The sequence below is a fragment of the Ranitomeya imitator genome, chromosome 2 (assembly GCF_032444005.1).
Source record: "Ranitomeya imitator isolate aRanImi1 chromosome 2, aRanImi1.pri, whole genome shotgun sequence".
NCBI classification, from domain to species: domain Eukaryota; kingdom Metazoa; phylum Chordata; class Amphibia; order Anura; family Dendrobatidae; genus Ranitomeya; species Ranitomeya imitator.
Genome location: NC_091283.1, coordinates 224959786 through 225031874, shown reverse-complemented (window position 1 = coordinate 225031874; position 72089 = coordinate 224959786).

The following is a 72089-nucleotide window of genomic DNA, read 5'->3' as shown; positions in this document are numbered from 1 at the left end:
TGCTTGATTTGGGTTCCAAAATCTACCAGAAAAAATCACAACATCAATCAGTGGGAGAAAAATATTGGCCTCAGGGCTTGTGTGCCACTCCTTACTCCTGTGTGTGCCATCTCTCACTCAGTGGGCCATAGAAAGCCTATTAATTTTTTTGCTTGATTTGGGTTCTAAATTCTACCTGAAAAAATCAATAAATCAATCAGTGGGAGATTAATATTGGCCTCTGGGCTTGTGTGCCAGTCCTGAGCGTGCCATCTCTCTCACAAATAGTGGGCCATAGAAAGCCTATTTATTTTTTTGGTTGATTTGGGTTCATAATTCTACCTGAAAAAATCAATCAATCAATCAGTGGGAGATTAATATTGGCCTTTGGGCTTGTGTGCCAGTCCTAAGCGTGCCATCTCTCTCTCTCAGATAGTGGGCCATAGAAAGCCTATTTATTATTATTTTTTTTATTGGGTTTATAAATTTTCCCTGGAAAAAAAAAAAATGGGAGATTAATATTGGCCTCTGGGCTTGTGTGCCAGTCCTGAGCGTGCCATCTCTCTCACAAATAGTGGGCCATAGAAAGCCTGTTAATTTTTTTGCTTGATTTAGGTTCCAAAATCTACCAAAAAAAATCACTAAATCAATCAGTGGGAGATTAATATTGGCCTCTGGGCTTGTGTGCCACTCCTGACTCCTGTGAGCGTCATCTGTCACTCAGTGGGCCCTAGAAAGCCTATTTTTTGTTTTATTTGTTTTCTAAATTCTCCCTGAAAAAATCATTTTATTTTCTTTGGTTTCTAAATTATTCCTGAAAAAAATCATTTTTTTTGTATTTTTTTTTCTCTAAAGTCTCCCTGAAAAAAAAAAAAAAAAAAAAATCTGTGGGAGATTCATATTGCCCCTTCTGCTTGTGTGCCAGTCTTGACTCCTGGGTGTGCCATATCTCTCTCTCTCCCCAATTGTGGGCCATAGAAAGCCTATTAATTTTTTTGCTTGATTTGGGTTCCAAAATCTACCAAAAAAAATAACTAAATCAATCGGTGGGAGATTAATATTGGCCTCTGGGCTTGTGTGCCACTCCTGACTCCTGTGTGCGTCCTCTCTCACTCAGTGGGCCCTACAAAGCCTTTTTTTTTTTTTTTTTTTCCTAAATTCTCCCTGAAACAGTCATTTCATTTTATTTGTTTTATAAATTCTTCTGTAAAAAATAATTTTTTTTAAAATTTTTTTTTTTCTGAAGTCTCCCTTTTAAAAAAAACAAACACAAATCAGTGGGAGATAAATATTTACATTTGCGCTTCAGTGACAGTCCTGCATGTGTGCCATCTCATTTGTTGCCAACAACAACAGAGTGTGTAACATTGTGGCTGATTTTCGTTGTGGTCTCACCCACCTGTAAAGGGGTAGCTAAATCATACTGAAGTTATAGCTCACCGTGTAAGTTGTGTGACAGCAACAAATACCGTTCGTTTGGTAACGTTTTTAAAACAGAGGAAGTCTGGTGGAAGAGGTCGTGGCCGGGGGCGTTCATTGTCAGCTGGTAATGAGGGTAGTGGTAATGGTGGAGCATCAGGTGGTCGTGGGAAAAAAAATATTGCACCTAAGTCTGGAGCTGTGGAGCCAGGTTCGTCGTCTGGCTACACAAGGCCTCGAACCCTCCCTTTTCTGGGAGTAGGAAAACCGCTTTTAAAGCCGGAGCATCAAGAGCAAGTTTTGGCTTATCTTGCTGACTCAGCCTCTAGCTCTTTTGCCTCCTCTCGTGAAACTGGTAAAAGTAAAAGCAGCGCGTCGTTAGTGGATGTTCACGGTCAGGGACAAGTCGCTTCCTTGTCCTCTTCAGCAAAAACAACAACAGAGAAGAATGCAGCAGGCGACACAACGGGTTACTCCATGGAGCTCTTTACACATACCGTCCCTGGCTTAGAAAGTGAAGCAGTTAACAGTCCATGCCCATTACAAGTTGAATCTGACATGGAGTGCACTGATGCACAGCCACAGCCAGACTACTATGCTGGTCCTTTGACTCAGACCACAACATTGCCCTCGCAGGGTGCTGATCAAGAATCAGACCCTGATGAGACTATGTTGCCCCATCACGAACGCTATACCACCGACCGACACGGTGACACAGACGAAGTTGCACACGAGCTACAAGAAGAGGTAATAGATGACCCAGTTCTTGACCCCGATTCGCAGCCATTGGGGGAACAGGGTGCAGGCGGCAGCAGTTCTGAAGCGGAGGAGGAGGGGCCGCAGCAGGCATCAACATCGCAACAGGTTCCATCTGCCGGGCCCGTATCTTGGCCAAAACGCGTGGCAAAGTCAAAACCTGTTGGAGGACAGCGTGGCCATCCGGTTAAAGCTCAGTCTGCAATGCCTGAAAAGGTATCCGATGCTAGAAAGAGTGCAGTCTGGCATTTTTTTAAACAACATCCAATTGATCAGCACAAAGTAATCTGTCAAAAATGTTCAACTACCTTAAGCAGAGGGCAGAATCTGAAAAGTCTCAATACAAGTTGCATGCATAGACATTTAACCACCATGCATTTGCAAGCTTGGACTAACTACCAAACGTCCCTTAAGGTTGTAGCACCCTCGGCCAATGAAGCTACTCATCAACGCAACATCCCTTCCGGCAGTGTAGGGCCACCATTTTCTGCACCACCTGCAGTATCTGTGCAGGTTTCTTTGCCAGGCCAAAGCAGTCAGGGTCAGGGAATCACCAGTTTCGTAGTAGGAAACACTGCATCTAGGGCACCGGCGGCAACAATACCATCTCCCACCGTCTCTCAGTCTGCCATGTCCACCGGCACCCCCGCTAGTTCCACGATCTCCAGCTCTCCAGTCCAGCTCACCCTACATGAGACTATGGTTAGAAAAAGGAAGTACTTAGCCTCGCATCCGCGTACACAGGGTTTGAACGCCCACATAGCTAGACTAATCTCGTTAGAGATGATGCCCTACCGGTTAGTTGAAAGCGAAGCTTTCAAAGACCTGATGGACTACGCTGTACCACGCTACGAGCTACCCAGTCGACACTTTTTTTCCAGAAAAGCCATCCCAGCCCTCCACCAGCATGTTAAAGAGCGCATCGTCCATGCACTCAGGCAATCTGTGAGCACAAAGGTGCACCTGACAACAGATGTATGGACCAGTAGGCATGGCCAGGGACGTTACGTGTCCATCACGGCACACTGGGTAAATGTGGTGGATTCAGGGTCCACAGGGGACAGCAAGTTTGGGACAGTTCTGCCTAGCCCACGGTCTAGGAAACAGTTGGCTGTAGCCGTTCGCACCCCCTCCTCCTCCTCCTCCTCCTCGTCCTCCTGCAGAAGCGAGAGCTCGTCCACAGACCGCAGTCGCACAACCACTCCATCCGCAGCTGCCACTGTTGCATACCAGGTCTCCCATTATGGGGCAGCTACTGGCAAACGTCAGCAGGCTGTATTGGCTATGAAGTGTTTGGGCGACAACAGACACACCGCGGAAGTTCTGTCCGAGTTCTTGCAGCAAGAAACGCAGTCGTGGCTGGGCACTGTAGATCTTGAGGCAGGCAAGGTAGTGAGTGATAACGGAAGGAATTTCATGGCTGCCATCTCCCTTTCCCAACTGAAACACATTCCTTGCCTGGCTCACACCTTAAACCTGGTGGTGCAGTGCTTCCTGAAAAGTTATCCGGGGTTATCCGACCTGCTCCTCAAAGTGCGTGGACTTTGCGCACATATCCGCCGTTCGCCTGTACACTCCAGCCGTATGCAGACCTATCAGCGTTCTTTGAACCTTGCCCAGCATCGCCTAATCATAGACGTTGTTACAAGGTGGAACTCAACACTGCACATGCTTCAGAGACTGTGCGAACAGAGGCGGGCTGTTATGTTTTTGTGGGAGGATACACATACACGGGCAGGCAGTAGGATGGCAGACATGGAGTTGTCAGGTGTGCAGTGGTCGAAGATTAAAGACATGTGTCAAGTCCTTCAGTGTTTTGAGGAATGCACACGGCTGGTTAGTGCAGACAACGCCATAATAAGCATGAGCATCCCCCTAATGTGTCTGCTGATGCAAAGTTTGACGCACATAAAGGATCAGGCGTCTGCACCAGAGGAAGAGGAAAGCCTTGATGACAGTCAGCCATTGTCTGGTCAGGGCAGTGTACAGGACGAGGTAGCGGGCGAAGAGGAGGTGGAGGATGAGGAGGATGATGGGGATGAGTATATTTTTAATGAGGAAGCTTTCCCGGGGTCATTGGAAATTGGTGGCGTGGCAAGGGCGGGTTCTGGTTTTTTGAGGGACACAAGTGACGTAGATTTGCCTGCAACTGCCCCTCAACCAAGCACAACCGCAGATTTGACAACTGGAACTTTGGCCCACATGGCGGATTATGCCTTGCGTATCCTCAAAAGGGACACACGCATTACAAAAATGATGAACGATGACGATTACTGGTTGGCCTGCCTCCTTGATCCTCGCTATAAAGGCAAATTGCAAAATATTATGCCACATGAGAACTTGGAACTAATATTAGCAACAAAACAATCAACTCTTGTTGACCGTTTGCTTCTGGCATTCCCTGCACACAGCGCCCGTGATCGTTCTCACACGAGCTCCAGGGACCAGCAGACCAGAGGTGTTAGAGGGGCAGAAATCAGAAGTGGCGTTGGCCAGAGGGGTTTTCTGACCAGGTTGTGGAGTGATTTTGCTATGACCGCAGACAGGACAGGTACTGCAGCATCAATTCAAAGTGACAGGAGACAACATTTGTCCAGTATGGTTACAAACTATTTTTCATCCCTTATTGACGTTCTCCCTCAACCGTCATTCCCATTTGATTACTGGGCATCCAAATTAGACACCTGGCCAGAATTGGCAGAATATGCATTGCAGGAGCTTGCTTGCCCGGTAGCTAGTGTCCTATCAGAAAGAGTATTCAGTGCTGCAGGTTCAATACTAACTGAAAAAAGGACTCGTCTGGCTACCCAAAATGTAGATGATCTAACCTTCATTAAAATGAACCACAACTGGATTTCGAAATCTTTTGCCCCACCTTGCCCGGCTGACACCTAACTTTCCTATGAAAAGGTCTTGCCTGTGGACTCTTCTGAATGACTTTTCCAATCTCGTAATTTTCTGCACCTGATTGTCCAGCATACGACATGTTTACTCCTAACAAAATGGCCAAACTCCCCACACGGGGCCGTGGTATCGCCACTTTGCGCCAGCACCCGTGAGTGTGCTGTTTGTCTGAAGAGGTGGGTGTGCCCGCTTTTGGTCGACGGCACTGCCACTGGGTCCCTCATAGTACAATAAAGTGTCTCTGGCGGTGGTGGTGCGCACCCAACGTCAGACACACCATTGTAATATGAGGGGCCCTGGGCCTGTACCGCCGGCCACAAGACAGTTCCCTCCCCCAGCTCAAACAGTGCTCTACCACTAGCAAAATTATCTCTCACAGCTTCACCAATGTTTAGTCTATGCGCTGACATCCTTCAATGCCTGGCACTGACAATACCATTGTTTTGACATTTTTGTTATGTTAGGCCTTCGAAGCCTGTCTGCGGTCCGTTCTTTCTACAACTACTACACTGACCAGGCCACTGCTGGCCGTGTTCCCCTGGAACCAATTTAAACTTGCCTACAGCCAGCCCAATTTTGTTATGTTAGGCCTTCTTAGCCTGTCTGCCGTCACTCCTTCCACTAGACTTCCACTGACCAGACCACTGTTGCCCGTGTACCCCTGGAACCAATTTTAAATTGCCAACAGCCAAATGTTATTATGTTAGGCCTTTGATGCCTGTCTGCCGTCACTCCTTCCACTAGACTTCCACTGACCAGACCACTGTTGCCCGTGTACCCCTGGAACCAATTTTAAATTGCCAACAGCCCAATGTTATGATGTTAGGCCTTTGATGCCTGTCTGCCGTCACTCCTTCCACTAGGCCTCCACTGACCTGTCTACTGCTGCCCGTGTTCCCATGGAACCAATTGTAAATTGCCTACAGCCAGCCCATTTTATTACGTTAGGCCTTCGAAGCCTGTCTGCGGTCCCTCCTCCTTCCACTAGGCCTCCACTTACCTGTCTACTGCTGCCCGTGTTCCCCTGGAACCAATTTTAAATTGCCTACAGCCAGCCCATTTTATTATGTTAGGCCTTCGAAGCCTGTCTGCGGTCCCTCCTTCCACTAGGCCTCCACTGACCTGTCTACTGCTGCCCGTGTTCCCCTGGAACCAATTTTAAATTGCCTACAGCCAGCCCATTTTATTATGTTAGGCCTTCGAAGCCTGTCTGCGGTCCCTCCTTCCACTAGGCCTCCACTTACCTGTCTACTGCTGCCCGTGTTCCCCTGGAACCAATTTTAAATTGCCTACAGGCAGCCCAATCTATTATGTTAGGGCTTCGAAGCCTGTCTGCGGTCCCTCCTTCCACTAGGCCTCCACTGACCTGTCTACTGCTGCCCGTGTTCCCCTGGAACCAATTTTAAACTGCCTACAGGCAGCCCAATTTATTATGTTAGGGCTTCGAAGCCTGTCTGCGGTCCCTCCTTCCACTAGGCCTCCACTGACCTGTCTACTGCTGCCCGTGTACCCCTTGAACCAACATCATAAAATAAAAAAAAAGTATTTTGCTTATAAAAAAGAAAATACTGGTGAGATATCAAATGCAGACATTTTAACATTAAAAACAAACACACAACTAAAATCTGGTACAGTACTAAAAATGGCCACCAGCTACAATTACTTTCTCCTGCAAGTAGTTAACTGAAAGGTTTTTTAAATTGAAAACACAGATATGGCATCCACCGAGTGTTGTCCTGTCGCGTCTTCTTTATATTGCCGAGAAGATGCAAAACAATGAAAATAATAAAATCATTAATTACCAAAATTATAGAGAAAGTCAACACCACATTGCAAATAAACATTCATTCCAAATAAAGAAGCAGGGCGCGTCCGAGGGTGAGTATATACCTAATAAGAATATAATCACCCTCGGACGCGCAATGCTTATTTCCAACAGCCTTCCTTCCTAAGAATCAGCCCTTCCGTGGTGTAGAGAGACGTTGTGTTACACTCCAAGGTGTTCCCCAGGTTGTCTTTCCTGAGCTTCGATCTTCCGGCTCTCGTTTAGTAGTTCTTGGAAACTACACTGCATTAGGCCTTCAAATTGGGTATGGGGTGTAGAGAGAGGGTGTGTTACACTCCAAGGTGTTCCCCAGGTTGCCTTTCCTGAGCTTCGATCTTCCGGCTCTCGTTTAGTAGTTGTTGGAAACTACACTGCATTAGGCCTTCAAATTGGGTATGGGGTGTAGAGAGAGGGTGTGTTACACTCCAAGGTGTTCCCCAGGTTGCCTTTCCTGAGCTTCGATCTTCCGGCTCTCGTTTAGTAGTTCTTGGAAACTACACTGCATTAGGCCTTCAAATTGGGTATGGGGTGTAGAGAGAGGGTGTGTTACACTCCAAGGTGTTCCCCAGGTTGCCTTTCCTGAGCTTCGATCTTCATGCTCTCGTTTAGTAGTTGTCGGAAACTACGCTGCATTAGGCCTACAAATTGGGTATGGGGTGTAGAGAGAGGGTTTGTTACACTCCAAGGTGTTCCCCAGGTTGCCATTCCTGAGCTTCGATCTTCCGGCTCTCGTTTAGTAGTTGTTGGAAACTACGCTGCATTAGGCCTTCAAATTGGGTATGGGGTGTAGAGAGAGGGTGTGTTACACTCCAAGGTGTTCCCCAGGTTGCCTTTCCTGAGCTTCGATCTTCCGGCTCTCGTTTAGTAGTTCTTGGAAACTACACTGCATTAGGCCTTCAAATTGGGTATGGGGTGTAGAGAGAGGGTGTGTTACACTCCAAGGTGTTCCCCAGGTTGCCTTTCCTTAGCTTCGATCTTCCGGCTCTCGTTTAGTAGTTCTTGGAAACTACACTGCATTAGGCCTACAAATTGGGTATGGAGTGGAGAGAGATGGTGTGTTACACTCCAAGGTGTTCCCCAGGTTTCCTTGCCATTGCTTCGGTCTTCCGACTCTCGTTTAGTAGTTGTAGAAAAGTACACTGCATTAGGCCTACAAAATGGGTATGGGGTGGAGAGAGATGGTGTGTTACACTCCAAGGTGTTCCCCAGGTTGCCTTTCCTGAGCTTCTATCTTCAGGCTCTCATTAAATTGTGGTTAAATGGAACAACTGCATTTGGCGTACTAGTTGGTTTGGGGCCTACTATCGGTGTCTGCCACTCCTTGCTGTTCTCCTGGTTTCCTGTCCTGAAATTCCATTTTCAGGCTCTCGTTAAGTAGTTGTTAATGTTAGACTGCATTTGGCCTACTAGTTGGGTTGGGGCCTACTATCGGTGTCTGCCACTCCTTGCTGTTCTCCTCCACTGAACAAAGCTGTGCCGCCTGTTTACTACGGTTGCCAATTTTGAACTGCATTTCGACTACTTACTGATTTGGCCCTACTCTCTGTGTCAGCCTCTCATTCCAGTTGTCCTCCACTGCAATGCCCCCTGGTTATTCCTGTGTTACCAATTTTGAACTGCATTTAGCCCACTTTATTCTTTGGGCCTATATCTGTGTTTCCACTTCATCGTGCCCATTGCCCAGCCAGTGATAGATGAGTCTGCTGGTACATTGACCCATAACGCAACATTCCCCGTGCATGCTACACAACAACATTGTGACCCTGCTGAAAGTCAGGTTGCTCTTCCCGCATACCATACCACCTTACACGGGGACAAAGAGGAAGGTGCAGATGAAAGTGCAGGTTCCTTCATCAGGTGGGGGGAGGAATACTAGTTGGCGACGTCACTGGCACAGGGCCTCTCATAGTACGCAAAAGTGTTGCTGCCGGTGGGAGGCGCCCCCGCCGTGCAAACACACCGCTGTACTTTGAGGGGCCCTGTGCCAGTGCCAATGCCAACAAGTGGGCCCCCCCTGCTTGCTCAGGTTCACAGCACTTGCAAAGTTGAAATACTTACCTCTCCCTGCTCCACTGCCGTGACGTGGTCCAGATTTCCTGGGCCCACTAATTACTTGAACCAGCCCTACCCCACACAACTTTAGCCAAATGACCCCCAATTTCAAATGCCTTCCAATTATTATAAGGTAAATTACGCTTGACAAGCTTCATTAAGAAGAATGGATGGTTTTGACATTAAAATGGGCACTCTAGGTGTTTTCCTGGCCCCCACTCACTGCCGACTATGCTGCCCCATTGACTTGCATTGGGTTTCGTGTTTCGGTCGATCCCGACTTTTCGCCATAATCGGCCGATTTCACTCGACCCGACTTTTGAGATAGTCGGGTTTCGCGAAACCCGGCTCGACTCTAAAAAGGTCAAGGTCGCTCAACTCTAGTGCTTAATTATTAGGCAACTTCCTTTCCTTTGGCAAAATGGGTCAGAAGAGAGATTTGACGGGCTCTGAAAGTGCAAAATTGTGAGATGTCTTGCAGAGGGATGCAGCAGTCTTGACATTGCCAAACTTTTGAAGCGTGATCACCGAACAATCAAGTGTTTCATGGCAAATAGCCAACATGGTCGCAAGAAGCGTGTTGGGCAAAAAAGGCGCAAAATAACTGCCCATGAATTGAGGAAAATCAAGCGTGAAGCTGCCAAGATGCCATTTGCCACCAGTTTTGCCATATTTCAGAGCTGCAACTTTACTGGAGTATCAGAAAGCACAAGGAGTGCGATACTCAGGGACATGGCCAAGGTAAGGAAGGCTGAAAAACGACCACCTGTGAACAAGAAACATAAGATAAAACGTCAAGACTGGGCCAAGAAATATCTTAAGACTGACTTTTCAAAGGTTTCATGGACTGATGAAATGAGAGTGACTCTTGATGGGCCGGATAGATGGACCAGAGGCTGGATCAGTAAAGGGCAGAGAGCTCCACTCCGACTCAGACACCAGCAAGGTGGAGGTGGGGTACTGGTATGGGCTGGGATCATCAAAAATGAACTTGTGGGACCTTTTTGGGTTGAGGATGGAGTGAAGCTCAACTCCCAGACCTATTGCCAGTTTCTGGAAGACAACTTCAAGCAGTGGTACAGGAAGAAGTAGGTATCGTTCAAGAAAAACATGATTTTCATGCAGGACAATGCTCCATCACATGCCTCCAACTACTCCACAGCGTTGCTGGCCAGTAAAGGTCTCAAAGAAGAAAAAATAATGACATTGCCCCCTTGTTCACCAGAGCTGAATCCCATAGAACCTGTGATCCCTCATAAAATGTGAGATCTACAGGGAGGGAAAACAGTCCACCTCTCGGAACAGTGTCTGGAGGCTGTGGTGGCTGCTGCACCAATGTTGGTCATAAACAGATCAAGCAACTGACAGAATCTATGGATGAAGGCTGCTGAGTGTCATCATAAAGAAAGGTGGCTATATTGGTCACTAATATTTGGAGGTTTTGCTTTTGCATGTCAGAAATGTTTATTTCTAAATTTTGTGCAGTTATATTGGTTTACCTGGTGAAAATAAACAAGTGAGATGGGAATATATTTGGTTTTTATTAAGTTGCCTAATAATTCTACACAGTAATAGTTACCCGAACAAACAGATATCCTCCTAAGATAGCCAAATCTAAAAAACCCCACTCCAACTTCCAAAAATATTAAGCTTTGATATTTATGAATCTTTTGGGTTCATTGAGAACATAGTTGGTGATCAATAATAAAAAATAATCCTCTAAAATACAGCTTGCCTAATAATTGTGCACACGGTGTATATTAGATTTTTAAATTTTGTGGAAATTCAAAAACTGAAAAGTGGGGCGTGCAATATTATTCGGCCCCTGTAACTTAAAACTTTGTTGCGCCACTTTTTGCTGTGATTACAAGTCGCTTGGGGTATGTCTCTATCAGTTTTGTACATCAAGAGACTGAAATTCTTGCCCATTCTTCCTTGGCAAACAGCTCGAGCTCAGTGAGGTTTGATGGAGATCGTTTGTGAACAGCAGTTTTCAGCTCTTTCTACAGATTCTAGATTGGATTGATGTCTGGACTGTGACTTGGCCATTCTGACACCTGGATATGTTTATTTGTGAATCATTCCATTGGAGATTTTGCTTTATGTTTGGGATCATTGTCTTGTTGGAAGACAAATCTCTGTCCCAGTCTCAGGTCTTTTGCAGACTCCAACAGGTTTTCTTGAAGAATGATCCTGATCTTTCCATCAATTTTAACAATCTTCCCTGTCCCTGCTGAAGAAAAGCAGGCCCAAACCATGATGCTGCCACCACCATGTTTGACAGTGGGGATGGTGTGTTCAGGGTGATGAGCTGTGTTGCCTTTACACCAAATATATCGTTTGGCATTGTTGCCAAAAAGTTCGACTTTGGTTTCATCTGACCTGAGCACCTTCTTCTACATGTTTGGTGTGTCTCCTAGGTGGCTTATTGCAAACTTTAAACAACACTTTTTTTGGATATCTTTGAGAAATGGCTTTCTTGTTGCCACTCTTCCATAAAGGTCAGATTTGTGCAGTGTACGACTGATTGTTGTCTTATGGACACTGTCCCACCTCAGCTTTAGATCTCTGCTCTTGGCTGCATCTCTGATCAGTCTTCTCCTTGTTTGAGATGAAAGTTTAGAGGGACGGCCGGGTCTTGGTAGATTTGCAGTGGTATGATACTCCTTCCATTTCAATATGATCGCTTGCACAGTGCTCCTTGGAATGTTTAAAGTTTTGGAAATCATTTTGTATCCAAATCCAGCTTTAAACTTCTCCACAACAGTATCACGGACCTGCCTGTTGTGTTCCTTGGTCTTCATGATGCTCTCTGTGCTTCAAACAGAACCCTAAGACTACCACAGAGCAGGTGCATTTATGCGGAGACCTGATTACACACAGGTGGATTATATTTATCATCATTAGGCATTTAGGACAACATTGGATCATTCAGAGATCCACAATGAACTTCAGGAGTGAGTTTGCTGCACTGAAAGTACCGTAAAGGGGCCAAATAATATTGCACGCCCCACTTTTCAGTTTTTGAATTTCCACAACAATGTAAAATAACCAATAATTTTTGTTCAACTTCACAATTGTGTTCCACTTGTTTTTGATTCTTCACCAAAAATTTACATTTGGTATCTTTATGTTTGAAGCATGATATGTGGGAAAAGGTTGAAAAGTTCCAGGGAGCCGAATACATTCGCAAGGCAATGTATATACACTGTATATGTAACACTCCTTCAAACCCCTCTTTGGGCAGGGTGTCCACTGTCCAGTAATTCTCACCTCAATATGATGCAGTGCCTCAACCCAAATCTTGCTGGGAGCTTCTAGATAGATGCAGGAGGGTCTTCCTCTTCTGCCAGGGGTCCAGTGGGGAAACACCTGTCCACACTCCGTACACACTCACAAGAGATGAGGTTGAAACAATTAACAGGTACAGTGGAATAAATGGAGTTAAATTCAGAGAACATAACAAGGAACAGCAAAACATATAATATCACACAATCTATGATACAGGTTCAAAATGTGCTTATCAGTAGATATGAATGTTAATGATGACATGCTTAAAGTGACAGCAGACACAATCCTAACTAATAACACATAATCCAATAATGGCTGCAGAAATGCCAGTAACACAGTCCAATGATGGGGCCCAATTGCCTCTGTTGTTGGCGCGCTTGCCGAAGCCGTTGGTGCACATAATACTATAGGAACAAAATCCTCTCAGCAACAGTTCTCTTATTAACTCATCAACAGTGGAACCACAAGTCCCAGCAGTAGCTACTCGCTCCTTGATGTAGCAGATTTGGGATCACACAGGAATCCAGCTTAGGGCTGGAGGGTTCTGATGCTGGAGACACTAGGGATGGATTTTAGACTCGCTCCCTTAGCCCAGGTGGCAATGGACATCCCCTGGTAACCTGACTGGTCAGCAGATGTAGTTCAGCTGCCGGATTATCTTCTCCCCCACACTGAACAGCTGGACAATTAGCAGTCACTCTGTGCCTCTGTCCCCTGCTCTCCAGGATCAGACTCTCACATGTCTGACATGGAGGATGGCATACATCTCTCTCTCCTGCTGGCTGCACCCTTCTTCTCCAACCTGCTCATCCAATAAGTCCCTTACTCTGCTGCTTCTCCTCCCCTATGATGCAGAGAGGAGCAAGTGCACAGTGCAGCAAGAGAATCATTAATGTCTGCTGCTGTGAATGTCTGTGTAAGGCTACGTTCCCATTTGCGTTCTGCTGGGCTGCGTCGGGCGCAGCCGCGGCGACGCATGCGCCATGCGCCCCTATATTTAACATGGGGGCGCATGGACAGGAGTTTGCATGCGTTTTGTGATGCATTCGGTTTTTTTGCCGCAAGCATTAGGGCGCAGAGGACGCAGCAAGATGCATTTTTTTTGTGTCCAAAATTTGGCAAAAAAGGACGCATGCGTCGCAAAACTATGCGTTTTAGCATGCGTTTTTGTGCGTTTTTGTTTGCGTTGTGCGTTGCGTCGCCGACGCAACATCGCACAACGCAAATGTGAACGTAGCCTAATCGCACACATAGGTGTCACTGCAGGTGTTACACTCTTCCCCTGGTCACTCTCTGTCAACCCCAAAGCACGCAATGACGACTCACCACCTGAAATGGAAACTTATGGTAAAGCATCCTAACATCACAGCCAGTTACATTACTCATATGATGTATGGGTACAGAGAGGAAATGTGTCCACATACCATTGAAATAGGGTGGTACTATGCTGAAAACTTCAGTAATGTGACCCATCTGGTCATATATTACCATCATGGGGCCTAGTGTCCCATTTGAGATGAGTGTGTATCACAGGTCACTTGACAGTAATCTATTCACTAGGTTATTCTGTGTCCCCTGAACTCTCCTCAATTGAGGATGGCTTGGGATTTGTGGATGATACAAACAGATGTCCAGATCTACAAGCTGTGGAAACTGTATAGGATATGTTTTGACTGTCCCTCTTTCATTCTTGGGCTTCACAAACTGTTCTCAATGTCTTCTGCCATGTTGAGTTTTTCTAGGGACACACCGTGAAGGATTTACAATAGCGCCCATTCTTGGTCTGTAGAATCGATTGGCTATACAATCAGTGGTCTTCTTAACACCCAGGTGACCATGGTCATCATGCAGCACTCTTATGACCATCTTCCGAAACAGAGTGGGAAGCACCAACTGTCTGTAAACTCCCCCATTTTGATACTTGACCGCCCAATATAGCAGTCCATTTGTCACAACCAGGGACTCCAACAGTTGAGTAAGCCAAGCAAAATTCTACTCTCTTCAAGGTTTCCGTCTCAGCCCTCTGGCCATTTTACACGGACCATCAAATTACTCCTGTAGAAGGATCTTTCTGCTGAGACTTCTCCTCCTGGATTTGCATCAGCGGTGGCAGAAAGAAGGTGTTCACTTTAGCCAACTGGTAGGAGAAATGTTCAGAGGCTTCCTCTGAAACACTCAAAAGCTGAGCTCTGTCCCATGATGGAACGATCTTGCATCAGATCCAGTGACACATGATTTCAATCCCAAGACTCCTCCCCTATGATACAGAGAGGAGCAATGTCTGCTGGGAATTATTGTTTGCGGCTGTATATATACAGTGCCTACAAGTAGTATTCAACCCCCTGCAGATTTAGCAGGTTTACACATTTGGAATTAACTTGGCATTGTGACATTTGGACTGTAGATCAGCCTGGAAGTGTGAAATGCACTGCAGCAAAAAAGAATGTTATTTCTTTGTTTATTTTTTTTTTAAATTGTGAAAAGTCTTTTCAGAGGGTCACTTATTATTCAACCCCTCAACCCACCAGAATTCTGTTTGGTTCCCCTAAAGTATTAAGAAGTAGTTCAGGCACAAAGAACAATGAGCTTCACATGTTTGGATTAATTATCTCTTTTTCCAGCCTTTTCTAACTATTTAAGACCCTCCCCAAACTTGTGAACAGCACTCATACATGGTCAACATGGGAAAGACAAAGGAGCATTCCAAGGCCATCAGAGACAAGATCGTGGAGGGTCACAAGGCTGGCAAGGGGTACAAAACCCTTTCCAAGGAGTTGGGCCTACCTGTCTCCACTGTTGGGAGCATCATCCGGAAGTGGAAGGCTTATGGAACTACTGTTAGCCTTCCACGGCCTGGACAGCCTTTGAAAGTTTCCTCCTGTGCTGAGGCCAGGCTTGTCCGAAGAGTCAAGGCTAACCCAAGGACAACAAGGAAGGAGCTCCGGGAAGAACTCATGGCAGTGGGGACATTGGTTTCAGTCAATACCATAAGTAACATACTCCACCGCAATGGTCTCCGTTCCAGACGAGCCCGTAAGGTACCTTTACTTTCAAAGCGTCATGTCAAGGCTCGTCTACAGTTTGCTCATGATCACTTGGAGGACTCTGAGACTGACTGGTTCAAGGTTCTCTGGTCTGATGAGACCAAGATCGAGATCTTTGGTGCCAACCACACACGTGACGTTTGGAGACTGGATGGCACTGCATACGACCCCAAGAATACCATCCCTACAGTCAAGCATGGTGGTGGCAGCATCATGCTGTGGGGCTGTTTCTCAGCCAAGGGGCCTGGCCATCTGGTCCGCATCCATGGGAAGATGGATAGCACGGCCTACCTGGAGATTTTGGCCAAGAACCTCTGCTCCTCCATCAAGGATCTTAAGATGGGTCGTCATTTCATCTTCCAACAAGACAACGACCCAAAGCACACAGCCAAGAAAACCAAGGCCTGGTTCAAGAGGCAAAAAATCAAGGTGTTGCAGTGGCCTAGTCAGTCTCCTGACCTTAACCCAATTGAAAACTTGTGGAAGGAGCTCAAGATTAAAGTCCACATGAAACACCCAAAGAACCTAGATAACTTGGAGAAGATCTGCATGGAGGAGTGGGCCAAGATAACTCCAGAGACCTGTGCCGGCCTGATCAGGTCTTATAAAAGACGATTATTAGCTGTAATTGCAAACAAAGGTTATTCCACAAAATATTAAACCTAGGGGTTGAATAATAATTGACCCACACTTTTTTGTTTAAAATTTATAAAAATTTAACTGAGCAACAAAACTTTTTGGTTTGTAAGATTTATGCATCTGTTAATAAATCCTGCTCTTGTTTGAAGTTTGAAGGCTCTAACTTATTTGCATCTTATTAAACCTGCTAAATCTGCAGGGGGTTGAATACTACTTGTAGGCATTGTGTATATATATATATATATATATATATATATATATATATATATATATACGCACCTCTTAATAAAGACCAGTGAAAAAATCACTGTTCTTGATGAACCGGGACAAATGTTTTTTTTCTTGCTAAAAAAAACTGATTGCAGCTGGATCTGATTGTTGAATAATTGATGTCAATGTGAACATGTAACATGGCGCGGGCAGTAGCCATGGGCGACGTAGTCGTCTGTTGCTCCCTGGCATGTTACATGAAATTAAGGGTCCAGGCTGGGTGTGTGGACTTGTGCTGTGACGCCGCTACCCTCGTGCAGGCCGCATATAAAAGATGTTGCTGGTTTGTCAGGACCAGGTGTTGGACAGTTCAATCATGGAGACCATTAGTCAAAAATAAACTTTTTATTGACCGGGAACTTAGTAGGGACTATATACAAGAGATAGCGGGTGCATAGTCTTATGAATGCTTCCTTTACAACTTGAAGCTTTTTCCACACAGAGTCTTTCCTTCTTATCTCTATTGTTCGCTTGCTTTCCCTTTTCTCCTTACTCTTCCCACTGGTCCTCTGTTTCCACTGTTCCTCACTATTTTATCACAACCCAGCTCAACACCACATTCCTGCTTAGCAACAGCCGTTTACTTGTCCTTCAGTTCCGTATCTTCTATCCACTAAGAGTGCTAGTATGGCCGGTACTTATCGCTCTCTCTGCTCTATCTTTGCATCACTTCTGCTTTGAATCTCGCCATCCCTTTGCTTTGGACTCCTCTCATTTATACATCCCAGAATGCAGCACTGCTCACAAGGGACCTCAGGTCCTCTTTCTATGCACTCCAGGCACTATCTGCCTCCCTACCAGGAAAACCATCGCTTTCTCTTCAACATACAGTAGCACCTCCCACTATGGGCTAGTCCCAAACATTACCTCTCACAATTCCTACTGTCATACTTTATCAATACACCTAACATCTTTAATATTCAGATGAATACTGGATGTGTGAATGCAGCATAAATTACAATACTTTGCCCAATTTTTTTGGAAGTGTATTTCCCAGACAAAAAAAAACATATTTTGCATTTAGAGAGCAAATCCCTCATGTGCCCGAGGTATCAGCAAACACATGATTCTTTGCATTGCAAATGTTTAAGTTCTATTGCACAAATAATTGTGGAACTGTTCTCAGAAATGGGTGACTTAATATCCTGCAAATAGAAAGGTATCTGACTCTGGTCATGAAAATGAATAACAAATTCAAGGTGCATTTATCCTGAAACACCTTATTTCCTACATGTAGAGAATGAAGAGCCTGATACAGTGAGTAGACATATAATTATTGTCACGCTGAATTGTTTAGCGTTATATTAGAGTTCTCGAGATAGTATTCAAAATGCTGCGTGTTATAGAGGCCTTCTCGGGGGGGCATGCACTTTCTCTCCCAATCCCAGACTCTGCCAGCGGCTGATCTCGCAGTTTATCAGTGTTAGACGTTGCTAAGCTGTAATTGGCAGCACTTGAGATCGATAAAAGCGCGCACCTCTAGAGAAGACTCTGAAGAACACTCTGTTGACCTGCAAAACAGAGATTTCAAATATTGTGCTCTGGAAGAGGCACATGTGAATATCTCTGCAATGGAGCAGCGTAGCAAAAAAACAGAAAAAAGCAGCAGAATCAGGGGGAGTGCTGTAATTTTTAAAATATATTTAAAGGGGTGATCCAGAGGCAAAGCATTTTTCTCCTAACTCCCCCTCTATTTAATCCTATAATCTAAGCTATTTTCTAATATACTTTCTTAAAAACAATCCCTACTGTTCCCTAACTATGCTATCTAACTGATTTTGTATTTTTTTTCCTTTTTCCTGTCTGATGATGATGATTCTTTTGAGTATCTCAATGAATGCTGGGATACTCATACAAAGCATCATCGGGGGGCAGAGTCTTTGGATACTGACGCAGTCTCTGCTCACTCCCTGAAATGAAGAGTCATCAGTGACGCTCGTTTCAGGGGCGGTGCTGTCCCTGTTGTGTCCCTGGGTGTCTCCCTTGTGCAGTGTCTCCCCCATGCGCAGTTTCCCCCTGTGCCCCATGTGATGAGTGCAGCATCAGGTCTGTCATTTGTATGGATGAATAGTATTAGTTCACTATTCTGATAATATTACAAGTAAAGGACTTTTCTCCGTGTGTGCGTTTATTGCTTTTGATTATGGGGCTAGTACTGGGGGTGTCTTATGGACGCCTCTCCATTACTTACCTCTGGGCTTGATGTCAGCGGACATTACGAAGTTGACATTAACCACATAAACCATTACTCCAATTGTCATCACACCAGGGTATTCGGGAAGAGCCGAACCTAAGCACCAGAATTGGCGCATCTGATGGATGCGCCATTTCTGTGGCAGCAGAGGACAGGTGTTATTAGTCTGGGAGGAGGAAAATATCCATGGCCCCTTTCCAGCCTATTAACCCGCAGCTGTCTGCTTAGCCTTTGCTGATTATTAAAAATAGGAGGATCCTACCACATTTCTGGGAGATCTACCCTTTTTTAATAACCAGCCAAACTTACGCAGATAGCTGTGAGCTATTATTAATAGGTTGGGAAGCTTCATTTTTATTGATTCCTTCCCAGAATAATAACACAAGCTTTCAGCTGTCTGCTTTCACTCAGCTGGGTATTAAAAATAAGAGGGACCACGCACCATTTTTTTCATTTAATTTTATATTTATTAGCTAAATACTTGTACAGTAAACTACACACCTACCGCACAAATTATATATCTCACTGAAATCTTTCTATCTATTCTGGTGGTTCACGCTGTGAATCTACTGTACTAGACTGATAAAATGTTGGATTTCCTATGAGATGGGTGTGAAACACCGGATGGCACACGCATGGTCCGCGTGTCGTATGATTTTTTTCTTGCAACCATTGAATTACAGTGGTGAGTCTCGGATGTTTTATACAGCCATAAGCAGCAGACTGCGATTTTGTTTTCCTCAGCCTATGTCACGCTCACGCCCTGACTGGTAGGCGTGAGCTCGGGGGTTTGTGGCCCCACTGTGCCACAAACCAGACTACCCTGGAAGGGGCGTGACTATGACAGCTGCCTGGGTTTTCGCTGGAGCCTCTGATGGTGAGGTCAGGCTTGTGCAGCAGGCAGCTGCCAGGTGCTACTCCAGGGTGGTGTCTGGCTGTGGCTGCTGATCCCACTTGGTAGACAGGAACACTAGGATTGGTGCGGGCATCAGGCAGGACTAGCAGATGAGCACGGATGAGATTCAGATGAGTAGGCTGGCACGGCTGAGACACAGAACTGGCAGAGAACACAGGGCTGGAACCACAGGACTGGCTAGGACGGCAGGAAGCACAGGACTGGCTAGGACGGCAGGAAGCACAGGACTGGCTAGGACGGCAGGAAGCACAGGACTGGCTAGGATGGCAGGAAGCACAGGACTGGCTAGGACGGCAGGAAGCACAGAACTGGCTAGGACGGCAGGAAACACAGGACTGGCTAGGACGGCAGGAAACACAGGACTGGCTAGGACGGCAGGAAACACAGGACTGGCTAGGAAGGCAGGAAACACAGGACTGGCTAGGACGGCAGGAAACACAGGACTGGCTAGGACGGCAGGAAACACAGGACTGGCTAGGACGGCAGGAAACACAGGACTGGCTAGGACGGCAGGAAACAGGACTGGCTAGGACGGCAGGAAACACAGGACTGGCTAGGATGGCAGGAAACACAGGACTGGCTAGGACGGCAGGAAACACAGGACTGGCTAGGACGGCAGGAAACAGGACTGGCTAGGACGGCAGGAAACACAGGACTGGCAGGAACACTGGATTGGAAGGCACGGCAGAGAACACAGGACTGGTTGATGTGGTGTATGAAGGAACAGGTAGGGGCCTGCTCACACTGGAGGTACAGGTACAGATATGTAGTTAGGAGGAACAGGTAGGGACCTGTTCACACAGGTGATGCAGGAACGGATATGAAGTATGGAGGAACAGGTAGGGACTTGTTCACACAGGTGGTGCAGGAACAGATAAGAAGTATGGAGGAAACAAGCTAAAAGGAATGAAGTATGAAAGAATAGGTTGGGACCTGTTCACACAGGAGATGCAGGTACAGAAACAAACCAGAAAGAAAGGAGAAAGAAGGAACAGGTTGGGACCTGTGGAGACTGGAAGAGAACTACAAGGCTGCGAATAGGAGCGGTAGAGCAGCAAGAGATAGCAGAGCAATAAAAGCTAAGCAGAGCAGAGCCACAAGGAATGTGGAGAGGAGCTGCAGCAAGAGATTACTGCAGCAACGGGAGCGGAGCAAAGTAGAATGGAGCAGAACCGCAGGAGTGCGGACTAGAGATCAAGCCACAAAGGTACAGAGCAGGCAGAGCCGCAAGAGTGCGGAGCATAAGCAGACTAAGAACACAAGGAAAGACACAGCAGGGAAGGAAGCCACAGACAAGGAGACCGAGATAAGACTAAGTACAGACAAGGCAATGGAACAAGACACAAGGACAAAGACACAGGGACCAGGATATTCTGCCTCCTGGAGGGCGGACAACAAGATCAAGGCAAGAATACAAAGAAACGCCTCCAGAGAGGGAGTAACTCAGATCAAGGCCTGGCAAACTCAGAATCTAAACACAAACTGAGCTAACACATTGCACAGGCCCCGACCACAGGGTGGAACTGCACTAAATACTGGAGGCCTCTTGGTAATTGGTCAGGAAAAGATTAGACAGATGCACCTGATTCCTATAAGAACCAGAGAGTTCAGGCGTCGGCCCCCTATACACACAGCCAGGAAGCATGCAGAGAGCAGAGACACAGAATATGGCGCTGGCATGAAACAGAAACCACAACATGACCTGGAGCAGTGGGTAAGAAAGTGTGAGAGATGCGAGGCCATGCCGTGATGCCAGCAGAGTAGTTACACCCTAATTCCATGTGAGAAAAAACTCGCAGATGAGCGCTGCCTGATTTATTAACAATGGTGCAAGCGCAATGCAATTTTTAGGGAGGAAAGGAATGAAATTCCTCCAAGCTCCAAGCCGATGTGCTGGACTGATCGACAATTGCTGGAAATGTTTAGATACAGTTATTGATGTAGAAGGGGTTCACATACTTTTGTCACTCATAAACGTGATGTTGGATCGTTTTTCTAATTTTTTCCTAATATTAATATTTTACTCATTTGTTTGATTTCTTTTTATCTACTTTTAGGCTTTGGATTACAATCTGATGTAATTTTAGGTTAAATTTATGCAAAATCTGAAAGATTGTGAAGTGTTTTGCAAACTTTCAAACACCACTGTAAATTGTCAAATTGTTCATATGACGATACGGTCACATCCAAATATGACTATGGAAGAAAAAGGAGTCTGCTGCCAACTAGAAATGGGTGAGTTTATATGAGTGGAATTGAATTCTACACTAATTTTACAAAAAAGACAGCTGGTACCTAAAAAATAGAGATTGTTTTGTAATTTGCCCTGAGAATATTTATCAGGTGAGCTAAAATTTAGAGGGCTAAAAAAACCGAATACTCATAGCTCACCTGTGGCAAAACCTCTGCTGCCTCCAGTGCCTGCCTCAAGCCATTCAGTCGTCAGGGTCTTTTCTTTTCATGCAAGGTATTGCCACTGTAGAATATGCCACAACCAGGCTCCAGCGGCCACGGCTCATCTGAATGACATAATATTAGTGATGAGCGAATAGCATTGTTGCTCTGATGGTCTCCAAATATTTGTTAGTGTTCGGAGATAGTGATGAGTGAGTATACTCGTTGCTCGAGTTTTCCCGAGCACACTCGGGTGGTCACTGAGTATTTGCGACTGCTCGGAGATTTAGTCAACTGCATGATTTGCGACTGTTAGACAGCTTGATTACATGTGGGGATTCTCTAGCAACCAGGCAGCCCCAACATGTACTCAGGCTGGCTAGCAGCCGTAAATCATGCAGCTGTGTCAACAATAACTAAATCTTCCAGCAGTCACAAATATTGGAAAACCCGAGCAACAAGTACACTCGCTCATTACTACTCGGAGATTTAGTTTTTGTCGAGGCAGCTGCATGATTTACGGCTACTAGCCAGCCTGAGTACATGTGGGGATTTCCTAACAAACAGGCATTCCTCACATGTATTCAGCCTGTCTAGCAGCCGTAAATCATGCAGCTGCCTCGACAAAAACTAAATCACTGAGCACTAACAAATACTTGGAGACCACCCGAGCGTGCTATGGAAAACCCGAGCAACGAGTATACTCGATGATCACTACATAATATCACCAAGTGTGCTGTGAAGTTATGGCACTCTGTGAACTCCGAGGAATAGACGTGAGATATGGTGACTTTTCGGATTTTGCCCTAACTCTATTTACTTCCTATCTGAAGATTCCAAACTTGGATATATCATCTGAATAATTTATTTAAAATTTAGTTAAACCAGAATTCATATGTGAAATGGCAAAAGGTTTTTCCATCCTGGGCTGAGATCTTCATCAGGGGTTAAGCCTTGGGAGAGAAAAAAGCAAAACAAGATAATGAAATGTGATACAAATATTTATATGCCTGGAGGATAATAATAATAATAAAAACACTTTTGTTATTCTTTAAGCAACAGGCAGAGTATTACCACTCTCATGATGGATAAGATACTGTAGTCACAACAGTCACGTCCGGTTGATATTGATGAAGACCTTGGACCTGAAGTTGTGTACACAAGTGATGCCGTATAAGAAAAATACGTAAGCTACTTATCGGTAGCGGTGTTTTTCAGGAGCCCATAACAGCACCATGAGAGAGGGGATCCGTCCTTCAGGGACAGGAAACCTACAGACATAAAAAGGGCTGCACCTCTCTCCCTCGTCAGTTGGTTTACATAGCATGAGAGGACCTCCTAGGTTAGTAGCATATAAACAATTTTAAAACATGGTACAATTCACCCAGTGAATAAACTTGGGACTTAATGGAAAGAAGGTGTTGACCCACACAAGAAGAGAGGGTAGGGAATATAAGGGTGCTGTCATTGGCTCCTGAAAAACACAGCTACCGGTAAGTAGCTTACGTATTTATTCAGTCGCCATGACAGCACCATGAGAGACTTTCAGAGAAGTAAAAGAGACTAGGGAGGGGGACAACTGCCTCAAGCACCCTTCTTCCAAACGTGAGATCGGAGGAGCTACCCAAATCTAGTCTATAGTGCTTAAGAAAAGTAGATGGAGAAGACCATGTGGCCGCCTTACAAATGTCTTCAATCGACACCTCTGATCTCTCTGCCTAGGAAGTAGCCATGGCTCGAGTGGAGTGAGCTTTTATACCTTCCGGGATCTGCACACCATCTGCTGAATAAGTCAAAGAAATTGCCTCCCTGATCCATCTAGCTAATGTGTTTTTGGACACTGTAAGTCCCTTTCTAACTCTCTGGAAGGATACAAATAAGGAATTATCTTTCTTCCAAGTGTTAGTAACCGCAATATATTTAAGAAGACATGGAATTTTCTCTCTTTATCATTAGTGGGATTAGAACAGAATGAAGGTAGAACCACTTCCTGTAATCTGTGAAATTTTGAAGCTACTTTCGGAAGGTAAAGAGGATCAGGTTTCAAGATAACTCTATCTTCTCTAAACTGCATATATGGAGGCTGTCTAGATAGGGCTTGTAGATCGCTAACCCTTCTAACGGATGTAAGCGCGACTAAAAGGGCCATTTTAAAAGATATGATCTTAACCGGGACAGTGTCAATAGGTTCAAATAGCGCTTCCTTCAGAGCTTCCAGTACAAAATTTAGGTCCCATGGAGCCAATTTCTGCTAAATAACTTGCCTGGACCTAGTTGCAGCCTTGAAGAACCTAGATATCCAGTGATTGCTGGCTAATTTACTATTGTACAGCGCCCCCAGAGCCGACACTTGAACTCTGAGAGTGCTTGTGGCTAAACCCATCTCTAAACCCATTTGTACAAATTCCAAAATTTTATTAATACAGAATTTTTGACCAATATGTGCCCCTGAGACCTCTAAAAATTTCTTCCAGATTCTGACATAAATGTTTGTCGTAGACATTTTTCTACTCTTTAATAAAGTATTTACTAGCTCTCGAGAAAAACCCTTCGCTCTTAGTAATGACCTCTCAAATTCCACGCCGCTAGATGTAAATTGGCGACTCGTGGATGGAGAATTGGGCCCTGGGAGAGGAGATCTGGTATCTCTGGAAGAATCCAAGGCTGGGAAATGGACCTTCTGGGCCAGAACGGGGCTATCATGATTACCCGAACCCTGTCCTCCCGTATCTTCCTCAGAACTATCGGGATTAAGTTTAGAGGAGGAAAGGCGTAAGCGAGATTGAAGTGCCATGAAATTAAGAGGACGTCCACTGCATATGGGTTTTCCCTGGGGTTTAAGGAGCAGAAACAATGTAGCTTTCTGTTTTATTTGCTTGCGAAAAGGTCTATATCTGGGCACCCCCCATAATTGTACAATCTGATTGAAGATGGTCTGATTCAATGTCCAGTCTCCCTGTCCGAGCTTGTTGCGGCTTAGATAGTCGGCCATGACATTGAGCTTTCCTTTTATGAGAAGAGCCGTAAGAGATAGTAGATGTTTTTCAGCCATCTGAAAAATATGATCCGCAACATCCATTAAAGGGAACCTGTCACCTCAATTTGGCGGGACCGGTTTTTGGTCATATGGGCAGAGTTTTCAGGTGTTTGATTCACCCTTTCCTTACTTGCTGGCTGCATGCTGGCCGCAATATTGGATTGAAGTTCATTCTCTTTCCTCTGTAGTACACGCCTGCGCAAGGCAATCTTGCCTTGCGCACGCGCAGTATGCTTTGCTCAACTACGGGCAAAGCCGAAAAGCATTAGTGCGCATGCGCCGGCACACTATGTCCCGGTACACAGCGAAATACTTCACCTCAGGCTCTCATTCATCTCCCTCCGCCTTCTTCAGACTGTGCACTGTCAGCTGATCCCTAATAGCATGCTACGGCCGTGACGCCGCACAGTCTGAAGAAGCCGGAAGGAGGTGAGTGAGAGGCAAAGATATGCACTGCGCATGCCCATGAATCCCAGGCCCGCAGTGTGATTAAATCAGAAGACACTGCGAGGCGGGATCTCGGGCAGTGCGGCCGCACAGGCGCAATCTGCCTGACACCAAATGTTGTCAGAAGACGGGCAGCACTAACTGCGCATGGCCAAGGTTGAGCATAACAGTGCAGGCTACAGGACAGATTCAAACAACGCTGAGGAGGTGGCGACCTGCGCCAAGGGGGTAGGAATGACGGCTGTGCTGCGTGTCATTTTGAAGGAAAGACCCACCTCCGGGACGGTTTCACGGTATCAGAGGACACATTTTAGAAGTGTTTAGTTTTGCGTTTGCAAGGAGCATAATTAAAAGAGCCACATTGCATTACTGCTGCACAAGGTGGCTCTTTCAGTTACAAACACCTGGGGGGGTTAAAGGTTCCATTTCAACTTGCTCCAATTAGGCCTCGGCCTACACTCTGCTTCTCCTGGATTCCCTGGGCTCCAACACCACCAGTTGTTGCCCGGAAGTGCTGTCTGCACAGAGAAAAACACTCACTCCTGTGTTAGTGGGGTTCAGCAATGCCAGCTGCTCCCCTGCTGTGTGTGCGTCAAAAACTATAGTCTGCTCCTCCTACTTTCCCTGGGCTTCAACACCGCCAGTTGTTGCCCGGAAGTGCTGTCTGCACAGTCAACAGTTGCTCCTCTGTTATTTGGGCTCAGTAACGCCAGCTGTTCCCCTGCTGTGTATGCGGCAAAAACTAAAGTCTGCTCCTCCTGCTTTCCCTGGGCTTCAACATCGCCAGTTGTTGCTCGGAAGTGCTGTCTGCACAGTCAACACTTGCTGCCGTGTTATTGGGGTTCAGTAATGCCAGCTGCTCCCCTGCTGTGTGTGCAGAAAAAACTAAAGTCTGCTCCTCCTGCTTTCCCTGGGCTTCAACACTGCCAGTTGTTGCCCGGAAGTGCTGTCTGCACAGTCAACACTTGCTGCCGTGTTATTGGGGTTCAGTAACGCCAGCTGCTCCCCTGCTGTGTGTGCGGAAAAAACTAAAGTCTGCTCCTCCTGCTTTCCCTGGGCTTCAACACTGCCAGTTGTTGCCCGGAAGTGCTGTCTGCACAGTCAACACTTGCTGCCGTGTTATTTGGGTTCAGTAACGCCAGCTGCTCCCCTGCTGTGTGTGCGGCAAAAACTAAAGTCTGCTCCTCCTGCTTTACCTGGGCTTCAACACCGCCAGTTGTTGCCCGGAAGTGCTGTCTGCACAGTCAACAGTTGCTCCTCTGTTATTGAGGTTCAGTAACGCCAGCTGTTCCCCTGCTGTGTGCGGCAAAAACTAAAGTCTGCTCATCCTGCTTTACCTGGGCTTCAACACTGCCAGTTGTTGCCCGGAAGTGCTGTCTGCACAGTCAACACTTGCTGCCGTGTTATTGGGGTTCAGTAACGCCAGCTGCTCCCCTGCTGTGTGTGCGGCAAAAACTAAAGTCTGCTCCTCCTGCTTTCCCTGGGCTTCAGCACCGCCAGTTGTTGCCCGGAAGTGCTGTCTGCACAGTCAACAGTTGCTCCTCTGTTATTGGGGTTCAGTAACGCCAGCTGTTCCCCTGCTGTGTTGCCGGCAATGTGTCCTGCGACCCCCACGCTGACACTACAACTGAAATTAAAGGGAACCTGTCCCCTCCCCCCAGATGTTTGTATCTGAAAGAGCCACCTTGTGCAGCAGTAATGCTGCACAAGGAAAAGGTGGCTCTTTTAGTTATGCTCCTTGCACACGCTGAACTTAACACTTATAAAATGTGTCCCCTCACACCATGAAAATGGCCTGGAGATGGAACTTCCTTTTCTAATGAGACGCAACGCAGCCGTCATTCCTACCCCTTTGGCGCCACGCGCCGCCTCCTCAGTGTTGTTTGAATCTGTCCCATAGCCTGCGCTGTTATGTGCAACCTTGGCCATGCGCAGTTAGCGCTGCCCGTCTTCTGATATCATTTGGTGTCAGGTGGACTGTGCCTCTGCGGCCGCGCTGCCCGGGATCCCACCTCGCAGTGTCTTCTGATTTAATCACACTGCGGGCCTGGGATTCATGGGCATGCGCAGTGCATATCTTCACCTCAGGCTCTCACTCATTTCCCTCCGCCTTCTTCACACTGTGCGCCGTCAGCTGATCCCTAATAGCATGCCACGGCTGTGATGCCGCACAGTCTGAAGAGGCCGGAAGGAGGTGAGTGAGAGGCGAAGATATGCACTGTGCATGCCCATGAATTATTTATAAAGATTTATTCACACTGCGGGCCTGTGATTCATGGGCATGCACAGTGCATTTCTTCGCCTCTCACTCATCTCCTTCTGCCTTCTTCTGACTGTGCTGCGTCACGGCCATGGCATGCAATTTGGGATCAGCTGGCGCGGCACAGTCTGGAGAAGGCGGAAGGAGATGAGTGAGAGTCGAAGATATGCACTGCGGATGCCCATGAATCCCAGGCCCGCAGTGTCTTCAGATTTATTCACACTGCGGGCCTGTGATTCATGGGCATACGCAGTGCATTTCTTTGCCTCTCACTCATCTCCTTCCACCTTCTTCTGACTGTGCCGCGTCACAGCTGTGGCAAGCAATTTGGGATCAGCTGGCGTGGCTAGTCTGAAGAAGGCGGAAGGAGATGAGTGAGAGGCGAAGATATGCACTGCGGATGCCCATGAATCCCAGGCCTGTAGTGTGAATAAATCAGAAGATACGGTGGGGCGGGACCTCTGGCAGGGCAGTCGCACAGGTGCAGGCGGCCTGACAACAAATGATGTCTGAAGACGGGCAGCGCTAACTGTGCACGGCCAAGGGAGAACATAACAGCGCAGGCTCCGGGACAGATTCAAACAATGCTGAGGAGGCGGCGCATGGCACCAAGGGGGTGTGAATAACAGCTGTGCTGCGTCTCATTAAGAAGGAAAGTCCCGCCTCTGGGACGGTTTCAGGGTATGAGGGACACATTTTATAAGTGTTAACTTCAGCGTGTTCAAGTAGCATAATGAAAAGAGGCACCTTTTCCTTGAGCAGCATTAGTGCCGCACAAGGAGGCTCTTTTAGTTGCAAACACCTTTGGGGGTTAAAAGTTCCCTTTCAACTTGCTCCAATTAGGCCTAAGCCTATACTCTGCTTCTCCTGGATTCCCTGGGCTCCAACACCGCCAGTTGCTGCTCAGAAGTGTCTTTGTCACGGGTAGTCCCTCCTGCCCATCCTGGTTCCAGTACCGTCAGCTGGTTCCAGGCAGAGCCTTTGGCTTAGGCGCCTCCCTCTGGGTATCCGAGTTCCAGCAACGTCAGGTGGTCCTTGGTAGTGCTTTCTGGCACGAGTACGTCCTGCTTAGTAACCGGGTTCCAGTACCGTCAGCTGGTCCTCGGTAGTTCCATTAGCTCTTGTACCTTCGGCTAGCCATCCGGGTTCCAGTACCGTCAGCTGGTTCTCGGCAGGGTCTTTTGCTCTTGTACCTTCTGCTCCCCATCCTGGTTCCAGTACCGTCAGCTGGTTCTGGGCAGAGCCTTTGGCTTAGGTGCCTCCTTCTGGGTGTCCGAGTTCCACCAACGTCAGGTGGTCCTTGGTAGTGCTTTCTGGCACGGGTACCTCCTGCTTAGTAACTGGGTTCCAGTACCGTCAGCAGGTCCTCGGTAGTTCAATTGGCTCTTGTACCTTCGGCTAGCCATCCGGGTTCCAATACCGTCAGCTGGTTCTCGGCAGTGTCTTTTGCTCTTGTACCTTCTGCTCCCCATCCTGGTTCCAATACCGTCAGCTGGCTCCGGGCAGAGCCTTTGGCTTAGGTGCCTCCTTCTGGGTATCGGAGTTCGACCAACGTCAGGTGGTCTTTGGTAGTGCTTTCTGGCACAGGTACCTCCTGCTTAGTAACCGGGTTCCAGTACCGTCTGCTGGTTCTCAGCAGTGTCTTTTGCTCTTGTACCTTCTGCTACATTTCCAAGTTCAAGACTCTAAAGATGATGACCCTGAGAAGCAGAAGAACAAGAAGCTGCAGAACAAAAAGCAGAAGAACATTAAAGGGAACCTGTCACCCCGTTTTTTGAGATTGAGCTATAAATACTGTTAAATAGGGCCTGCGCTGTGTGTTCCTATAGTGTATGTAGTGTACCCCGATTCCCCATGTATGCTGAGAAATAACTTACCAAAGTCGCCGTTTTCGCCTGTCAATCAGGCTGGTCAGGTCGGGAGGGCGTGGTGACATCGCTGGTTCTTCCTCAGCTTTACGTTGGTGGCGTAGTGGCGTAGTGGTGAAGACACAGCGCGCGATCTGCGCTGTCATCCCTTTCGTCGGTGGGGGCGGCCATCTTCCTGGGGCCGCGCGTGCGCAGATCGAGTGCTCTGCTGCACGGGGCTTCAGGAAAATGGCCACGGCATGCCGCGCGTGCGCATTAGAGATCGCAGCGGCCATTTTCCCAAAGCCGAGTTTGCATCTCGGCTTTGGGAAAATGGCCGCCGCGATCTCTAATGCGCACGCGCGGCATCCCGCGGCCATTTTCCTGAAGCCCCGTGCAGCAGAGCACTCGATCTGCGCACGCGCGGCCCCAGGAAGATGGCCGCCCCCACCGACGAAAGGGATGACAGCGCAGATCGCGCGCTGTGTCTTCACCACTACGCCACTACGCCACCAACGTAAAGCTGAGGAAGAACCAGCGATGTCACCACGCCCTCCCGACCTGACCAGCCTGATTGACAGGCGAAAACGGCGACTTTGGTAAGTTATTTCTCAGCATACATGGGGAATCGGGGTACACTACATACACTATAGGAACACACAACGCAGGCCCTATTTAACAGTATTTATAGCTCAATCTCAAAAAACGGGGTGACAGGTTCCCTTTAAGCATAAGACTAAAAATCAGAGCAAAAGATATTATCTAAATTTTAAACAGAAGAAGACTAAGCAGTGTATGGGGTTGAGTCTGTTCCTCCTCGTGGTGCCCCTGGAAAAAGCCTGCTGCTGCAGGCCAAATTGAACGCGGACAAATCCTGTTGTAAATCTTTTTGTGACAGGCAGAACAGAAGGTGTAATCTTCAAACTTTTATAGATGACAACTACTGGAAGGCCTGGCTGTCACAAATAAGAACATGATGAAGAAGAAGAATATGAAGAAGATGAAGAAGTTGATTATGAACAAGAATAATAGTTGGATAAAAAGAATATGAAGAATGTAAAAAAAAAATAATACGAAGAAGGTGAAGAAGAAGAAGATGAATAAGGTGAAGGAGAAATTGATGGAAAAGATGCTGCTGCTGAGGCTGATGAAGAAGAAAGTGTGGGAGAAGTTAAAAATAAGGTGAACGGTATGGAAGTAGTGAAACATAAATATCTGACTAAATATAAAAAATCGTAATAGTCAATAGCTTTGTAACTCCGAACGTCCTAAAAAAAATTAATTCCTGCTATTCCATTTGATTGGGCTAAACCTCTATGCCTTTAATGTCTCCTCCACCTCCCCCAATACATCCTACATTATTCTTAGTTGTTTTCCTTCATGTAGAATTAACCTACAAGGAAAGAAAGGGTTTATTTTAATTCCGATATTTTGGTCCCATTGACTTGCATTGGTATCGGGTATCGGTATCGGCAATATCCGATATTTTTTGAATATCGGCCGATCCAATCCGATACCGATACTTTTGGATATTGGAAGGTGTCGCTCAACGCTAACCATAATATTTATTTTGCATAATCTACTAGTGTGTCTCTCTTAAAATAAGACCTGCCCGAACAGTAAGCCATAGCATGATTTTCAGTTTTTTTGGAGTTTGTTTGAAGTATAAGCCCTACTTGAAAAATAAGCCCTAGTTAAAGTCAGCGTTAGGGGTGGTAAAACTAGGCAATAACCCAGGACCCCAATATTTTAGGGGCCACAAGCCTTTCTATTCTGAGGTTAAGACTGCTTGAGGACATTTGGTGACATCAAAGTCATGTGATGATGATATCACCAATGGTCTCTCAACTGCAGGAGTCTTGAGGTGAAGAGGAGACAGTCACCAGACACATGTATATATACACACACTGAATATACAATACATACCATGTGTATGTGTAGTGTGCATATACATGTGTATGTACATGTGCAGGATGTGTATACATGTGTGTATGTATATGTGCATGTGCAGTGTGTGTATGTACATGTGCATGATGTGTATACATGTTTATGTGCAGTGTGTGTATGTACATGTGTATGCGTAGTGTGTAAATGTACTTGTGTATGCGCAGAGTGAATGTACATGTGTATGTGCAGTGTGTATGTACATGTGTATGCACAGTGTGTGTATGTACATGTGTATGCGCAGTGTGTGTATATACATGTGTATGTGCAGTGTGTGTATGTACATGTGTATGTGCAGTGTGTGTATGTACATGTGTATGTGCAGTGTGTGTATGTATATGTGTATGTGCAGTGTGTGTATTGTGACAAAACACTCTGGGATCGCCTTTGCTGGGGTCAAAGGACACGTGGTTTGTGCATTGAATCTGAGGCGTACAGCAGGTTTCTGAGCAGGCTGACCTCAGGTCAGATTTATTAACGTGAAAGCAACACAAAAAACAAAACATAAAAATAAATCCTAGCCTGTCCGGCACTAACTAAACAAATACGTTGCTATCTCAACAACTGGGGGGGCTTCTCCCACCCAGCTAACATCACATAGATCTTGAGCAGAGCTCTTCACTCACGTTTGTCTCACACAGGCAGGCAATCTGTGTGCCCCAGGCAGACACTGGAAACACCCAGCTGGTCATCTTTTATTCCTGCAATCATTAACCCATTAGCACCCTGAAGATACTGAGTGGCCTAATTCACATAGGACAAACACCTGGGCGAGATATACCTGCCTCCATCTACCACACCAGCATGAGTCTTACATATCCCCCCCCCCTTGCTCAGACCACTCCGGTCGAGCAAGAACACTTTTGAAACAGTGCACTCGGGATAAGGCATCGGCGTTCCCCATCTGCACCCCAGGTCGGTGCTCCACCGTAAAAGAGTAAGCCTGCAGGGCAAGGAACCACCGGGTTACCCGACTATTACGGTCCTTGTGGAGGTGCATCCACTTGAGAGGGGCATGGTCTGTGACCAGCCTAAACTTCCTACCGGCCAGGTAATACTTGAGGGAGTCGAGAGCCCATTTAATGGCTAGGCACTCTTTTTCAACCACCGCATACCTCTGCTCATGTACATTCAGTTTCCGACTGAGATAGAGGACCGGGTGTTCGACTCCGTCCCTCACCTGGGAAAGTACAGCTCTGACACCAGTATCAGAGGCATCAGTTGGTACCACAAACTCGCTGCTGAAATCAGGAGTCACTAGTACGGGCTGAGAGCACAAAGCCCGTTTCAGGCTGTGGAAGGCCTCTTCAGCAGCTGAGGTCCATTTTACCATGACGGAACCCTTCCCCTTGGTAAGATCCGTCAAGGGAGTAGCCATGGCTGCAAAATTGGGTATGAACCGGCGATAATAGCCGGCAATCCCCAGGAAAGCCTGCACTTGTTTCTTGTTCACTGGTTGTGGCCAGCCCTGAATTGCCTGTATTTTGTCGATCTGGGGTTTAACCACTCCTCGGCCAATCACGTAGCCCAAGTATCGGGCTTCTTCAAGCCCGATGTGGCATTTCTTGGGGTTTGCCGTTAAACCTGCATCTCGCAGGTCATCAATCACCGCTTGTACCTTCTGGAGATGAGTTTCCCAGTCCATGCTGTAAATTACGATGTCATCCAGGTAGGCAGAAGCGTACTGTCTGTGAGGCCTCAAGACTCGATCCATCAATCTCTGGAACGTTGCGGGAGCTCCGTGAAGTCCAAACGGCATATAGACATACTGGAACAGACCTTCCGGTGTAGCAAATGCCGTCTTCTCTCTGGCCGCCTCGGCCAGAGGAATCTGCCAGTACCCCTTTGTTAAATCCAGGGTCGTAATGTATCGGGCTTTACCAAGCCGGTCGATCAACTCATCGACCCGGGGCATAGGGTACGCATCAAATTTAGAAACTGCATTCAGTTTCCTAAAGTCATTACAAAACCGGATGGAGCCATCCGGTTTAGGTATCAACACAATTGGACTGGACCAGGCGCTGTGTGACTCCTCAATGACTCCTAAGTCCAACATTGCCATCACTTCCCGGGAGACGGCTTCACGACGGGCTTCCGGAATCCGGTAGGGCTTCACATGAACAGTGACGCCAGGCTCTGTGACAATCTCATGTTTCACCAACTTAGTCCGGCCAGGTTTTTCGGAGAAAAACTGTCGGTTCTGTAACAAAAATTGCTTAACCTCAGATTTTTGTCGTTCTGAGAGAGTCTCAGCAACCTGCACCTCTGGTACAGTAGGTGAACAAACCGGACGGGGCAGATCCGCCGTTAGGGCAGAGCGGTCTTTCCAGGATTTTATCAGATTCACATGATAAATCTGTTCCGGTTTTCTCTTACCCGGCTGGTACACTTTATAGTTCACTTCACCAACTCTTTCTCGGACCTCAAATGGGCCCTGCCATTTCGCCAGGAATTTACTATCGACCGTAGGGATTAGGACCAACACCCTATCGCCGGGTGCAAATGTACGGACCTTAGCGCCTCTATCATAACTTTGCCTCTGGGCTCCCTGGGCCTGTAACATATGGTCCCTAACAATGGGCATGACAGCGGCAATACGATCCTGCATTTGTGTTACATGGTCGATCACCGTTTTAAAGGGAGTGACTTGACCTTCCCAGGTTTCTTTTGCAACGTCCAGCAGTCCCCGGGGACGACGGGCGTACAACAGTTCGAAAGGCGAAAACCCTGTGGAAGACTGGGGAACTTCCCTAATGGCAAACAGCAAATAGGGTAACAAGTAATCCCAGTTCTTCCCATCTTTGTCTATCGCCTTCCGGAGCATCTGTTTTAAGGTTTTGTTGAAGCGCTCAACCAGGCCATCTGTTTGAGGGTGATAGACAGACGTACGCAACGGGTCTATTTGTAAGAGCCTGCAGAGCTCCTTCATTACCCTGGACATAAAGGGAGTCCCCTGGTCGGTGAGTATCTGTTTTGGAATTCCCACCCGACTAAACACTTGTACCAATTCCTTGGCGATCGTCTTGGTAGCTGTGTTACGCAAAGGGATGGCTTCCGGGTAACGAGTGGCATAGTCCACGATGACGAGGATATGTTGGTGCCCACGTGCGGATCGGGGAAGGGGCCCAACCAAATCCATCCCAATTCTCTCAAAAGGGACCCCGATGATAGGAAGGGGTACCAAAGGGCTACGGAACTGAGATTTAGGGGCCGCGATTTGGCATTCTGGACAGGACTCACAATAATTACGCACATCACAATGTATTCCAGGCCACACAAAACAATGCAATATCCTTTCTGTGGTTTTCTGTACCCCCAGATGTCCCCCCATTATATGTCCGTGGGCCAAATCCAGTACCTTCCGCCGATAAGGTTTGGGTACCACTAACCGTTGCACTGTGTCTTCCCCTTTTTTTTCTACCTGGTAGAGCAAATCATTTTCAAGAACCATATACGGGTACGCTAGCCTAGTGTCAGGTTCTACGGGTACCCCATCTATCATTTTTACATTTTTCCTAGCCGGAGTCAGGGTAGGATCTTTCATTTGCTCGCTGTGGAAGTCATCCACCTGGACTCCCAAATCTGGCAGGCAGGGTGCCGGATGGCTGTCTGCCTCCGCCTCTCGCTGAGGTTCCTCAGTTTCCTCTGTTTCCCCCGCCATGACGGAGAAGGGGTACTGAAGGTTAGATTCACTAACCTCCCCAGCAACATCTTCCTGTGGGGTCTCCTCTAGGGACTCGGGACCTCCAGATGACATGGGAGAAGATTCACGGGTACAGCTACCGTGAAGGAGCAACTGATTCTCCCACAACTGCCAGAAATAGGGAAAATCCCTTCCCAGGATTACATCCTGTAACAATGCGGGAACGAGTCCCACTTTGTGCTGCACTGACCCATAGGGAGTAGAAATCCATATGACCGCTGTTAAGTACGAGCGGGTGTCACCATGCACACACGTCACAGAAAACTTGTCAGACGGACCAGATGGAAGTGCCACCAGACTAGCTTTCACCAGAGTCACCACACTTCCAGAGTCTAGTAATGCCACAACATTTTTCCCATCAACAGATAATTCACACAGGTGTTTCACTGTATCATTTTGACCCGCATTCACACTCACTAGCTGTGTAACCAAAGACATGCGTTTTCTAGAGTCTATAACGTCGCAGTGCATGGGTTCAGCGGTAACAGGACAGTTCGCAGAAACATGACCCTTCTCATGGCAGCGGAAACACCTAACAGGTCCCCTACTGAGACCACCGTCCAATACTCTTGGTCTCGGAGTGCGAGCAGTCCCGGACTCCTCCCCCACAGTTTTAAGCGATTTTCCTTCACCCGTGGTCCCTGGAACAGTCTTATCGGTTCCACGAGGAGGAGGCACAGACCGGGGGTTGGCGGTGTCGTTGGGAAGTCCTTCTGCCACGGAATAACGCTCGACCAACTCCACAAGTTGATCCGCTGTCGTGGGATTTCCTTGGCTTACCCACCTTTTCAGCGCTGGGGGTAGTACTCTCAGGTACTTGTCCAGGACAACCCGCTGGATTATTTCGGGTATTGTCAGTACCTCGGGTTGCAGCCATTTCTTTGTTAAGTAGATCAGGTCGAACATCTGAGACCGCGCCGGTTTATCTTGCAGGTATGTCCACTGATGTACCCTCTGTGCCCGGACAGCCGTCGTCACACCGAGCCGGGCCAGGATCTCAGCTTTCAGTTTCTCAAAGTCCTGAGCGACCTCCGGGTCCAAATCATGGTAAGCTTTTTGGGCCTCGCCGGAGAGAAACGGGGCAATCAAGTCGGCCCATCGTGCCTTCGGCCACTTCTCTCTCAACGCCGTCCCCTCAAACGTTGTCAGGCATGCCTCGACGTCATCTTCTGCAGTCAGCTTTTGCCAGTATCGACTCACATGGATCCTTCTGGACTCTGCTTCCGGGTCAGCGTCAGGCATGCTCACCAGGCGCTGCGCCACCTGTTGGAGAAGTTGGCGGTCTGCAACCGTCATGTCCAGTAACTCCTTCAGCTGTGCGGCCATCAAGCGATTAGCTTCGTGCTGTGCGGCAGTGGCCTGCTGCTGTACGGCAGTGGACTGTACTAAGGCTTTCACCACGTCTTCCATGCTGTCGCCTGTGCCACGGTATGCCCGCGTTCTCCACCACAATGTGACAAAACACTCTGGGATCGCCTTTGCTGGGGTCAAAGGACACGTGGTTTGTGCATTGAATCTGAGGCGTACAGCAGGTTTCTGAGCAGGCTGACCTCAGGTCAGATTTATTAACGTGAAAGCAACACAAAAAACAAAACATAAAAATAAATCCTAGCCTGTCCGGCACTAACTAAACAAATACGTTGCTATCTCAACAACTGGGGGGGCTTCTCCCACCCAGCTAACATCACACAGATCTTGAGCAGAGCTCTTCACTCACGTTTGTCTCACACAGGCAGGCAATCTGTGTGCCCCAGTTAGACACTGGAAACACCCAGCTGGTCATCTTTTATTCCTGCAATCATTAACCCATTAGCACCCTGAAGATACTGAGTGGCCTAATTCACACAGGACAAACACCTGGGCGAGATATACCTGCCTCCATCTACCACACCAGCATGAGTCTTACAGTATGTACATGTGTATGTGCAGTGTGTGTATGTGCAGTGTGTGTATATACAAGTGTGTGTATATACAAGTGTATGTGCAGTGTATATATGTACATGTGTATGTGCAGTGTGTGTAGGTGCATGTGTATGTGCAGTGTGTGTATGTGCAGTGTGTGTATGTGCAGGATGTGTCTACATGTGTATGGGCAGTGTATGTATGTACATGTGTATGTGCAGTGTATGTATGTGCAGTGTATCTATATACATGTGTATGTGCAGTGTGTGCATGTACATGTGTATGTGCAGTGTGTGTATGTAAATGTGTATGTGCAGTGTGTGTATGTACATGTGTATGTGCAGTGTATGTATATACATGTGTATGTGCAGTGTATGTATGTGCAGTGTGTGTATATACATGTGCAGTGTGTGTATATACATGTGCAGTGTGTATATGTACATGTGTATGTGCAGTGTGTTTATGTACAGTGTGTGTATTTACATGTGTATGTGCAGTGTGTGTATGTACATGTGTATGTGCAGTGTATGTATGTACATGTGTATGTGCAGTGTGTGCATGTGTATGTGCAGTGTGTGTATGTGCAGGATGTGTATATACATGTGTATGTGCAGTGTGTCTATGTACATGTGTTTGTGCAGTGTGTGTATGTACATGCATATGTGCAGTGTATGTATGTACATGTGTATGTGCAGTGTATGTATGTGCAGTGTATGTATGTGCAGTGTGTGTGTATATACATGTGTATGTGCAGTGTGTGTATGTACATGTGTATGTGCAGTGTATGTATGTGCAGTGTGTGTGTATGTACATGTGTCACGATTCACACCGTGACTGCCAACACTATGTCGTGGATCCCGGGGAGGATATCTTTATTGTCCCCACTACTCACACCAATTTGTCATGAACCGGGGTTGTTTGGGTGCCCGTGGTTTCTTCTGAAGGGGATTTATCCATATCCCACTTCCCAGTTCCGGTTTGGAACTTGCAGCTCTCTAGCACCCCCCTTACCCTCAGGTCAGACTAGGTACTGCACCTAGGGTAATTAGTCGCCAGAAAGGCTGCCCGCTATGTACTGGCTATTAGGCTCACTGCAGAGAAGGCGATTAACTACTTTCACTCAGGCGGGAACAATAATTAACAACGCTGCCGTCGCTATGCAGTTTCCCAAATGCACAGAACAAAGTATGCTGCCACCAGCTCCAATTAAACGGGTCTAAAGCCAACCCAAATCAGTATCGCAATTCACTTCAGAGGACGCACAGTTCATAATAGAGCAGAAGAGACAAGCTAGCAATTAAATCAAGTCAAACTGCTGAAGGGCAAGGCTCCAGCGTAGCAACCTTCCATTGGTTCCACACATGGCATTTAGCCAGGGCAGAGGGTTGTGGTCAGTCACCAAAGTAAAGGTGCGACTGTACAAATAGGGCTGCAAGCGTTGCAGGTCCCTGACTATGGCCAGGCACTCCTTCTCGATGGTGGAGTAGGCCACTTCCCTCAGCAGAATTTTCTGGCTCAGGTACAACACTGGGTGCTCTTGGTCCTCCGAGTCAACTTGGCTAAGCACAGCACCGAGGCCAAACTCGCTGGCGTCGGTCTGCACCAAGAACGGTCGACTGCTGTTGACTGCTTTCAACACAGGGGCGATGCATGGTGCTGTTTACAGCCGTCGGTCCAGTTGATGATGTGGGGTAGCTTCTTCCTGGTGAGGTCCGTCAAGTGATTTGCCAAGCTACTATAGTGCTGTACAAAGCACCTATAGTACCTTGCAGTGCCCAGGAAGGAAATCACCTGTTTCTTGGTCCTGGGGGTGGGCTAGTTCACGATCGCTCCCAATTTCTCAGGTTCTGGCTTTAGGGTGCCCTAGGTAGAGGACCTCACTCATGCCCATCTGGCACTTTCCCGGCTTGATAGTCAGTCCAGCATCTCTTCGAGATGCTGCAGGTGTTCGTCCCAGGAGGAACTGAAGATGGCAATGTCATCCAGGTACGCCACCACATACTTCTCCAGTCCCTGAAGCAGGTGGTTGACCATCCGCTGGAAAGTGGCAGGGGCATTCTTCATGCCAAAGGGCATGACTGTGGACTCGTACAGTCTGAAGGGTGTAATAAAGGTGGACTTCTCCTGCGCCTCGGGGCTCAGGGGAATCTGCCAGTATCCTCGACTCAGATCCATTATGGTCAGGTATTTTGCACCAGCTAACTTCTCAAGCAGTTCCTCGATGTGCAGCATTGGGTGCACATCAGAGGCTGTGATGGCGTTGAGCCCCCTGTAGTCCACGCAAAACCGGGTGGTCAGATCCTTCTTTGGCACGAGGACTACAGGTGAGGCCCATGCACTCTTTGACCGTTGAATCACCCCCAGCTGTAACATCTCATCGATCTCCTGGCAAATAACCTGCTGCACCTGGTCGGAGATTCGATAGGGTGTTTGCCGTAGTGGGGCATGATTCCCGGTGTCCACCTCGTGGACCGCTAACTCAGTCCTCCCAGGTCGGTTGGAGAACATGGCCCGGAAGGGTTCCAGCATTGTCCACAACTGCAACTGCTGGCCTTCGGCTAGCGAGGCGCTTACCTCCATGTCCTCAATGGACCCACCGGCCTCGGCTTGGGCCAGCATGTCCAGGAGGGGTTTTCCTCCCCGTCTTCGGGCAGGCTGCAGACCGGTAGGACGAGAGGTTCATGTTCGTGATGAGCCTTCATCATGTTGACGTGAAAGGCCTTTGGCCTACTCTGAGCGTGGTCAAGCGTGACCACATAGGTAACCGGGTTAAGCTGTTGATGGACAACGTATGAGCCTTCCCCGGCTGACTGAAGCTTATCCTTTGGTAAGGGGACCAGCACCCACACCTTTTGACCCACGTGATAGGTCCACTCCCGGGCATTCTAGTCATACCAGTGCTTCTGATCAGCCTGAGCCTGCGTCATGTTGTCATGTACCAACTGTGTCAAGGTCTGCATCTTGTCACAGAAGCGCATGACATACTCCTCTATGGACACTTCAGAAGGGTTCGGCTCCTCTTCCCAGGACTCTCTTACCAACCCAAGGGGTCCCTGAACTCGTCTGCCGTACAGGAGCTCGAAGGGGGAGGACCCCGTCGAGGCCTGCGGAACCTCTCGGTAAGCAAACAGCAGGTGTGGGAGGTACCGCTCCCAGTCGTGCCCTTGGGTCTCAACCAGCATGAGGAGCATCTGTTTGAGGGTACCATTGAAGCGTTCACACAAGCCATTGGTCTGTGGGTGATACACACTCGATACCAGACGCTTCACCTGCATTCTCTTACAGAGAGCTTCCATTAGGCGAGACATGAATTGGGTCCCTTGATCACTAAGCATCTCCCTGGGAAATCCTACACATGAAAAGATAGCCAACAGGGCATCTGCCACCTTATCTGCTCTAGTTGAGGACAGAGCCACTACTTCTGGGTACCGGGTAGCGTAGTCTACCACAGTAAGGATGTATTGCTTTCCAGAGCTGCTGGGGATGGCCAGCAGGCCCACAATGTCCACCACGATTCTCTGGAAAGGCTCCTCTATCACTGTCAAAGAGATCAGGGGAGCCTTAAGACCAGGCTCCTCCTTCCCCACTCTTTGACAGGTGACACAGGAGCGGCAGTAGTTTGACACATCTGTCCCCATCCCCAAAAGAAGTGTTGAGAAAGCCGGCCTTAGTTTTGATGATCCCCAAGTGTCCAGTGAGTGGGATCTCATGGGCAATCCGCAACAACTCACTCCGGAATTGCTGCGGGACGACCAGCTGTCATTCCCTCAACCACTCCTTTTGCGATTTTCTGGTTACTGTCTCCCGCTACCACCTCCCATGTTCCCAGAACACCCTCTTCTTATCAGTCACGGAGGTGGGCGTCTCGGCAAGTTGTCTTAAATTCTCCAGGCTTGCATCTGTGTGCAGAGTGGCCTGAAACTCCTTGCTAGGGGAAGGCGGAAGCGACGTCAGGGTCCCTTACCCACGGAAACCCTCTGGGACCTGCTCTGGGTCCATCTCTGGTTCAGTCACACCTGTAACTGAGGAGGGTCCAGAAGGCAGAACATTATCTGCGTTCCGGGCACTCTGACTGCGGGTGACAGCAGCTACGTAGGCTGTCTCCCCGGGGATGTCCACAGACCCATCAGCCAGCGCTGCTATGGGGGCTACCTCCCAATCCACGTCCAACATTCCAGGAGCAGTGCTATTTATGGACCAGTTACCTTCCTCTGTGGCACTGGTCAATTGCATGGCATCACCTTCCTCACGGTTCCCATGCACCTCCCCATTTCCTTGAGCACCGACGCTTGCTCATGTTAGGGTTTGCTCAGTCATCCCACCCCATGGCGTGACGTGGCTGAGCACTCCTGCACCTGTGGACACATCAACCTTTGTGGAAAAATGGTTATCAGGCTCAGTTGGCACAGTTACATCATTGTCAGCTACATTCCTAGGGAAAAAATGGTTAACAGATGCATCGTTTTCATCGTTAGCATTATCGGTATTACCCTCGGCATTTTCTGAAAAATCATTATCAAGTACATCATTAACTGGTAAAGCATGGTCAGGTAACACATGCAACTTCCCATTGCTATTATCCGCATTCGATCGGGGAGAAGAGTCAGGGACATAGTATGCAACCATTGTCGCCAAATCAGTCTCCAATAAAACGTCAGTGGGCAAGTTATCAGACAGCCCCACTTCCTTCACCCCGCTCCCGGCACCCCAATCAATGAAAACCCGGGCCATCGACAAGGGACAGCGGATGCCCCCCTCCAGGTGACAGTCAGGGTTTTCCTGGGAATGATCTCTTCAGGGGCCGCCAGTTCGGGTCGGATGAGGGTCCGGTGTTCTTGAGGCCTGTAGCAACATGGTTTCCCACGGTGACGTGCTGTACGTTGTCACACACCCTCCCAACCACCCCACCCACCAAGAGAACTGCTGCATTAGGCCCTGGGGCCTTGGCTGGGGGGGTTCTTCTGTTTCGCTGGACAGTAGGCACTGATATGACCAGTCTGTTTGCAGGAAAAATACTGGCGGTATTGGCTGGTAGGGGCACTGGTTTTGGTTGCAGGCTTACCCCCTCTCCAGCTGGCGCTGACTGGTTTCCGCGCTTTACGGTTGGCCTCATAGGCATCGGCAATCTGCGCTGCTTTTGTCACGTCTTTGGGCTCTCTGTCCATCACAAACTGTTGCACCTCAGCTGGGCAAAGATGTAAGAACTGGTCTTTGATCATCAGGTCTCCCAGCTGCTCAAAGGTGGTCACTGACAGTCCTTGCATCCACTGGTTAAAGTGGGTCCTGAGTCCATGCACCACATCACCGTAGCTGTCGTGTGGGCCACGTTGGAGGGTCCGGAACTTCCTATGGTAAACCTCAGGTGTAAACTGGTACTTTATCAGTGCCTGCTTGATGACCTCATAGTCACCATCTTCTTCTTGGGGGAGAGCAGCATACGCCTCAAGAGATTTGCCTAATAGCCCTGGGGTCAGGTATCGGGCCCATTCTTCCGTAGGCAGCTGGTACTGTCTGCAGACTTTCTCAAAGGCCGGCAGAAAAGTGTCCAAGTCCCCGTCCTTTTCCATCACAGGAAAGTGCTCGGGCCGAGGCTTTGGTATCTGAGCGCTGTTGGGCTCACGGCTCTGGGTGGTGGAAGGAATCCCCCTCTGCCAGACCATCTCCAGTTCATAGTTTTGCTGGGCTTGGCGCTCGGCTCTCTCAGCCTCCCGCTCGGCTCTCTCCGCCTCTTGGAATTGCAGGACCAGCTGCAGACATCGCTCTGTGTCATCCGCGGAGCATTGTTGCAGAGCCAGCTGCAGGCGGAGGTCCGTGCTCCCCTGTTTGCAAGTAGGGCTGGCATTCCGTGGTTGGACCTCTGTGGCAGAAACATTTTCGCGGCTGCCAGCATCTGCGGTCACTGGGCTCTGAGAGCAGTCTGGAGCGGCTTCCCATTGCATCAGAGCCGCGACCAGTTGGTCTTTGTTTTTGCCTGAAAAGTCAATCTGCTGTGACATGCACAAGGCCATAAGAGTGTCCTTGGACTGCTTCTTATAAAAGGTTTCTCCCAGCACAACCATGGTTGCCAAATAAAAGATAGGATAGAAAAACAAAGAGAAAGGGAGGGGGTAATCGCAAGTACACACGGTATCGTCTCAGGACTAGTAAACACTGAGCTTGCTCTCCAAACTTATTTGCGCAGAGTCTTCGCAATAACTTTGCAAGTATTTAGTGAGAGGAATGATTGCTCAAACCAGATCACTAATGCTCTATTATCCCACTGCTCTGCCACCAATATGTCACGATTCACACCGTGACTGCCAACACTATGTCATGGATCCCAGCAGCATGTCAGGGATCCCGGGGAGGATATCTTTATCGTCCCCACTACTCACACCAATTTGTCATGAACCAGGGTTGTTTGGTTGCCCTTGGTTCCTTCTGAAGGGGATTCATCTGTATCCGACATCCCAGTTCTGGTTTGGAACTTGCAGCTCTCTGGCACCCCCTTACCCTCAGGTCAGACTAGGTACTGCACCCAGGGTAATTAGTCGCCAGAAAGGATGCCCGCTATGTACTGGCTATTGGGCTCACTGCAGCGAGGGCGATCAACTACTTTCACTCAGGCTGGAACAATAATTAACAACGCCGCCGTCGCTATGCAGTTTCCCAAATGCACAGAACAAAGTATGCTGCCACCAGCTCCTATTAAACGGGTCTGAAGCCAACCCAAATCAGTAGCGCAATTCACTTCAGAGGACGCACAGTTCGTAATAGAGCAGAAGAGACAAGCTAGCAATTAAATATTTTACTCCATTAAAAATTAGGCAGTGTGTATAAAAAGATATTAGAAAGGAGACGATTTGTATATACATTACAGATTACAAAATAAAATAAGGATTAAAATAAAAGATTACACTCACATTTTGCTTAAGTCATTGTGGACTAACCATGCTGTTTGAGGATCCAGACATCACAGTGCATGACAAAGACTCTTCTTCATGGATTAAGCTCCCAGGCAAGAATGAAAGCCAGCCTAAATGCAGGAACCTACACCTCAGAGCTTGTGACATCACTAAAGGGCTGGTTAATGATATGCACTGAGGCTCAGAGATATTTATGTTTTCCAAGGTCTGAGACAAAAGAAATTCCTGAGTGAGAAGGGAGGGACAACAGATGGCTTTGCAGGATTGGTATTTAGAGCAAATATAAAAATTTAAGGAGAATGGAAAGCAGCCCGTTGTTTGGTAAGTGTTAAAAACAGCCATTCACTGGATGAGGGCAGATTACATTCCAATTTGTGGCTTATGCACAGTCACGTTTCAGCAAATATTGATCTATAAATAAGTAAATATTTGGGCTGACATTCCTGAAAATCCCCATCAATAGTGCGCTGCCAGACTAAAGGTACCGTCACACATAGCGACGCTGCAGCGATACCGACAACGATCCAGATCGCTGCAGCGTCGCTGTTTGGTCGCTGGAGAGCTGTCACACAGACAGCTCTCCAGCGACCAACGATCCCGAGGTCCCCGGTAACCAGGGTAAACATCGGGTAACTAAGCGCAGGGCCGCGCTTAGTAACCCGATGTTTACCCTGGTTACCATCCTAAAAAGTAAAAAAACAAACGCTACATACTTACCTTCCGCTGTCTGTCCTCGGCGCTCTGCTTCTCTGGTTTGGCTGTGAGCGCCGGGCAGCCAGAAAGCAGAGCGGTGACGTCACCGCTCTGCTTTCCGGCTGACCGACGCTCACAGCCAGAGCAGGAGGAGTGCAGAGCACAGCGCTGGAGGACAGACAGCGGTAGGTAAGTATGTAGTGTTTGTTTTTTTACTTTTAGGATGGTAACCAGGGTAAACATCGGGTTACTAAGCGCGGCCCTGCGCTTAGTTACCCGATGTTTACCCTGGTTACCAGCGAAGACATCGCTGAATCGGTGTCACTAACGCCGATTCAGCGATGTCTACGGGGAGTCCAGCGACGAAATAAAGTTCTGGACTTTCTTCCCCGACCAGCGATCTCCCAGCAGGGGCCTGATCGCTGCTGCCTGTCACACTGGACGATATCGCTAGCGAGGATGCTGCAACGTCACGGATCGCTAGCGATATCGTCTAGTGTGACAGTACCTTAAGGCTACTTTCACACTGGCGCTTTCTGCTGAGAGAGAGAGAGACTTTTTCCGGCATCTGAAATCCTTCCGGGCATGCTCAGAGGGGAAAACGTCATACGTCGCTGGATTCCTGTGTGTGACGTCAGCGACGGATCCTCTGTCCATAGGCTTCCATTATAGCCGATGGCGGGCAGCGCAGGATGTGTCACTGACCGATTTTTCGACGTGCAGAAAAAACGTTCCTCTGAACGTTTTCTCCGCACGACGGACCGCTATTTTCCGACGGATCCAGTGCATGACGGATGAAACAGATTGCCAGGATCCTGCATTCTTTAAAAACGACGGATTGTGACGGAAGCTGAAAAACGAAAGTGTGAAAGTAGCCTTAGTTTTGAGGAGTTAATAATGGAAACTCTTTTTGGTGTACAAGTTATGTAACGCTGGAAGCCAAAGCCCAGATCGGAGCTGAGGATTCATCGGATTATAAGGAACGAAAGCATGAAATTGTGTGAGAGAAAGCGTGAAAAGATTCTGCTTTTATGTTAGAAGTTAGCAAAGAAGAGCACAAGTATTGCAAAAGCCTTCCTGTAATGCTGTTATGTTAGTGACGTATTTGCTCAGACTGTACTGGAAATTGCTCTGCTTCTTGCACATTTTATTGCCACCAATAAAGCTAGAGTAGGGGGCTGAATAACAGGAAAAAAGGTGATATAGTGCCCTGACATGAACGGCGGAGGGTCTCATACAGCTTTCACCTCCTGGTTTTAAAAGAGACGAAATTGATAGAAAATGAATCATTATCTAAATGGATAATGTAGCATCAGACAATGGCCTATTGTATAAAACAATTTGATATATATATATATATATATATATATATATATATATATATATATATATATATATATATATATTTACAATCTTATTTCAGGATTAAAAAAATGAATTCTTGCAATTTTCATATTGGCCATCCGGCTATTTTAGACTCAGATTTCTTGTTCTTTACAGAAGACTTCATGTCGTACTCGTCGGTCTTGCTGCGGGAGCACGTTGGAGCCAGACGCTCTTGGTTTGCTCCCATTATCTTTTTTCTCTGTGTCAGTTCATTGCTGCTAATGTACATGTGAAATCCCTTAAAGAACATGGAGTCGGAGTCTAGTGTAGCATTAGCGGCCAGGGTGAAAATTGCAAGATTTCAGCATTTTTCAAATACCGATCATGATGTTTTTTACGAAAAATAAGAAAACATTACCAAAATGAAGCCCTGATTTATAAAGTAGGTCATTTTCTGTTGACGCTTTAAGAATTGAACTTGCAGTAAAAATAAAGGACGTTGTATTATATAACAGCAGGCAGAAACAGTCCTAGATGCCGGCAATGTCTGATTTATTTGCTCTTTCCTTCATGGAAATTCGGTCACTGACCACATATTTCTGGATCTAACTGAATGTATATAGTGTGACAAAGTCACTGGCTTCTGTGATCTGAAACCTTGAAGTTTGCTCCAGCACACTAACTGCTGAGAGGGGTTAATCAGCCAAATTTAAGGGCTAGGTTTTTTTGTGGACAGCTAACCTGTGGGTGGGAGTCTGCACACCATATCTCCACCCCAGGGTGTGGTCTAGGATGTAAAAAGTCAGCCTGATGAGGCATTCAGTGGGTCTGAAGGCGACAGCTGCAGAGAAGTGTTTATGTTAAACTGTACTGAACCCGGCTGTTGTATCCTGAGCGGGCGGATCCCTGCAGTCATGTGGACTGTGTTATATCTTATCTTTTGCTTTCCCTTTATGCCATAAAGGCCATGCTTATTTTGTTGAACCTGCAGTGGTTTAAGCCGTATTTTAAATAAACCAGCAGAAGAAACGTGCCAGTGTGTACCTCTGTGAGAAGCTGAGTGAGACGATCTTCTACAGTGGATACACCGTACTAGATGGTGGCCCGATTCTAATACATCAGGTATTCTAGAATATGTATGTAAGTATGTATATAGCAGCCACATAGTATATAGCACAGGCCACGTAGTATATAGGAACCATGTAGTATATAGCAGACAAATACTACGTGGCCTGTGCTATATGCTATGTGGCTGCTATATACATACATACATACATACATATTGTAGAATACCCGATGTGTTAATACAGGCCACGCAGTATATAACAGTGGCCACACAGTATATAACACAGCCCAAACATTATATAACACAGCCCAAACAGTATATAACACAGCCCACGCAGAATATAACACAGCCCACGTACTATATAACACAGCCCACGCAGTATATAGCAGCCACGCAGTATATAACACTGCCCATGTAGTATATAACACAGCCCACGTGCTATATAACACAGCCCACGCAGTATATAGCAGCCACGCAGTATATAACACAGGCGACGTAGTATATAACACAGCCAAACAGTATATAACACTGGCCACGTAATATACAGCACAGCCCACGCAGTATATAACACAGCCCACATAGTAACTAACACTGGCCAGGTAGTATATAGCAGCCACGTGATATACAGTGGGGCAAAAAAGTATTTAGTCAGTCAGCAATAGTGCAAGTTCCACCACTTAAAAAGATGAGAGGTGTCTGTAATTTACATCATAGGTAGACCTCAACTATGGGAGACAAACTGAGAGAAAATAATCCAGAATATCACATTGTGTGTTTTTTTAACATTTTATTTGCATATTATGGTGGAAAATAAGTATTTGGTCAGAAACAAACAATCAAGATTTCTGGCTCTCACAGACCTGTAACTTCTTCTTTAAGAATCTCCTCTTTCCTCCACTCATTACCTGTAGTAATGGCACCTGTTTAAACTTGTTATCAGTATAAAAAGACACCTGTGCACACCCTCAAACAGTCACACTCCAAACTCCACTATGGTGAAGACCAAAGAGCTGTCAAAGGACACCAGAAACAAAATTGTAGCCCTGCACCAGGCTGGGAAGACTGAATCTGCAATAGCCAACCAGCTTGGAGTGAAGAAATCAACAGTGGGAGCAATAATTAGAAAATGGAAGACATACAAGACCACTGATAATCTCCCTCGATCTGGGGCTCCACGCAAAATCCCACCCCGTGGGGTCAGAATGATCACAAGAACGGTGAGCAAAAATCCCAAAACCACGCGGGGGGACCTAGTGAATGAACTGCAGAGAGCTGGGACCAATGTAACAAGGCCTACCATAAGTAACACACTACGCCACCATGGACTCAGATCCTGCAGTGCCAGACGTGTCCCACTGCTTAAGCCAGTACATGTCCGGGCCCGTCTGAAGTTTGCTAGAGAGCATTTGGATGATCCAGAGGAGTTTTGGGAGAATGTCCTATGGTCTGATGAAACCAAACTGGAACTGTTTGGTAGAAACACAACTTGTCGTGTTTGGAGGAAAAAGAATACTGAGTTGCATCCATCAAACACCATACCTACTGTAAAGCATGGTGGTGGAAACATCATGCTTTGGGGCTGTTTCTCTGCAAAGGGGCCAGGACGACTGATCCGGGTACATGAAAGAATGAATGGGGCCATGTATCGTGAGATTTTGAGTGCAAACCTCCTTCCATCAGCAAGGGCATTGAAGATGAAACATGGCTGGGTCTTTCAACATGACAATGATCCAAAGCACACCGCCAGGGCAACGAAGGAGTGGCTTCGTAAGAAGCATTTCAAGGTCCTGGAGTGGCCTAGCCAGTATACAGATCTCAACCCTATAGAAAACCTTTGGAGGGAGTTGAAAGTCCGTGTTGCCAAGCGAAAAGCCAAAAACATCACTGCTCTAGAGGAGATCTGCATGGAGGAATGGGCCAACATACCAGCAACAGTGTGTGGCAACCTTGTGAAGACTTACAGAAAACGTTTGACCTCTGTCATTGCCAACAAAGGATATATTACAAAGTATTGAGATGAAATTTTGTTTCTGACCAAATATTTATTTTCCACCATAATATGCAAATAAAATGTTAAAAAAACAGACAATGTGATTTTCTGGATTTTTTTTTCTCAGTTTGTCTCCCATAGTTGAGGTCTACCTCTGATGTAAATTACAGACGCCTCTCATCTTTTTAAGTGGTGGAACTTGCACTATTGCTGACTGACTAAATACTTTTTTGCCCCACTGTATAACACAGCCCACATAGTATATAGCAGTGTGGGCACCATATCCCTGTTAAAAAAAATAATTAAAATAAAAAATAGTTATATACTCACCCTCCAGCGTCCAGCGAAGTTGTGCCGATGCACGCGTGGCATCTTCCGTTCCCAGGAAGACCGCTAAGTCTTCTGGGTAATTTCGCAATGCATCTCTGGGAATGGAAGCTGGCGGCAGCCCCGCAGACTACGGAAGGTGAGAATAGCAGGTTTTTTGTTTTTTTTAATTATTTTTAACATTACATCTTTTTACTATTGATGCTGCATAGGCAGCATCAATAGTAAAAAGTTGGGGACACACAGGGTTAATAGCAGCGTTAAGGGAGTGCGTTACCCGCTGCATAACGCGGTCCGGAAATGCTGGCATTAACCCTGTGTGAGCGCTGAGTGGAGGGCAGTATGAAACGGGCGCCGGGCACTGACTGGATGGAAGTAGGGAGGGACTAATTCTCGGCTGGGCTGTGGCCATCGCTGATTGGTCGTGGCAGCCAGGACAGGCAGCTGGCGAGACCAATCAGCGACGCGGGATTTCCGGGACAGACAGAAAGACAGACGGAAGTACCCTTTAGACAATTATATAGTAGATATATACGATAGTATCTGTACAGCGCTTAATGGCATTATACGACCGGGTCACACAAGCGTAGACTGTCTCCTCTGAGAGAATAGGATTGATTATGGCAATGACACTCCAGAGTGTCAGTAAGATCAGAGTGCCAGTATGATCAGAGTGCCAGTATGATCAGAGTGCCAGTACGATCAGAGTGCCAGTACGATCAGAGTGCCAGTACGGTCAGAGTGCCAGTACGGTCAGAGTGCCAGTACGGTCAGAGTGTCAGTATGGTCAGAGTGTCAGTACGGTCAGAGTGCCTGTATGGTCAGAGTGCCAGTATGATCATGTCGCACCCCCACATAAGGGCAATGGGGTACTCAGTACCGGGTCCTTCAGTTCCCTAAGCGGGGATGTCACGGTGGCCCGACCAGGACCGTGGCCCTATGAGGGGCACACAAATAAAAGGGAGAGTTCGTAGATTAACAGTAGTGTTTGTGATGCCACCTGTGGTATTCGGTCAGGGTGACCGACGCTGCTTAGGGGTCCGCTGGGGTGATGGAATGGCAGCTAGATGGTATACCTTCCCACAGGTGAAGTATTTCCCCAGGGCTTCCCAGAAGTGTAGATGTTGATGGTGGATGGTGCAAGGCACCGTGAATAACGAGGACACAATGGGTGCAGTCTCTTTACCTTTACTGAAGGCTTCAGCATCCACAGTCCAGAGTGCTGGATGACAGGGTAGGCAGAGTCCGGACGGTCTGATGGCAATTCCAGAGTCCTCTTATCCAGGTGGAAATCAGTAGCCTTCTCCTTGCGCACAGTAACGTAGTAGGTCCCTACTTGCATTGGCTACCATAAGGTCCTCACTCTTGTTACTTTTCTCTCTCTGTCCCCCAGATGGATAGGACATAACCCGTATGATGGTGGTGGCCTGAGGCTATTTTATAGGGACCCTAGAGACGCCCCTCCTCAGCGTTGCCACCTTGTCTGCTTAGGTGTTTAGGTCGGACAGCCAACTTGGAATCGAATGCCCTGCCAGTCTCTGAAGTAAAGCATAGAGTCTATTACTCCCTCGGTGTTCCGGCCACCGGTTCTGCGCTCAGATGGAGGCAGCCTGCTTCTAGCTGGTCTCCCACTGTTGTTTCACTCCTGTTGCTATGACTTCGGTGCTCACTCACTACGACACTCTTCCTTTCTTGTCCTTTCTTAGGAGGCTGCCACGTGGGTTGCAGGCGCAGCTCCGTGTCCTTCTTTCCTTACTGAGCCTCTGATATTCCTTCTCGTTCCTCTGTCTGCCTGACAGGGATTCCCTTGTCCGAGCCCAGTCTGCTTCTCTCCCTCTCCTCCTCCTGACTCCAACTCCAACTGACTGACTTCCTAACCAACCCACCATTTTTACCCTTTGTGAGGAGTGGCCTAGGACATAGAACCCTTAGCTCCCCTTGGTGGACCGGCATGTGAAGTGTGTGTGTGGCTGTGATACCTGGCAGGGTGAACTCCTTTGGTGCCATCAGACGTAACATCGCACCCCCTGGTGGAAGAACAACATTACTGCAATGACCAGGACTCTGGGGCGCTGCACTCAGAGTGTCTGTATGATCAGAGTGCCAGTATGATCAGAGTGCCAGTATGATCAGAGTGAACGTATGATCAGAGTGCCAGTAAGAATAAAGTCTCAGTATGATCAGAGTGTCAGTATGGTCAGAGTGTCAGTATGGTCAGAGTGTGAGTATGATCAGAATGCCAGTATGGTCAGAGTGCCAGTATGGTCAGAGTGTCATTATGGTCAGAGTGTCATTATGGTCAGAGTGCCAGTATGGTCAGAGTGCCAGTATGGTCAGAGTGCCAGTATGATCAGAGTGCCAGTATGGTCAGAGTGTCAGTATGGTCAGAGTGTCAGTATGATCAGAGCGTCAGTATGGTCAGAGCGTCACTATGGTCAGAGCGTCAGTATGATCAGAGTGTCAGTATGGTCAGAGTGTCAGTATGGTCAGAGTGCCAGTATGGTCAGAGTGCCAGTATGATCAGAGTGCCAGTATGATCAGAGTGTCAGTATGGTCAGAGCGTCAGTATGGTGTGTTCTAATTCTCTCGGATATGGAGAGCAACATTTCTCTATTTTCTCTATTCTGTGACGTCCTCCGAGTGCAGTCCTATGATTTCCATGGAACCTCACTCTTGTATGGGTGTGCATGGTCCTATTTGCAGAGCCACTTGCAATGAGAAAAAAATGCTGATCAGCTGTGTCCCACAGAATAACATGGGTCCTGGTCCTATATAACATGGGATAGCACTTGTGCGATGAATACGCTTGTGTGAGCGAGATCTATAAGTGGGAAAACGAAATAAATAAGAGTTGTAGGTAAAAGGATGCTAAAGTGTAGAAGAAGCTTGTGATCCAAAATAGTTTTTTCTTTAAGTGCCCAACAACCAGGCATGTTGCAATGAGAGGACAGAATAGGAGGCTTCATGGTGAAGTCCAGGTGATAAGAATTGGAGGAGTAGATGGGATCTGCTCACCTGATGGAGGTGTGCAGGTCAGGCACAGCGCTGATGATAGTAGTAGTGAAGTGCAATTCCTCGTATAGACTGAAGCTATGTGCACACAGTGCGGATTTTGCTGCGGATCCGCAGTGGATTGGCCACTGCGGATTGGCAGCAGTTTTCCATGAGTTTACAGTACCATGTAAACCTATGGAAAACAAAATTCGCAGTACACATGCTGCGGAAAAAAACGCGTTGTTTATTCCGCAGCATGTCAATTCTTTGTGCGGATTCCGCAGGAGTTTACACCTGCTCCATAATAGGAATCCGCAGGTGTAAAACCGCATGTGAAATCCACACAGAAACCATGGAAAAACCGCAGTAAGGCTATGTGCACACGTTCCGTATTTTTCAAATTTTTTCGTGTTTTTTCACTATAAAAACGCTATAAAAGCGCATAAAAAATGCATACATATGCATCCTATCATTTAGAATGCATTCCGCAATTTTTGTGCACATGATGCGTTTTTTTCCGTGAAAAAAAACACATCGCGGAAAAAAAGCAGCATGTTAATTAATTTTGTGGATTTTTTGCATTTTCCTGCTATTTAATGCATTGGGAAAGCTCCGGAAAAAATGTGAAAGAAACGCACAAAAAGCGTGCAAAAAACGCGAAAAAAACACATGCGGATTTCTGGCAGAAATGTCCATTTTTTGTCAGGAAATTTCTGCAAGAAATCCTGAACGTGTGCACATACCCTAAATCCGCAGTAATTTACCAAAATCAATGCGGAAAAATCTGCACACCTCTCTGCAACGTGTGCACGCACCCGGATGCTCCACACATTCAAGCAGACAGAATGGCTCATTAAAAAAATGAGAAAAAAAACCCATTGTGGTGGGCACTGTCATGATGAAGACAAGGATGAGAAGGTGCAGAAAAACAACCAGTGTTTATTAAAGAGCTGCAATGTGCTTCAATATTGATCTGAAATGTGATGACATCTTTTACTAAATGTTAGCCATTGTTCCGTCCACCACAACATGTTTTTCTAATTTTTTGCATCGCAGCAGATATGTTACAATTAAATTTTTCCAGGTTGGTAATATTCTTTATTCTAATTGATCCTGTAGAGGAGACTTGGACTCGTCTTACCTGTAGGGCTCCGTGGTAGGTAGGACGGTGTGCATGGACTCGTCTTACGTGTAGGGCTCCGTGGTAGATAGGACGGTGTGCATGGACTCGTCTTACGTGTAGGGCTCCGTGGTAGATAGGACGGTGTGCATGGACTCGTCTTACGTGTAGGGCTTTGTAGTAGATAGGACGGTGAGCATGGACTCGTTACGTGTAGGGCTCCGTGGTAGATAGGACGGTATGCATGGACTCATCTTACGTGTAGAGCTCCGTGGTAGGTAGGACGGTGTGCATGGACTCGTCTTACGTGTAGGGCTCCGTGGTAGATAGGACGGTGTGCATGGACTCGTCTTACGCGTAGGGCTCCGTGGTAGATAGGACGGTGAGCATGGACTCGTCTTACGTGTAGAGCTCTGTGGTAGATAGGACAGTGAGCATGAACTCGTCTTACTTGTAGGGCTTCGTAGTAGATAGTACAGTGTGCATGGACTCGTCTTACATGTAGAGCTCTGTGGTAGATAGGACGGTGAGCATGAACCCGTCTTACCTGTAGGGCTCCGTAGTAGATAGTACAGTGTGCATGGACTCGTCACTGTCAGTTTTCCATCCATTCACGTCAAGCATTGAGCCAATGGGACCATTCTTAACAACTCTTCCAACTACTTTCTAACCATTTCCTAACAGCTCTAGGACAATGACTACTCCATGGAGGTGGAGAGGATGTGTGAGCTACTTTACCGGCCTTTTCTCCATCTCGATGAACAGATACCAGGATCTGGGTGTAAAAGCCGTATACTTGTTTTTCTTCTAACTAAATATATTTGCACCTGGACAAACATATGAGAATGTCACAACTCCACCCGACCAAAGAAAATGACTTCCCATCTAAAAACAAATCCTACAAATAAATTGAGAACTGCGGTGTTTGTACGGCGGCGTGTCCTACAATTACACTTGTCAGCTCACTGCTCGGCTGTTGGAAAAACTTGTTTTTATAAGAAAGTGATTCATGTTGTGACTTTCCACAGCTGTTCCTTGACGAGAAAAGGAAGCCATTGTGAACCCTGACCAGTGATGAAGGCAACGCAAGTAGATGCGAAGAACAGCAAAATCATGGGTGTAACAACATGGTGTCTGTATAATGGGCGCGGGAAGGAAAGGGGCAGATTTATCACATTTCTCAATGAGTTTTCTTTTATTTATTTTTGTGCTCATTTTTTCCAGGCCGTTCAGGGCTTTACTTGTTGATTCCTTCTTTTTAAGTCACATCAGAATTAGAGGCGTTAGAGGCGCCGGGGAGAAAGCTAGCAGTTTTCTTTCTTTTCTCGTCTTCTCAATTACATGGCAACAAGAGAACAAAATGACCCGAGCCATTATTGTCTCCTGATATCTCTCATGAAGGTAAAAATGTATTGTCCAAGAAAAAAGCTCTGGATGTGTAAAGCTCTTAGGCTATGTTCACACGTTGTGATTTTGCTGCATTTTTTTATGCAAATTAAAAGCTTCCTTTTACCGTACCAGAAAAAGCTGCGAGAGGTCAGAAATCTCCTGCACACATTGCTTTTTTCCCGAATGAATTAGAAAACGCAATGTGTGAACATAGCCTAAGAGTTACTTTATGTGGCTCAATCACAGTGTTGTTGTCTGGTAATAACACATTAACTACTGGTGAGAAGCCGCTCCACAGCCATATTGGAACCAGTGACTTTGAATACTGACATCAGCAATTTCACATCAACACCACCACAGTAAACGGAGGATTATGGAGGGCACAGAAATCTGAAGGGTTTGGAAACATTTCATTAATATTTCTCATTCTCTGGAATTTTCATGAAATCCCAAACCCATAATATAGGTAAGTGGTGATAGAACAGCGTCCAGAACTTTATGTAAAGGGACGCTGTTATGACCTGGTGGTTAGGAGCACCCAGTACGACCTGATAGTTAAACTCACACAGGACAAGCTCTGGGATGTGGGAGCTCTGCTGACCGCAACCCCTAATCCTATCACAACAACTAGAAATAGCCGTGGAGCGTTCCTGACTCTCCCTAGACGCCTCTTCACAGCCTAAGAGTTAGCTAGCCCTAGAGATAGAAACTAAAGCCTACCTTGCCTCAGAGAAATTCCCCAAAGGAAAAGGCAGCCCCCCACATATATTGACTGTGTGTAAAGAAGAAAGTCACAAACGCAGAAATGAAACAGGTTTCAGCAAAGGGAGGCCAGACTTACTAAACAGACAGAGGATAGGAAAGGTATCTTTGCGGTCAGCACAAAAAAACTACAAAAGGCCACGCAGAGTGTGCAAAAAGACCTCCGCACCGACTAACGGTGCGGAGATGCCACTCTGCATCCCAGAGCTTCCAGCTAGCAAGATAAAATCATGATAACCAGCTGGACAATGAAACAATGAACAAATAATAACTATCAGGAACTTAGCTTCTGCTGGAGAAGACAGGTCACCAGAAAGATCCAAGAGCGAACTGAACCAATGCAGGAACATTGACAGCTGGCATGGAGAAACGATCTGAGTGGAGTTAAATAGAGCAGCCAACCAAAGGATAAACCACGTCACCTGTGTAAGGAACCTCAGAAGCAGCAGCTTCACTCACAGCCACCAGAGGGAGTCCATGGACAGAACTCGCCGAAGTACCATTCACGACCACAGGAGGGAGTTCGACAACAGAATTCACAACAGGACGCTATCCCCAGAAAATGACCTTGTAACAATCTATCACCACAGGCGGCCTCCTACATTAGCGTTCTTTGTCCTGCATTTGTTAGGGGGCACGTGGGTCATTCTTCCTCTCTGCAGGGGGTCTTCCTGATACCCCATGTTACACAATCATTGCTCTTCTTTCACTATCTCTCAGTCGTAATATATCTCCATGAAATACTGGATTAGTCGCTAGCAATTAAAAAATATAGAATTCACTGTGACTGGTAATGTCTGCTGAATTCTAGGGATTTATATTAATGACTTACTCTCAGAATAGTCCATGATTTCAGATTGTTGGGAGGTCTCTTCAATAAGAGGTGATCCACAGTACCTAACATCAGCTACCAAGCAGTGCCTGTAGATTTGGTGTTCCTCACCATAGACTGCTTACATTGGGCCGCTGCTGGATTAATAATGACTGATCAGTGTAGGGGGCTTGTATTGGACCCCCAACTATCTTCCACTGATGGTCTATCCTCAGGATAAGCCACCTATATATATATAGTTCACAATCCCTTTAAGATGATTGGTATAGTAATTTTAGGCTGTAGTATGTGTGTATACACAAGTATCTCTTATGTGTATCGACTAGACAACAACCAAGTGCCATAAATCTATATCACATGGTCCTGAACTTTAACCCCATTCCATTGCAAATGTATGGCATAGGAATATAACTCTTTCAACAGGAGAATATCCGGTCTCCAATTGACAGATTCAGCCAGGGATACTGCAGAGGACAGAAATGGTTTATTACCGCTTCTGACTTCTCTTTTGCTAGCTTCATACTGCTCAGGCACCTCACGCTCACTGACAGTGGCTAGTTTTTGGGAAGATGGTTCTCAATCAGTTACAGGTGATAACATAGGTGTAAAGGGAAGGGCTAGGTTCACATGGTCCTGGTAGGCGAGCGGGCTCATAACAGCCATTGTGCAAGGCAACATCGCTAAAGACAATAAAGGAAGGTAAAAACGTCCGACGAGAAAATGGAGTGAAATAAAATCCAAGATTTATTGAAAAACACTTAAAAATATGGCAAGACATCCACAGCACACGGAGCAACGCGTTTCGGCTGACAAAGCCTTACTTATGGTTACCGTGAGTAACCATGTCCATGAGTAAGGCTCTGTCAGCTGAAACGCGTTGGTCCGTGTGTTGCTGGATGTCTTGCCATATATTTTTAAGTGTTTTTTTTAATAAATCTTGGATTTAGATTTTTAATCAAAATGGTGCTAATGAATAATGCAATCTATCCTGCATAAAACAAAACCTCAGATGGTTTCATTAATGAAAAATTAAAAGAAAAAAAATAATACTTGTTGCAGTTTGGAGATGCAAAAAAAAAAAAAAAAAATTGGACAATCTTTGAGGCCCATTCCAACCTGGTCCCTGAGGGGTTAATCTGCTTTTCACTGCACTGTTCTTGCCAGTGATAAAGATCAAGATCAACAAGTGTTCTCCTCTCCTCAGCTTGTGATTGACCATAAATGGGAGCAGGGAGAACCTCCGTTGGTTTGTTGGGTGCGGGTTGTCTAAGTTACTGCTTCTGAGTCACCCAAGGGGACAATGTGGTCATTATTCACACAGGGCCTGGCGGCTGCTGAGCATGCAGAGATGGGGCACCGCCTCTAGGATGACAACAGAGGTCACTTTTCTGTACATTGCATGGATTCTGCACAGTTTTAGAAGTTTCTCTTTCATTTCAGAAGCCGCATTACTGGCATTGTGAAATAATTCATAGGACACATGATCTGTCTGTCTGATGGAATGAAGAAACCTGAAAGCTTTTACCATGGCTTTTATTATTGCAGTGCTTTGGTCTGCTCTCAGCAGTGCAGAGACAAGTGGGTCTGTGGGACCCTGTGTTGATGAATCATCCACATGAGACAAGGAAAGAGGACTGTGATCTTAAGAAGAGAGGAAGTGATAATAATCCAAAAAAACTCCAGAACTGCGCATCATCGGTACGAGAAGACTGGCACCTACCATCCAAATGGGACCGTGCGGAACCAAGTGGAAGAGGATGAGTTGCAGGGAGGACGAGAGTGGGATTTGATGTCAGGAAGGAGAGCAGATCAGATGTGTGCAGGGGAAAAGGCTGCCACTGAAGTGAAAGACCACAGAAAGGAGTGGGCGCCAGCGGTCAGAGACTGGATCCGAGCAGCACAAGACCCAGAGTAGAGACTACGCCAGTCAAGGCCAGAGGACCCGATCTATACCTGTCTACTACACTAGTCAATGCCCAAATCCAAGATCTGCGCCAATCAAGACCCAGAACCGAGATGACGCCAGCAGGGATCCAGAGCCCAGCTCTCATCCCTTTGGACCTGAGAGACACCCACCGGAGGTCAAGCACCAAAGATCTGCTAGGAGACTTTGCAAGAGAGGACACATGAATTTGTGAACAGACGATGTGAGTGAGCTGAGCAGTAGCTTCCAGCACTGATGTACAGTACAGGGGTTGGCCTGAGATAGGACAGAGCATCAGGCTGGAGTCAATTGAAGAAAATGCGGTCCAATGTGCTTTGCTAGACTTTATCAGGAGGTCTGGTGGCTTAGCGTGAAGAACCGGCGACCACTGCTAAGGCCATTGCTTTAGGAGGAGCCAATGCAGTAGCTCCCATGGGAATGTGTGTATCACCCATTTTAGAGAGACATGAGGATAATCACTATGGCTGGTTTCACATTTGCGTCTATGTGTGCAGTGTATCATCCGCAACTGCAAACACATGCAAAAACGTATGCAAAAGCAATGTGTTTATCCGCATCAGCTTACACGTGATGGCAAAAAAACGCAGCGTTTGCTTGCATTTTTGCATGCGTTTGCGGTTTTTATGCGCATGCGTTCGATATTTCCAGGAGGGCGTGTCTCAATGGGCATGTCTCAAGACAGCTGAATGCATGCGTACGCAAGGACATGCATACGCATGCGTTCCCATAGACAGTAATGTGTTTTTTTACGCACTCATCCACATGCGCATGCCTGCACATTTTTCACTGATTTTTGACGCTTCCAAAAACATGTTGCGTTCGCCGTGCCCCACCGCACACCACGAAAAAACGCATGGAAACGCAAAAGCATACAAACGCATTTCCATGCGTGCACCTTGTTAAAGATAAGTACGCATGACGCATGCGGATCTACGCAGATCGTACACTGTGCGCACACACAAAAATGTGAAACCAGCCTAAGAGAGTTCACTAACGTTTACCGTGGACTCTAAGACTCATTATACTGTATGTTCTGTATTGTACAATTTACTTGTGATTAGTGTTGAGCATTCCGATACCGCAAGTATCGGGTATCAGCCGATATTTGCGGTATCGGAATTCCGATACTGAATTCCGATACTTCCCGCGTATCGGATACCGGAATCGGAAGTTCCCAGAATTCAAATTGAACGCAGCAGCCAATGAGGAATGAATGAAAGTGTGGGCACATCCTGTTTAGCATGGTGGGCATGTAAGTACTGGCAAGGCTTGGATTGGCTGCTGAAATGATGTCACTCTGCACTATAAAAAAGCGCTGCCGCCATTTTGCGCTCACTCTGCTGTGATTTCAGTTAGGGACAGGACGCTGTGTTCTAACTGAGGGCCAGTTGAGCTTGCTAATTGCTTTATTTTCCTTTCCAAAGGCTAATTTAGCAAAACGCTGTGTGTTCTTCACTGTTCACCTTGCTCTTGCCTTGCAGCGCTGTTTTAACAGCGTTCTGCAAGGTCTCTGTGTGTGTGTGTGTGTGCAGCTCACTCTGTAGTCTGTGTGCAGCCATATACCCGGTTGTATTCAGCTCAGGGGGGGTTCACACTGCCTCACACAGTTGTTCTTTTTTGCTCTTAGTGCAGCCTGCTGCACATTTTTTCTCAAATTTCCTATTAGTGTTTTTCCACCAGTCTCCAGCTCTATTGTGGAAAAACACTACATAGGATAACCTAGAGGGGGTTTTTTGGGCCTTGCAGCGCCGTTTACGGCTGTCTGCACGGTCTCCGTGAGAGCCCAGCTCGCCCTGTAGTCTGTGTGCAGCCATAGCCGGTTGGATTCAGCTCAGGGTTCGTTACTGGCTCATACCTTGAGAAAAATTTTCCTTTTTTTCAAATAGTGCAGCCTGTTTAAAATTTGAAAAAAAAAATTCCTATTAGTGTCTTTCCACTCGTATCCAGCTAAATAGTGGAAAAACACTATATAGGATAACCTAGAGGAGGGTTTTTTGGCCTTGCAGCGCCGTTTACGGCTGTCTGCACGGTCTCCGTGTGAGCCCAGCTCGCCCTGTAGTCTGTGTGCAGCCATAGCCGGTTGGATTCAGCTCAGGGTTCGTTACTGGCTCATACCTTGCGAAAAATTTTCCTTTTTTTTCAAATAGTGCAGCCTGTTTAAAATTTGAAAAAAAAAAATCCTATAAGTGTCTTTCCACTCGTATCCAGCTAAATAGTGGAAAAACACTATATAGGATAACCTAGAGGAGGGTTTTTTGGCCTTGCAGCGCCGTTTACGGCTGTCTGCACGGTCTCCGTGTGAGCCCAGCTCGCCCTGTAGTCTGTGTGCAGCCATAGCCGGTTGGATTCAGCTCAGGGTTCGTTACTGGCTCATACCTTGAGAAAAATTTTCCTTTTTTTGAAATAGTGCAGCCTGTTTAAAATTTGAAAAAAAAAAAATTCCTATTAGTGTCTTTCCACCAGTCTCCAGCTCAATTGTGGAAAAACACTACATAGGATAACCTAGAGGGTTTTTTTGGGGCCTTGCAGCGCCGTTTACGGCTGTCTGCACGGTCTCTGTGTGAGCGCAGCTCGCCCTGTAGTCTGTGTGCAGCCATAGCCGGTTGGATTCAGCTCAGGGTGCGTTACTGCCTCATACCTTGAAAAACAATTTCCTTTTTTTCAAATAGTGCAGCCAGTTTAAAATTTGAAAAAAAAAATTCCTATTAGTGTCTTTCCACTTGTATCCAGCTAAATAGTGGAAAAACACTATATAGGATAACCTAGAGGAGGGTTTTTTGGCCTTGCAGCGCCGTTTACGGCTGTCTGCACGGTCTCCGTGTGATTTAAACTAGCTCTGTAGCCCGATCTGCACCAAAAAAAAGGTTAAGTTCACCAAACACAACTTAACACTTGTGTAGGCCACATTTGAAAAATAATAAAGTTTAGTCCACAATTTACAACATTAGTGTTTCTTACACCTGTTAGGAGGAGCATTACAGGAATAAGCACACTAAGGCCTTAGTACTTTTCTGCTTATCTTTATCTGTCAACCAAGATGAAGAGGGCAGGGAGTAAGGCACGTGGGCGTGGGCGTGGGCGCGGAGCAGGGAGAGGAGCAGGGAGAGGACGTGGTGATTCTGTGCCTGCTGCGGGCGCCGGTGACTCGTCGTCACTCAGTTTCAGCAGGGAACAGTCCTTCATGCGCAGCTTTGTCGGAGAGCGCCGTGCACCGCTGCTGCGTGAAGACCAAATTGAAGCCGTTGTCGGGTGGATGGCAGCTAACGCCTCGGCATCGACTTCAGTTAGTGCCACATCCTCTCAGGCACAGAGCACTGGAGAGCAGCCATCTGTCTCTTCACCACCTGCCAAATTGGCCAGGCAGTCAGAGAGCCCAGGACAGGAGCCGTCTCTACTTCTGTTCTCTGAATCTCTTGGCTTGGAAACAGGGGGCCAGCCAAGCAGCATTGGAGAAATGGAAGAAGAGGCAGTGTGCAGTGATGCCCAACACCTTTTTCTCTCTGACTCTGAAGAGGCAGGTGGGCCAGTGCCTCCGGTGACCACAGCACAGTACGCATCTGATGATGAAACTCAGGTGCCGCTTTCTCGTGCGTACTGTGCTGCTGAGACTACCCAGGAGGAGCAGTTGGTGGCAGAGGGTAGTGGAGATGATGAGGTCCTTGACCCATCGTGGCGTGAGGAACAGGAAGGTGGTGGGAGCAGCTCAGAGGAAGAGCTTCCTCTTACGGGCCAAAGAGGGAGAGGGAGGGGGAAGACTGCGGAGCCTGTAGCCTCCAATTTGGCACCCGTTAGGAGCCTGTCTCTTTCCAAAGCCAAAAAGGGCGCTCCCAAGACTTGCAGTGCCTGGTCCTTTTTTGACACAGTTGCAGATGACATTTGTTTTGTCAAATGCAAGCTGTGTCATCATAAAGTAAAAAGAGGGAAAAATGTCAGCAACCTCAATACCACAAATATGTGGAAACATGTGCGGACCAAGGCACGCGGTGGAGTTACAGAAACACACTGAAGATGTAGGCCAACCAACAGCGGCAGCTACCACCTCTTCAGCTCGTGTTGCCTCTTCCTCCAGCTCACGCACAGCTGGTTTGGCTTCCTCCCAGAGACCTTGTGTAATTCCACCCACAGCACCACCTTCCCAGTCATCCTCACACTCCCAGTCTACTCTACAGCCATCGGTAGTACAGGCATGGGAGAAAAGGCGGGCATTCTCGGCCAACCACCCCCGAGCACAGGCTCTGAATGCAGGCATTGCCAAACTGTTGTCCCTGGAAATGCTCTCGTTCAGGCTGGTGGAGACTGACAGCTTCCGTGACTTGATGGCATTGGCAGTCCCACAGTACAAGGTGCCCAGCCGCTTTTACTTCAGCAGGCAGGCTGTCCCTGCCCTGCACAGGCATGTTGAGGCAAACATAAAACATGCGCTACTGAACGCCGTCAGTAGCAAGGTCCACCTCACCACCGATGCGTGGACCAGTCAGCATGGACAGGGGCGATATGTTTCCCTCACTGCCCATTGGGTTAATGTTGTTGAGCCAGGTACAGATCGTGCGAGTGGCGCAGGACGTGTCCTGCCCACTCCAAGGATTGCAGGAATCCAGTCTGTACCCATCGACTCCTCCTCTTACACCAGTTCCTCTGATTCCTCTCTGCAGGATCCGTCACAGTCCACCCCCACATGGACCCGTGAACGTTTACCTATGACCGACATGAGCACAGCCGTGGCCAAACGTCAGCAGGCCGTCTTGAAACTAGTTTCATTGGGGCATCGAAGCCACACAGCGCAGGAGCTCTGGAATGCCATAAAGCAGGAGAGCGATGTGTGGTTACTGCCAGCGAATCTCCAGCCAGGCATGGTAGTGTGTGACAATGGCCGAAATCTGGTGGCAGCTTTGGCCCTTGGCAACCTCACTCACATCCCATGTCTGGCACATGTGCTCAATTTGGTTGTGCAGAGTTTTCTGAGGGACTATCCGGATCTTGATGCCCTGCTGCACAAGGTCCGCCTAGAGTGTGCTCACTTGCGGCGTTCCAGCTTGGCCAGATCCCGCATTGCTGCTCTGCAGCGCCGATTCCGCCTTCCGGAACACCGCATCATATGTGACCTACCTACCCGGTGGAATTCCACGTTACATATGTTGGAGCGGTTGTGTGAGCAGCAGCAAGCAGTTATGGAGTACCAGCTGCATCAGGCGCAAAGAAGTCGCAGTCAGTGCCGATCAGACTTCACAACCACAGAGTGGGCCACTATGAAGGACGTCTGCCAGGTTTTGCGTCCTTTTGATTATTCCACGCGGATGGCAAGTGCAGATGATGCACTAGTCAGCATGACTGTCCCCCTTATCTGCCTGCTTCAGCAAACTTTGCAAGGGTTAAGGGATGATGTGGTGGAAGAGGTGGAGGATGAGGAGTCACCTTTTCCATCAGCTTCTGGAGAGTCAGCGCCACGTGGTTCCTCACAAAGGGGTACGCAGGGGCCAATTTGTGAGGAGGATGAGGAGGAGTCAATGGAGGAGGAAGAGCTCCGTCCAGAGGAGGGAGCGACACAATTGTCCAGTGGTCAGTGTGTACAGCGAGGGTGGGGTGATGACGAGCGGGCAGAGATCATGTCTCAAGCAGGGGACAGCGTTTCTGGGCCAGTTGGCACTCTGCAGCACATGGTGGATTTCATGCTGCAGTGCCTGAGAAACGACCGCCGCATCGACCACATTCTCAACATGCCTGATTATTGGGTGTTCACCCTCCTCGATCCTCGCTACCGGGACAACGTCCAAAACCTCATCCCTGCGTTGACCCGGGAGCGTAAATTGCGGGAGTACCACGACACACTGGTGAATTCCATCATCTTCTCCTGTCCAACTGAGAGGAGTGCTGCTAGTGCTTTACAAAGCAGCTCAGTGCGTCGAGGCAGTGGGGGAGGCTCTGCCCAAAGAGGGAGCAGAAGCAGTGCCTCTGCCCAAGGCAAGCCCAGTATGGCACAACTCTGGCACACTTTTGTGTGCCCGCCCCAAATGTCTACACCATCACCGGCGGCTCCAGTCAGCAGGAGGCAACGGTTCCGTCAGATGGTGACAGACTACATGGCTTGCCCTCTTACTGTACTCCCAGACGGCTCTTCCCCGTTCAAGTTTTGGGTCTCTAAGCTGGATACATGGCCAGAGCTAAGCCAGTATGCATTGGAGGTGCTGGCTTGCCCTGCGGCTAGTGTCTTATCGGAACGTGTCTTTAGTGCCGCAGGTGGTGTACTAACAGACCGTCGCATGCGACTATCCTCCGATAACGTTGACCGGCTTACTTTCCTGAAAATGAACCAGGCCTGGATCTCGCAGGAATTTGCCACTCCTCTGCCTGATTAAGTAATTGGGTGTCATCCAGGTCTCCTGCTGTGTTCATCTTTCTACCACCTGAACTGCTATTCCTGGGCTCCAACACCGCCAGTTGCGGCTCAGAAGTGCAGGCTGCACAGTAAAAACATACGACCCAGTGTTATTGGGTTTCAGTAACGTCAGCTGATCCCCAGCTGTGTAGCCGGCAATGTGTCCTGCGACCGCCACGCTGGCACAACAACCTAAATGTAAGGGAACCTGTCCCCCCCCCCCCCCGTCGTTTGTTACTGAAAGAGCCATCTTGTGCAGCAGTAATGCTGCACAAGGAAAAGGTAGCTCTTTTTTTTTAGCTCTTTGCACACGCAGAACTTAACACTTATAAAATGTGTTCACTGATACCGTTATACCGTCCCGGAGCTGGGACTTTCCTTCGTAATGTGACGCAGCACAGCCGTCATTCCTACCCCCTTGGTGCCATGCGCTGCCTCCTCAGCGTTGTTTTAAGCTGTCACGGAGCCTGCGCTGTTCTGTTATCCCTTGGGCATGCCCTATTTGCGCTGCCTGTCTTCTGACATAATTTGGTGTCAGGCTGGCTGCGCCTGTGCGGCCGCGGTGCCCGAGATCCCGCCTCGCAGTGTCTTCTGATTGAGTCACACTGCGGGCCTGGGATCCATGGGCATGCGCAGTGCATATCTTCCCCTCGGGCTCTCGCTCATTTCCCTCCGCCTTCTTTAGACTGTGCGCCGTCAGCTGATCCCTAGCATGCCACGGCCGTGACACCGCACAGTCTGAAGAAGAGGGAAGGAGGGGAGTGAGAGTCGAGGTTATGCACTGTGCATGCCCATGGTTCCAAGGCCCGCAGTGGGATTACGTTAGATGAGACTGCGAGGTGGGATCTGGAGCAGCGTGGACGCACAGGCACTGACAGCCTGACACCAAATTATGTCAGAAGACAGGCAGCGCTAATTGGGCATGGCCAAGGGCTAACAGAACAGCGCAGGCTCCGTGACAGCTTAAAACAACGCTGAGGAGGCAGCGCACGGCATCAAGGGGATAGGAATGACAGCTGTGCTGTGTCCCATTACGAAGGAAATTCGCACCTCCGGAACGGTTTAACGGTATAAAGGGACACATTTTTTGTGTTTACTTCGGTGTTTGCAAGGACCATAATTAAAAGAGCAACCTTTTCCTTTTGCATCCTTAGTGCTGCACAACATGGCTCTTTCAGCTACAAACGTCTTGGGGGGGGGGGGGGTTAAAGGTTTCCTTTCAACTTGCTCCAATCAGGCTTCGGCCTACACTCTGTTCCTCTGCTCCTCCTGCTGTCCCTGGGCTCTAACACCGCCAGTTGGTGCCTGGAAGTGCTGTGTGCACAGTCAACAGTCGCTCCTCTGTTATTGGGGTTCAGTAACGTCAGCTGATCCCCAGCTGTGTGTGCGGCAATACCTCCAATCTGCTCCTCCTGCTGTCCCTGGGCTCTAACACCGCCAGTTGGTGCCTGGAAGTGCTGTGTGCACAGTCAACAGTCGCTCCTCTGTTATTGGGGTTCAGTAACGTCAGCTGATCCCCAGCTGTGTGTGCGGCAATACCTCCAATCTGCTCCTCCTGCTGTCCCTGGGCTCTAACACCGCCAGTTGGTGCCTGGAAGTGCTGTGTGCACAGTCAACAGTCGCTCCTCTGTTATTGGGGTTCAGTAACGTCAGCTGATCCCCAGCTGTGTATCCGGCAACGTGTCATGCGACCGCCACGCTGGCACAACTAAAATGTAAGGGGACCTGTCCCCCCCCCCCCCCCCTAGGCGTTTGTTACTGAAAGAGCCACCATGTGCAGCACTAATACTGCACAAGGGAAAGGTCGCTCTTGAAATTATGCTCCTTGCAAACGCTGAACTACACACTCATGTAATGTGTCCCCTCACACCGTCCAACCGTCCCGGAGGTGGGACTTTCCTTTGTAATGTGACGCAGCACAGCCGTCATTGCTACCCCCTTGGCACCGTGCGCTGCCTCCTTAGCGTTGTTTGATTCCGTCATGGACCCTGCGCTGTTATGTTATCCCTTGGCCATGCACAGTTTGCGCTGCCCGTCCTCTGACATCATTTGTTGTCGTCCTGGCTGCGCCTGTGCGTCCACGCTGCCCGAAATCACACCTCGCAGTGTCGTCTAATGTGATCCCACAGTGGGCCTGGTATCCATGGCCATGCGCAGTGCATATACTAGCCTCTCACTCCCCTTCTTCACGCTTCTTCAGACTAGGCGGCGTCAGCTGATCCCTAATAGCATGCCACGGCCGTGACGCCGCACAGTCTGAAGAAGCAGGAAGGAGGTGAGTGAGAGGCGATGATATGCACTGCGCATGCCCATGGATCCCTGGCCCGCAGTGGGACTACATTAGATGACACTGCAAGGTTGGATCTCGGGCAGCTTGGACGCACAGGCACTGCCAGCCTGACACCTACATGATGTCAGAAGACGCGCACCGCTAACTGTGCATGGCCAAGGGATAACATTACAGCGCGGGCTCCGTGACAGAACCAAACAACGTTGAGGAGGTGGCGCCCGGCACCAAGGGGGTTGGAATGACGGCTGTGGTGTGTCACATTACAAAGGAAAGTCCCACTTCCGGGATGGTTTGACGGTGTGAGGGGACACATTATATGAGTGTGTACTTCAGCGTTTGCAAGGAGCATAATTTTCGGAGCCACCATTTTCCATGTGCAGTATTACTGCTGTACAAGATGGCTCTTTCAGCAACAAATGCCTGGGGGGGGGGGGGTTAAAGGTTCCCTTTCAACTTGCTCCACTGCAGGCTTCGGCCTACACTCTGCTCCTCTTTGATTCCCTGGGTTTCAACACTGTCAGTTGCCACCTGGAAGTGTTGTCTACACAGAAAAAACACTAGGTGATGTGTCAGTGGGGTTCAGCACCGCCAGCTGTTCCCCTGCTGTGTAGTCGGCAACGTGTCCAGCACAAGCCACACTGGCACAACAGAACAAAAGCTGCCACCAGTGCAGGCTTCGGCCTACACTTTGCTCCTCTCCTCCTCCTGCTGACCCTGGGCTCAAACACCGCTAGTTTTTGCCCGGAAGTGCTAGCTGCACAGAGAAAAACACCAGCCAATGTGTTAGTGGGGTTCAGCAACGCCAGCTGTTCCCCTGCTGTGTAGCCGGCAACGTGACCTGCAAACGCCATGCAGGCACAGGAACTGAAATTAAAAGGGAACCTGGCCCCACCCCCCCAGGTGTTTCTATGTATATCAGCCACCTTGTACAGCAGTACTGCTGCATTTGTACAAGGTGGCTGACTTTTTCTCCTTGCCCACGTGGAACTCAACACGTACAAAATGTGTCTCATTAGAGACCATTACAATGTCCCTGAGGTGTGACTTTCCTTTGTAATGACACGCAGCACCACCCTTGTTAGCGCTGCCCGTCTTTTGACATCATTGGTTAGCTGGCTGCGCCTGTGCATCTTCCCTGCTCGAAACAACGCCCCTCGGTGTCTTATTTTTTTGGACAGCGAGGGTGTGATTGATGGGCATGTGCAGTGCATATGTTTGCCTGTGTTCACTCATCTCCTTCCGCCTTCTTCAGACTGGGTGTCCTCATGGCCGCGGCAGGCGATAAGGGATCAGATGAGGCCGCCCAGTCTGAAGCAGGTGTAAGGACATGTGTGAGCGGCAAACATATTTAGTGCACCAGGGCACGAATCCCAGCACCGCAGTGTGATTTTTTAAAAACACACTGTGGGTCTGGGATTCATGTCCATCGCTAACCGCAACGGCCAACATGAAATGAGGTCATAAGACAGGAAGCGCTCACAGCGCATGGCCAAAGGATCACAAGAGCGCAGACTCCTGTACAGCAACTAACAACGCTCAGGAAGCTGCGCCCATGCAAAAAGGTGTTGTTTTCGACACCTGTGCTGCTTTTCTTTAAAAAGACAAGTCACGCCTCCACTACTGATTAACAGTATAATGGGCTAAATAGTCTACGTGTTGCATTCAGCTTGTGCAAGTAGAAAAATTAATAGAGCAACCTTTTACTTGTGCAGCATTAATGCTGCAGAAGGAGTGGCTCTTGTACTTTGTAACACCTGAGGGGGGGTTAAAGGTAACCTTTGAAATTGGTTCAACTAGGCTTCGGCCTACACTCTGCTCCTCTCCTCCTCCTGCTGACCCTGGGCTCTAACAACGCTAGTTTTTGCCCGGAAATGCTAGCTGCACAGAGAAAAACACCAGCCAATGTGTTAGTGGGGTTCAGCACCGCCAGCTGTTCCCCCGCTGTGTAGCCGGCATCGTGTCCAGCACAAGCCACGCTGGCACAACCGACCAAAAGCTGCCACCAGTGCAGGCTTCGGCCTACACTTTGCTCCTCTCCTCCTCCTCCTGCTGACCCTGGGCTCAAACACCGCTAGTTTTTGCCCGGAAATGCTAGCTGCACAGAGAAAAACACCAGCCAATGTGTTAGTGGGGTTCAGCACCGCCAGCTGTTCCCCTGCTGTGCAGCTTGCAACGTGACCTGCAAACGCCACGCAGGCACATGAACTGAAATTGAAGGGAGCCTGGCCCCCACCCCCAGGTGTTTCTATGTATAACAGCCACCTTGTACAGCAGTACTGCTGCATTTGTACAAGGTGGCTGACTTTTTCTCCTTGCACACGTGGAACTCAACAAGTACAAAATGTGTCTCATTAGAGACCATTACAATGTCCCTGAGGTGTGACTTTCCTTTTTAATGACACGCAGCACCCCCATTGTTAGCGCTGCCCGTCTCCTGACATCATTGGTTGGCTGGCTGTGCCTGTGCGTCCCCCCTGCCCGACACAACGCCCCCCGTTGTCTCATATATTTTGACTGCGAGGGTGTGATTGATGGGCACGAGCAGTGCATATGTTCCCCTGTTTTCACTCCCCTCCTTCCGCCTTCTTCTGACTGTGCGGCCTCATGGCCGCGGCATGCGATAAGGGATCAGCTGAGGCCGCCCAGTCTGAAGCAGGTGTAAGGACATGTGTGAGCGGCGAACATATTTACTGCACAAGGCCACGAATCCCAGCACCGCAGTGTGACTTTAGGAAAAGCCACTGTGGGTCTGGGATTTATGGCCATCGTTAACCGCACCGGCCAACATGAAATGAGGTCATGAGACGGCCTGCACTAACAGGGTATTGCCAAGGGATAACACAAGAGCGCAGTTTCCTGTACTGCAAATAACAACGGTAAGGAATCTGCGCACAGCACCTAGGTGTAAATTTGTACACCTGTGCTGCGTCTCCTTAAAAAGACTAGTAGTCACGCCTCCACTACTGTTTGACAGTATAATGGGCTAAATAGTGTACGTGTTTAATTCAGCGTGTGCAAGGAGCAAAATTAAATAGAGCAACCTTTGACTTGTGCATCATTAATGCTGTTCAAGATGTGGCTCTTGTACCTTGCAACACCTGAGGGGGGGGTTAAAGGTAACCTTTGAAATTGGTTCAACTAGGCTTCGGCCAACACTCTGCTCCTCTACTCCTCCTGCTGACCCTGGGCTCAAACACCGCTAGTTTTTGCCCGGAAATGCTAGCTGCACAGAGAAAAACACCAGCCAATGTGTTAGTGGGGTTCAGCAACGCCAGCTGTTCCCCTGCTGTGTAGTCGGCAACGTGTCCAGCACAAGCCACGCTGGCACAACAGAACAAAAGCTGCCACCAGTGCAGGCTTCGGCCTACACTTTGCTCCTCTCCTCCTCCTGCTGACCCTGGGCTCAAACAACGCCAGTTTCTGCCCGGACATGCTAGCTGCACAGAGAAAAACACCAGCCAATGTGTTAGTGGGGTTCAGCACCGCCAGCTGTTCCCCCGCTGTGTAGCCGGCATCGTGTCCAGCACAAGCCACGCTGGCACAACCGACCAAAAGCTGCCACCAGTGCAGGCTTCGGCCTACACTTTGCTCCTCTCCTCCTCCTCCTGCTGACCCTGGGCTCTAACACCGCTAGTTTTTGCCCGGACATGCAATCTGCACAGAGAAAAACACCAGTCAATGTGTCAGTGGGGTTCAGCAACGCCAGCTGTTCCCCTGCTGTGTAGCTTGCAACGTGACCTGCAAACGCCACGCAGGCACATGAACTGAAATTGAAGGGAGCCTGCCCCCCACCCACAGGTGTTTCTATGTATAACAGCCACCTTGTACAGCAGTACTGCTGCATTTGTACAAGGTGGCTGACTTTTTCTCCTTGCACACGTGGAACTCAACAAGTACAAAATGTGTCTCATTAGAGACCATTACAATGTCCCTGAGGTGTGACTTTCCTTTTTAATGACACGCAGCACCCCCATTGTTAGCGCTGCCCGTCTCCTGACATCATTGGTTGGCTGGCTGTGCCTGTGCGTCCCCCCTGCCCGACACAACGCCCCCCGTTGTCTCATATATTTTGACTGCGAGGGTGTGATTGATGGGCACGAGCAGTGCATATGTTCCCCTGTTTTCACTCCCCTCCTTCCGCCTTCTTCTGACTGTGTGGCCTCATGGCCGCGGCATGCGATAAGGGATCAGCTGAGGCCGCCCAGTCTGAAGCAGGTGTAAGGATATGTGTGAGCGGCGAACATATTTACTGCACAAGGCCACGAATCCCAGCACCGCAGTGTGACTTTAGGAAAAGCCACTGTGGGTCTGGGATTTATGGCCATCGTTAACCGCACCGGCCAACATGAAATGAGGTCATGAGACGGCCTGCACTAACAGGGTATTGCCAAGGGATAACACAAGAGCGCAGTTTCCTGTACTGCAAATAACAACGGTAAGGAATCTGCGCACAGCACCTAGGTGTAAATTTGTACACCTGTGCTGCGTCTCCTTAAAAAGACTAGTAGTCACGCCTCCACTACTGTTTGACAGTATAATGGGCTAAATAGTGTACGTGTTTAATTCAGCGTGTGCAAGGAGCAAAATTAAATAGAGCAACCTTTGACTTGTGCATCATTAATGCCGTTCAAGGTGTGGCTCTTGTACCTTGCAACACCTGAGGGGGGGGTTAAAGGTAACCTTTGAAATTGGTTCAACTAGGCTTCGGCCTACACTCTGCTCCTCTACTCCTCCTGCTGACCCTGGGCTCAAACACCGCTAGTTTTTGCCCGGAAATGCTAGCTGCACAGAGAAAAACACCAGCCAATGTGTTAGTGGGGTTCAGCACCGCCAGCTGTTCCCCTGCTGTGTAGTCGGCAACGTGTCCAGCACAAGCCACGCTGGCACAACCGACCAAAAGCTGCCACCAGTGCAGGCTTCGGCCTACACTTTGCTCCTCTCCTCCTCCTCCTGCTGACCCTGGGCTCAAACAACGCCAGTTTCTGCCCGGACATGCTAGCTGCACAGAGAAAAACACCAGCCAATGTGTTAGTGGGGTTCAGCACCGCCAGCTGTTCCCCCGCTGTGTAGCCGGCATCGTGTCCAGCACAAGCCACGCTGGCACAACCGACCAAAAGCTGCCACCAGTGCAGGCTTCGGCCTACACTTTGCTCCTCTCCTCCTCCTCCTTCTGCTGACCCTGGGCTCTAACACCGCTAGTTTTTGCCTGGACATGCAATCTGCACAGAGAAAAACACCAGTCAATGTGTCAGTG